Here is a 64,959-nt window from a genome sequence, read left to right on the forward strand (position 1 = left end):
TTTCAGCCCTCTTAAAAGTGCCCCAAAGTAGAACCCCCCCCCCCACTGAAAGAAAAGCATGCCTTCAAAATCTGTGGTGATATGCCACCCACAATGCAGTTGTTCTGCAGTAACGTCAGTGATTTCTGTGGAAACATTTCAAGATTGTTTTGGGGATCACAGCCATAGGCTGCAGTTTTAATAAACTAATCTGTTCAAAAACCTCACAGCACAGAAGACCACTCCGTGGTTAGTGAGGGACACAGAAACCTTATTCAAGTCAGTGGGTTTCTCTCCCCTATTCCATTCCTCACCCCTGACATTCCGCACATCAAACTGCACCATAGACAGCACATAAAATGCATGTTCAGTTTAGCGCACCATCACTTGGATGGATGGCAGTCATGATGAAATATTAACAGAGAAATTTGTCTTATTGATTTCAGGTAAGGCTGCAGACCAGGATCAGGAAAGGATGGCAATTGATTGCTTCCTTGTAACGCTGGCTGCAGTTCACTTTTTAAAAAAATATGAGTTACAGGATAGACGGTTGAGAGCCTTCTTGTCCCTCAGTGTTAAAGGATGCCCAGATCTCTGCATTTGCAGAGCGTTTCCATACCCAACTCACTCATGAAAAGTTTGGAAAAGTCCCAATTCAGACAGCATGGATGTTTTACTCTATACTTTTTTTTCTTTTTTTAAAAAAGTAGTTCAGCTGAACCATATGGTTTGGAGAGCAATAACCAGCAATGCACAAACAATAGGGAAATTGAGAAGGAGAGGTCAGTGGTGCCGAACGGGTGGGGCTGGGATCCCCCCTTCCAGTCTAATGAAGCCGTTGTCTGGGGGTAATGAGGCACACGCCTCAACCCCTCTGCTTGGTGCGAGAGTCTCTTTCCCTAGGACGTGATTTGTCATACAATCCGAAACTTTGCGAGGAAGGGAGCCGCCCCCTCGAGATGGAGATGAGCCATATGTCCACTTGCTTTGCATCTGAAGGGGAGGGGGGGGAAAGATGTTTTAAAGGGCACCATTTCTGGCAAAGCTTCAGGCATTCTCTCCATTATCTACTCAGATTTCATGTATACCTTATTTGCTCTAAAGCTCCTCCTTTTGTGTGTGTGTGAGAGAGAAGGGGGGATTTATTATGTTTACATCTATCGTTTATTTGATCCTAGATCTCTCCCCCCCCCCAATTTTCTTTCATAGACATAAGCGTGTGAATTTATGTTTAATAGTTACAGACCATGTTCTGCCCCAGCTGGAATGTCATCTACTTTATGGTTTGGCCTCACCCTAATATAATTACCACCCTACCTATCAAGCTGAACTCCCCATATTTTTGCATCTTGCCTGAGCTTTTCATAATTCAGCTTGTGTGAATAATGCGCACTGGAGCATAGCAGTGGTGCTGGGCTAAATAAACAAATCTTAGCAGTGCATTTTATGTCTTCAAAGTGATTCACTGTCATGCCATCTGTGTATCTGATTTGGGGGGAGAAAACACTCACTATCTAGCTAAAGAGTGAATTAACCACATTCCTGTAACCCGGCATTGACCACTGATAGAAGCATCCATCCTGTAATTTATACAAAAATTTGAACCCCAACAGGTGTTACAATGGAAGCAGCAATTATCACCTCCACCTACCCTGATCTGTATCCTTGGCTGCATTTAGGGGGACAAATGTGACAAACAATCCTTCCATTGCCTCTAGGGTGTTCAAAAGGCCGGCTCCATTAGTCCTTGGCGAATAATAGCAAGCTGTTGTTGGTGTGTCACCCAGTCAAAGAAAGCCTTTCGCATCCTTTGTGGGGAAGGAAGAGAGAATGATGATCTGCTTTCACCTTTCTCCATAAAGAAGTCCTGCTTCCTCAAGCACAGCTGATACCTGTTGCTGACTGCAGTCCACAGACTACCACTGATGGTAGTCTTTGTAGCATCTTAAAGTTTTCACTTAAAAAGAAAGAAAGTAAAGGGCATAGGCTTTTGCAGTCTATATACTTTATTTGGCCAGATGCTGTAGAAAAGCATGTACACAAAAGAAGTTGTGTTGAAGTTCAAAAGGTTCACCTTGATGGGATCTTAAAGTAATGTAACTTCATTGCTTCCATCAGACTTTGAAACGAAAAATACATCCATAGTTCTTATTTAGCTTTTGGGACTATCAGTTATGTTTCTGTATCAGTTCTTGTTCTGCCAACCTCACCTTCCAGATGACCACCCAAATGGATTTGTTTGAGGTCTATGAGAAAATTGCCAATTGCTGCCTGCTGGAACACTATTGCTTTATTTAAAAAGATTTTTTTTAAAAATCCTATTATTTGGCCAAAATAAAGGGCTTCCCAAACAGCTTATAGATCATTATTAGCAAGTTGGTCCTAACAAGACACAACACAAAAGGTAGTAGACTGGGGTGGAGAGCGAAATAAGAAAACTCAGGTACAAGTTCATAGCTGCAAGTCCTTCCAGGCCCGGCTCTGCCATTAGGCAGTTTGGCAGCTGCCTCAGGTGGTGGATGCTGAGGTGCAGGACTAGACAGAGCTGTCTTGCAGCCAGTCCTGACCTCTTGTGCCTACCCACTCCCCTCAGGTGCAGTGGAGGACGCTGTTCCCTCACCACAGTTGCAATAAGACTCAATTTCAAGTCTAGTCAGTTGCTGTAAAGAGGATGGAGGGGATGCCATCTGTTCTTTGCCTCAGGCAGCAACATGCTTTGGCCTGGCCCTAAGTCCTTTTAATAACAGACTTCTGAGGTGGAAAAGTTCAGGAAAATTGGAAGCAAAAAGCTGGTGCCTCAACTGTGGCAATTGAGTGGTTCTGCATCTCTCTTCTTTTACAGTCAGATGTTATGGTTGTTGGCCAGGTGAAAGCTGATGGAGAGAAGAGCCTGGATCTCAGCAGAGCTGGCTGTGGCCCTGCATCTTCTCTTGCAGCCTGATGCAATGGCTTATAGATATTTGGCACATTGCTTTGTTGCATCCCTGAGAGCGATGTTCTCTAGTTGTTTGGTTGCTGGTAATGAGCAGTTTCACACAGGGACGTGTTGAATTTATCCGTTTATTTCTTTAGAACTCCTTGCTGCTGGTTTCACATATCTAATGAAACTCCACAGAGTGTGTCATGTCTCTATAGAATTTCCAAATCGCTTCTGTGCACATGTTTGGATTTTTTTTCCTTCACAAAGTTCCCGCTCCCCCACTTGCCTATGAGAAAGCTGGCTCACCCAGTTGCTATAGTCCTCATGCAAAAGCTGCAGGAACAGTGGAGAAGCAGCAAAACTTTCTCCCCACCATTGCAAGTCCTGAGAAGCTCCTTAAAACCACTTTTAAACTGTTGAAAGGGTAAACCCTTGCAAGGTATATTGGTTTCATCAGTGCTCTTTGTGGATAGAACTCCCAATAATGCACAAAATCTTTCTTGTGGATATAGCTATTAATGATAAATTAGCATGCACCATTAAGGTAAAACAGGGAATATGCAGGAGAAATCATTTTGAGGAGGTATGAAGGGTCTTTGTAGAATTTGTACAGTTATCACAGAAAGGGGTCAAACCATCACAAGAGATTTGGGAGGCTGGATAGTTACAATGGAATGGTCTTGGTGGTGGGGTGCACATTTTTATTCTTATTTATTTATGATTATTGCTTTGTCGAAAAATATATTGCTTGCACTACGAGAGCTGTGTAAAAATGTTGCAAAGAGCAACTCTGAAACAGAAAGCTTGAGGGAGAAAAGTCCCTCCATGAAGAAGGGAAAATACAGTGGTACCTCGGGTTACAGACGCTTCAGGTTACAGACTCCGCTAACCCAGAAATAGTACCTCAGATTAAGAACTTTGCTTCAGGATGAGAACAGAAATCATGCTCGGGCGACACGGCAGCAGTGGGAGGCCCCATTAGCTAAAGTGGTGCTTCAGGTTAAGAACAGTTTCAGGTTAAGAACAGACTTCCAGAATGAATTAAGTACTTAACCCAAGGTACCACTGGAATTCACTTGCAGCAGGGATTCTCTAAATTGCTTCTAAGGTGGTGGTAGGTGTATTTCACTAGTATTATTTGTAAAAAATAGTGCAGTTAGATATATAACATTTTGCACAAGCTATACACAAATATTCATGTATAGAACAGATTTTTTTGGGGGGGAGGCAAGGGGGCTGGAGATGGGGAGAACATTCTGCAGCACAAGGAAAAGTCATTTCCCTGCTGGAGCCTTAGCACTGCATTGAATACAACACATTGTTTCTAGCAAATCATTAGGTTGATTTTAGACTGAGCGCACATAACCATGACAAGTGTTTGGGAGGTGTGCATACCCAACGTGAACTGTCCACAATCACCTGTGGCTTCAGATCTCACCAGTAGTCTCTGCCAGAGCCGGCCTGCCCATGAGGCTGGGTGAGGCAGCTGCTTCAGGCGTCACCCCATAAGGGGTGTCACTCGCATTCGACCACCCAGCTTGCAGCCAGCGGCAGAGCTAGCCACTTGGGCACTTGGAGTGGCACACATGCCGTGCACCTGGGGGGCGTGGCGATCCACATTGGCACGGCAATTGGTGCCCAGGGGTGCAGCATGGTGATCCGCCCAGGGGGGATTTTGTCACCCCCCTCAGGGATGACACCTGGATCAGACCACCCCCACCACCCGCCTTGCTACACCCCTGCCTCTAGGGGCAGCGAGGGACTGGCAGAGAAGCTCTGCAGAATGTTCCGTGGAGCCGATGCAAAGGGCCACAGCCAGGAAGAAGGGGCTGGGCAGGAATTTCCCCCTCTCTTCCTGCCATGTGCTGTCCACACCATTCCCAAAGCTCCACCGGAGGGTTGGGGAAATCCCATTGCACTAGTGGTAATACTTGCACACGCACAACTATTTTGTTGACCACCCGATGGTTGCAGTATGGGTCTTTCTGTTAGGGTTGCAGCATATCCGAAAGGGAAGAGCAAATCTCTGCTTTTGACAAGATGTTCCTTTAATCATATTGCTCATTTGTCAGTATTTGTAGATACCCAAACCTAGCACAGCAGGAACGTTCATATGCTGATACTTTGTGTGCATGGGCATTTTGAATTTTACTGCTACTACTTTAATGATGCTAGGCACTTTCAGGAGATTGCTTCATGCAAACACATGGCAGGTGCCGTGTGCCACTATTTAAAAGTCGCTCCACAGTCTCCGATATCAGCGAAATAATTGGCATGAAGAGTCTCCATTTCTTCTCCTTGCAGAAGATAGCGCCATCTGTTGGACTGAGGATATTGAATTAAGAATGAATTTGTGCTTGGCATTTTATGTAATTCTGCCCAAAGAGCACGTCAAAGGGGCATACAATCATAGAACTGTAGAGTTGGGCAGGACCCTGAGGATCACCTCGTCCAACTTCCCACAGTGCAGGAATCCTGTCCCTGGGTGGACTCGAACCACCAACCTTCTGGTTTACAGTGAGAGAAACAGACCCATTGTGCCACAGAGCATGCTAAAATCCAAATAAACACTTGGAACTTTCAGAAATCCTAAAAGACCTGTGTATCTGGACCTACCCCATCCCCACCCATATCCTACATTTTAAAGTTACTTTTTGGAAAATGTGAAGGGTCTTGCTGGATCATCCCAGTTTTCACAGTGCCAGATTCTCATTATTTAAATTTGTATACCGCCTATGGGAATCCCCAAAGGAGGACATGTGTGCAAAAGCAGTTCCCAGTTATTGATGTTCAGAGGCATACTAATTTCAGAGATAGTACATCTGTCATGACTAGTAGCCACGGATAGCCTTATCCTTCATGAATCTGTCTTAACACATTTTAAAGCCGTCCAGGTTGGTGGCCCTTACTACATCATCTTGTGGTACCACTTTTTGCCTGTCCCAAATCTGCCAACATTCAGCTTCCTTGGATGGCTCTGGGTTCTAGTTTTGTGCAAGAGGGAGAAAAATATCTCTTTATCCAGTTTCCCTGTGCCATGCATAATTTTATATACCTTTATAATGCCTCTCCTTATATACTTTTTCTTTCTAAACTAAAAAGTCCAAAATGTTGCAGCCGTTTTTTTAGTAGAGATGTTTTAGCCTCGTGGTATTTCTGGCTGTCTTAAATAGCTGCCTCAAATAGCTATCTTTCTACTGGTTGGACGGGGGGGGGGGGCACAAGAAGGTTCAAAAAAAAGGTAAAGGACCCCCTGGATGGTTAAGTCCAGTCAAAAGCGACTATGTGGTGCAATGCCCATCTCACTTTCAGGCCAAGGGAGCCGGCGTTTGTTCACAGACAGCTTTCCGGGTCATGTGGCCAGCATGACAAAACCTATTCTGGCATAACGGAATACCATGATGGAAACCAGAGTGCACGGAAACACCATTTACCTTCCCGCCACAGTGGTACCTATTTATCTACTTGCACCGGTGTGCTTTGGAACTGCTAGGTTGTCAAAAGCTGGGACAGAGCAATAGAAGCTCACCCCGTCGTGGGGATTCAAACCACTGACTTTCTGATCGGCAAGCCCAAGAGGCTCAGTGGTTTAGACCACAGTGCCACCTGTGTCCCATTCCACAGGAAGGAAACAAGGTTGGACAGGGGGCCATGGTTGGAAAAAGGTTGAGAAACACTGGTCTAGAACATTGTGGAGTTCTGAAGAGCCCTGGGCTTGCTGGTTGGTTCATTAAATCAAAGCACATAGGATTAAAAAAACAAAACTTAAATGAACCTGTAAACTTTTAAAAACCACCTTCCCACCCTCACTGGTCTTATAGAAACATAGAAATATATAGGAAATATGGCACAGAAATAGCAACATGGATGAGTGGGGATTTGAAGCCTGGGCTTCCAAATCCTAGTCCAGCACTCTAACCGTTATACCACACTGTCTCTCTATAGGTTTGCATTTGTGTATTCACCAGTAATGAAGCCTAATGTCATTGGCATCAGGTCACATTTCCTAACATTTGTTTTATCATCTCTGTTGGGATACCACATTCAAAGCTTTGTTTTGTAGGGCAGAGGTAATTTAGCCTCTTTGATCACAGCAGGATTTATTTCTGAGCATAGGATTGTGTTATTACAAAGTGTTTTCAATGATGGCTTTTGCCTGCACAGCTGAAATTAGAAATAATAATAATAATAATAATAATAATAATAATAATAATAATAATAATATATTATTTAATCCCCAGCCGCTCTGGGCAGCTTTCAACAAAATATTAAAATACAGTAATACATCAAACATTAAAAGCTTCCCTAAACAGGGCTGCCTTCAGATGTCTTCTAAAAGTCTGGTAGTTGTTGTTCTCTTTGACATCTGGTGGGAGGGCATTCCACAGGGCGGGTGCCACTACCGAGAAGGCCTGGTTCCCTGTAACTTGGCTTCTCGCAGTGAGGGAACCCCCAGAAGGCCCTCGGAGCTGGACCTCAGTGTCTGGGTAGAACAAAATGACCAGGAAATTGCGGAAGTGGACACAGTGAATACAGAAGAGAATAAATTTAAATTAGATCTGTCTACATCTTTCTAAATTTTTGGGGGGTTTGTCAACTACTGGGACCTTTGGAGATGGATATGGAGGGAACCTTACACATAGGCTCAACTAGACAGGATAGCTGCAACCAGCCACAGATTGCAGAAGGTTTTGAGTCAGAGACCAAGTGATCCTGATGTTCCATTTATAATCTAATGCTTCTTAAACTAGTTCTTGTGCCCTTCCATCATTTTAATAAACTGCCTCTGTTCTGATGGTTTACTTTCCCCTTAGACTTCACCCACTTGCATATTCTGAACAGGAAAGCAACCAATTAATAACTATCACTATGCAAGGTGTTTATAGGTTCGGAGCTCCAAACTACAAGAAAGAAGATTGCACCTAAACATTAGGAAGAACTTCCTGACAGTAAGAGCTGTTCGACAGTGGAATTTGCTGCCAAGGAGTGTGGTGGAGTCTCTTTCTTTGGAGGTCTTTAAGCAGAGGCTTGACAACCATATGTCAGGAGTGCTCTGATGGTGTTTCCTGCTTGGCAGGGGGTTGGACTCGATGGCCCTTGTGGTCTCTTCCAACTCTATGATTCTATGATTCTAACTGTCACTGATTTAATACTGCTTGATCAGACAAGCTCTTGCCTTTTCAAAGCACCCTGGAGGAGATCAGCTGGTAAGCCATGAGATGTTGCAACTTGTCACATCCCATATTACTACGTTATTTGCAAGCCTTAAAAAGCTTGTAACTGTTTAAAATGGTTAGTTCTTCCCAAGAAAATGGACAGTGTCCCTTAATCCTCTCCATACAACATCAGAGTAACTACTATGATCTTATGGACAAAGTAATGGATGTTCTAAGTACAAGCCACTAGATGGCAATCCTGCCTTGTTGTGTGAAAAGTCCTCTTTTGGCAACAGATCTCTTGCATCTACGAAAAGCTATGGGCTTTGCTGAGTTTCTGAACCATTAAAAAGGTAAAGGTACCCCTGCCCGTACGGGCCAGTCTTGCCAGACTCTGGGGTTGTGCGCCCATCTCACTTAAGAGGCCAGGGGCCAGCGCTGTCCGGAGACACTTCCGGGTCACGTGGCCAGCGTGACATCGCTGCTCTGGCGAGCCAGAGCCGCACACGGAAACGCCGTTTACCTTCCCGCTGGTAAGCGGTCCCTATTTATCTACTTGCACCCGGAGGAGCTTTCGAACTGCTAGGTTGGCAGGCGCTGGGACCGAGCAACGGGAGCGCACCCCGCCGCAGGGATTCGAACCGCCGACCTTTCGATCGGCAAGTCCTAGGCGCTGAGGCTTTAACCCACAGCGCCACCTGCGTCCCTACTTCATTAGCCTGACACTAAAGTTTCTGTGCGATTGAGCCAGAGTAGCAACATACAGATGCACTCAAGCTCTGTGTCAACATAATACCAGTTACATGAGATCATGCTCTTGTTACTCTAATATATTATTATTATTAATTTATTTATTATAGCCACATTCCTTCCCTGGTTCGTTGTAACTAGCTGTCTTCATCCACAGTGATGACCAAGAAAGGAAAAGGGGGGGGGGGAGAGATTCCCTTGATCATGATCACCACTTCACTCAGAATTTATTTCCTTGGCCCTTGCAGGTTCTCTCCACTCCAAGTGTATGGATTTTAATCATAACTGTTATAAAGAGCCTATTTCAGAATTGTGCATTTTTAATAAGTATTTTAAAACACATTCTTCTGGTGTCCAACCCGAATGGATCAATTCCTGATTGCTATTCATTAGTTCTTGCACATATTAGTTCTTGTACATATTCCTTCTTCGAACTGCCCCTGGCCCAGTCTCCGGATGGAGATGCAAATCAACTGCTTCCCAGTCATCAGATCAATCAGCAGGGCTGTGTCTGTACTGGTGGAAAAATCTTTCTTTGTGTGCGCGCACACACACAATAATGTGCTTGTGAGAGGATGGGCAGCCATGCTACTTTTGGCCACACCCACGGCTGGTATATGGCTCCCAGAGGGCAGGCCAAGGGTGGATGTGGCCCTTAGACTTTTCCACCAAAAAACCCTCCCGAAATAGCCACGCTTCTTCCAAAAATATAAATAAATAAATCTCATTTGATACAGAAATTGGAACCAACATGGAGACTCAGGAGTAGTAATTAGACTGTTAAAGCAATACCTTTAAACTAAATATCCTAACACCTTGGAAAAAGCTGCTATAGAAAACTCTCCTTGCTTTCCTTTTTTTTTATTTTAAGACACGCACGCACACACATACACACAGCCCAATGGAGTTGCACACAGATACTTTGCCAAACTAAAAAGAAGAATTTGAAATAAGGTTGAATGTGGCCTAAGAAAATGGAAGTGACACCACCATTACCATCTGGAATAAGCATTACATAACACAGAATAACAGATATAGCAATGCAGAAAGGAATCACACAATTTCCCGGGGATTAAAAGTGAGCTCCTAACTGCCAGAACCTAGCGGGGCCAATGGAGGCTGTTGTTTAGCCTTCAGTTTCTTTTGAGCAAACATCTTTTCTGGGGAGTGCTAAGTGTTCAGATATAGCACACTTAGTGCCTAGTTACCTAACAAAGCAGTGATTGGTGGCTGCACAGAAAGATTTCTTTTCCATGTAGGTTCCTAACTATGAAAAGACACAAAGTTCAACTGCTTTGGAATCCTTAATTAAATGCAACAAAGAAGGGCAATTAGAGTGGTGTTTTCTTTTTGCCATCCAAAAAGCCTTCCGCAAGCCCTGAAAAACATTTTTCATTCCAAGGTTTCCAAGAACAGCTAAATCATAACAACGCTTGCAATAATTATCTGTTTTAGGCAGAGGCCAGAAATTCTTTCCAGGGGGCTTAATTGTACCCCACTTTTTGGTACTTATGGAATGATGTCCCTCCCACAAGTTTCCTAGCTTAAACTCACCTTTTGTAGAACTGTAAGCTGAATGTCTTAATCAGAAGTGGAACTTTTACATCACAAAGAACAGAGAAGCAGCCCAGAACAGCAAAATCCAAAGATGTCTACTCATGTCTACTCAGGGAGAAACATCGCTGACTTCCAGATAAATCTGCATAGGTTTTGCAGCCTAAAATCATTAGGATGGGTATGCAAGCCAGAGTTTTTTTCTTCTGGTTTTCATATTGCACACTAATGACGCAACAAGTGACAACTATCTCTCTGTTCCATCTGAATCAGAGGTAGCTCAAATGCTAGACAGGTGCTTGGAGGCAGTGATGGGTGGATGTGGAAACAGAAATAAGGAGGTGGGCTGCTGGGATGGTGATTAAATGCATCCTCTGCCCCATTTGGGGTGAGGGGTAGGTTTTGTCCCCTCAATTTACTTTAAATTCAAACAAATGGAAGCTGTTGAGCATTTAGCCAGTCCCCATTTCTCAAAGGACTGCAGCATAGCCTCATTCCTTCATCCGTGCATCTCTTCCTTTGAATCTTTGTAAGAAAAGCAGAGCAAAATGTTCCAAAAATAAATTTAAATCCTCCAGATTGCAACAGAAGCCTTTGAAAGATTGCTTTCTGCAGCACCATTCAGAAAAAACCTCGGCAATGTCAGTCTGAAAAGTCCGTTTGCCCTTTCCGGGTGGGCGGCTTGGCAGGCCGGCACCATGTCTCCCCTATGAACCGGCCTATGGCCTGCCATATCGTACTCCTGCCACTAAATTGGCCAATGGCGGCAGGTATGTAGGGGGCGTCACCGGGGTGTGGTGCCAGCTGAACAGTAGTGGTGCTTGGCACCGTGCACAGGGGAAGGATAAACACCAGGCCATCGGCGCCTTTTGACATCAGTTACCAATAAAATTGTGTCCTTATTTGATCCCCCAAACCCAATAAACTGTGTGTTGTCTAGATATTTTCACCTTGGGGGATAGGGTGGTTGTGAGGCCTCGCCACGCAAATAGGAGGGACTTCCAAGGCAATCCTGTGCATGTGATGCAAACGTTGCTTTGTTGCCACCACAGTGGCCACTTTGGTAGTATATGACTTGAGAGCCCGTGTGGTTAGACTATGACTTGCAGAACCGGGATTCAAATTCCCACTCAGCCATGCAGCTCACTGGGTCACCTTGAGCCAGTCACTGGCTCTCAGCTTAACCTACCTCACAGGGCTGTTGTGGGAGGTTCAAATGGTGAGGGGAAATCTGTGTATGCCACTTTGAGCTCCTTGGAGGAAAAAAGGGGGATATCAGTGTAATAAAATAAGTAACAAGTATGATTGAACATTCTGCTTTGCTGTTAGGACATGTTCTGTGTCTAACTGTTGAAGCCCTTTTGTTGTGTAGATGCTCTAAATATGGTTTCCTCTGTAAGGAAAAAAAATTATTCTCCTCCCCCCCCCCAAGAGTCACTATGTTACATTTAAATATGAGATGTATTGTGTGAAGAACAACACAGCCCTGTTTAGGTTCTCTGGGAAATTATCACATAAACTTTTTGGGGGATGTTATATGACTTCTGTGAATGTGTGGGGTGATTGAACATAATAATAATAATAATAATAATAATAATAATAATAATAATAATAATAATAATAATAATAATAATAATTTATTATTTATACCCTGCCCATCTGGCTGAGTTTCCCCAGCTACTCTGGGCGGCTCCCAATCAAGTGTTAAAAACAATACAGCGTTAAATATTAAAAACTTCCCTAAACAGGGCTCCCTTCAGATGTCTTTTAAAGATAGGATAGCTGCTTATTTCCTTCACATCTGAAGGGAGGGTGTTCTACAGGGTGGCAAGACCCTGCCCTGCCCTGTGTGCATTCTTTATAATGGGTGAAGACACTGGCGGAGGAAGAGGTGTGCAGGGGCAGCGCGATCCCAGCGGGGTGCCATCGCCGCTGCTCCACCGCCCGTGCTGGGCGCCATGCCCCTATGGGTGGCACACCACGCCCCCAAGATGCGCACCAGCCCCGCCCCCACCTGCTCTCTGCCACTGGGTGAAGAGATCCCACATCTCTTCATGAGGAGGTCTCTTCACTTATTATCATAAGCCGAAGCATAAAGTTCAGGGGAGAAACCTGATGCTATGATGTGATCCCATTTTCACAAGAGTCTCGTAATATCTGAAAAGAGTCATGGTTCAAAGAGAGTTGCCTTATTTAAACCAAAACAATATGCAAATGCTTGACAATACCACTAGATGTCATTCTAACTTCTGATCTTGTGACAGTATTTTAGCTCTGGAACACATCCTTGGTGGGAGTTTGTTCTGACAACAACAGATAGGAGATGCAGTGCCCATCCACTGCTGTGGTATACCAAGCTCAAAGGTGGTGTGGAGGGAATTCTCTTCTCCCTGCTTTTAACACAGAGGGGAAAGTAAAAATTTAAAAGTGTTCAAGGAGAAAGCAGGCTTCGTACTAGGGTTTCTTTATCGTTGGGTTCAGAAGTAAGGTACACTGAAAATACTTTCTTATTCCACAACTTATATAACCAGGAGATGATAACTGTAATGAATCTCTTTTCTTTCCATCTTGAAAACCTATGGATTCAGTTCAGCAACAGTGGGCAACTCTACTTCTGCCTGGTAGGGTCCTTATTTTCTTTCCTGACAAACAGAGCCCACTATGGTCCTTGTCTCTTATTAAGGGTCATTGTGGTGGTGTGGTTAGAGAGAGCCTAGGGCTCTCTCACTGCAGGCCCCGTGGGAAGTAACGATGATGCTTATGTACGGTATTTCCTCCAGTCTTTATATTTATTTATTTATTTAGCTGTATTCTGGTATACTTTTGACCACCTCCACCTTACCCCACATCACCGATGACAGCTTGAAACAGAGAAAATAGTTTTGTAAGAATACAAGCTCATAAAATGAAAAACATTGACTCAGGATAGTAAATCCTGAATTGGCAGCCTCTAAAACCATTTCAGATATCTATGGTTCTCCAAATGAACTCACTTTAGTTGTAAAATATGTGGGCTCTCTTACATTGGAAATAAACTTTATTGTATACATGTAGCTTTATTTTAGGGGAAATGGTTTGGCTCTGCAGCAAATTGCTGTTACACAAAGAGATACTGTACTATGGAAATGGAATGTTAAAATGGAAAACAAATTGGAAATGAGTGCAAGGGAACAGAGCAGAGGCAACAATGGAGCTTTCTTCCATCTCTCCTCCAATTTGGCCAGCCTTTGAGTGATATGTAGGCCCAGTCCTGGACAGGCGAATAATGGCTGAATGACATGTGCCTTTCTGTTACAGTGAGGCTCCATTGGCCCTTCTGCTGATCTCTCCCTGTGAACCCTTCATGTGCCAATGGGTTGTGCTCTAAATGTTCATAAATACATTAATGGATCCCCCCACCTCAAATCTGAGCTGCCTTTTTCTAGCCTACTTTTTTGGCCCACCAGATTGGCTCTGTAGAAAATGCTAGAAGGCTCATTTGATCTACTTTGCTTAATGTGACATTGCTGCAAGGAAATGATGCTCAATGAATTTTTATATACTGTATACAAAAAACCATGCTTCTCTCTTCTTATTTGGTTCTTTCCTTCTGAGTAAGGCTAGGCTTTTGCCCTAAAATAGGTCATAAAAGGGTGGTGGGTTCACAAAGAGAACATTTAGGAATGGGACCCTGCTGAGATTGTAACTTTGCTTTTGCTACTGTGCAGTTTAATTGAACAGTGTTGTGTGACCAGCATTAAGTACTTGAAGGAAGGAGAACACATAAGATGGAATTCCACAAAATATTAATAAAAGCAGCTGAAGCTAATTAGCCAGCCAAGAGTGGGGAGACCTTTAATGGGAAAGAACAGTTTATAATTAAGCCAGATGTTCAAGCAAGGGAGAATTTCCAGAGAGCAAGTGTGAGCCAGAAGGGCTGAATGCCTTGAGCTGTGGCCAGGAAGAGAGACCGTATTTTGACATTTGAGTGGATTTGCATAGAAAAACAGACTATATAATGGAGAAGACAATTGGCTTCTCCTGCACATGAGTAGTGCAGAGGATGGATGTTCAGCCTTGAAAGAATAGGACTCACATCACGCAACATAAGTGACTCCATAGGCTCTGCTCAAAAAAAGTCATGCAACCATATTTCATTCTCACTGGATTGGGGATGGGTACATATCTTCTCAGTTGCAAAGTACTGCAGGTTGCCTTCTGGGAAATAAGATATGTCCTCAACAGATGTGCCACCTTCAGAAAAGACCCTCAGATTCTGTTGGCAAATGAATCAAGAACTATGCATTTATTGAGTTCTAATGTGATCATCTGGACTGGCCATGGAAAGGTCAAATAATGTAGAGTTTGCTCCCTATAGACTCTCCTCAACCATGGAATACTTGCCACACAACAGAGCCTGCTCAGACACCAAACATCTATGTACCAATGCCAACAGACAGATATATCCCATGCACCGACGTGATTCTTGTGTTGACTGAAAGTTCAGGGATCACAAAAAGTGACAATAAAGCCACTTGCCCATTTCAGCAACCATTTCCTAGTCCAGTTGTTGAGGTTCCAGAAAGCATGGAACACATACGGATAAGGTATTCTCTATATTGTGGGAGGAGATTAATTTGGGTTGCACTTCAGATGTGGTTGCAAAAGAGAGAGAACATATACTCCACTAAAAATGGCTTTGAAAGCAAAACAGAAAGGTAAACCTCAAGCAAGTGACCTGGGAGAGGTTCTGCATGTGAATTGTCCAAATCTTGGAGTACTCTCACATTATGAACTTGATCCTTCAGGAGACGTGCAAACCCTCCCAGAACAGGACATATAACTAATTCCTGGGCACGGGAACCACCCTTTCTCCACAGTGCTTCTGTATTATCAGGATTCAGCCTCAGTTTATTAGTCTCCCCCACAATCCAGTCTACCAGTGCCTTCAAACTCCTGCTCAGCACCTTCATGGCATCTCCTGATTCTGATGGAATGGAGAGTCAGAGCTTTGTGTCATTAGCATGCTGTTGACACTGTGCTCCAAATTCCTGAATGACAGCTCTGGATGGTTTTGTTCAGGTGTTAAAATAGCATAGGAGGCAGAATGGACCCTTATTGGGATCCCACAACACAAGTAATGGAGGTAAACAGTGTACTCTTAGTACTACTTTCTGGTAGTAACCTGGCAGGTAGGACCCGAATCATTGTATACAGTACCTGCAACTCTGCTTTATAGATGACAACAACAACACTTTATTATTTACATGCCACCTATCTAACTGGGTTACCCCAGCCACTCTGAGTGACTTCCAACAAATTAAAGGGCACTAAAACATCAAACTATCTAGATAATTTAGGCTGCAATCCTAACCTTGCTTACCTGGGAGTACTTATTTCAGTGTCAATGAAGGATTATGCTGTTACACAAGTACGTCTTGACTTAAATGACTGTGGTTTTCAGCTCTGCATAGAGATTTTTCTTTCTTCAGGTAGTAGTAATTACAGTTACTATTGTGGGCTTTGTTATGTCTGGATTCTTTTGATTATGTAATAATATTTATATTGGATTTTTATTTTTGGAATTCTAAGTAAAAAAGAAATGAAGGCAGTTGACATATCCATACCACACTGCCTCTTAAAGTAACCAAAGTTTTAAAACATGCTAAAACTAGTCTGGAGCTACATTTTCAGCTGGTGGGTGACTTCTGGTGGAGTGGGGGAGGGGATTTTGCTTTTACCCTTTTAAAGGGATGTTTCTAGCAGTTTCCCTCTTTCAAAGGGTCTCACTTTTTCCCCTCATTTAAAATAACCTAGTTAAAGATTGTTCAAATTTGCTCTTATCTGACTTCTAAATAATATGGATTGATATGGCCCAGAGCAGTTTGGAATCTTTTTGTACCCCACTTCCCATAGATGCCTGATTGTGAACTAAAATTGCTAGCTGTAGTAGGAAGATAGCCATTGTTCTTTTTATACACTGATTCTTCTTCATTTTCATCATTATAATTGATTTATTAATCTCATTCTATACAAGTGTCTCAAGGCGATTTTCATGTAAGATGATTAAAAACAACCAAACATCAGTGGATGGAGTGAGATAGCTCAGGTGGGAGAGCATGAGGCTCTTAATGTCAGGGTTGTGGGTTTGAGATCTATGTTGGACAAAAAGATTCCTATATTGCCGTGTTTGGGAGTAGATTACCCTTGTGGTCCTTTCCGATTCTATGATTATAGGTTTTAAAATAACACTGAAACCCTAAAGAAGCAGACACTCATGGTAAAGATCCATTCATCCAGCTGGGAACATCTGTTGGAACAAAAATACATTCAGTTCTGAGATTGCTAGGAAATTGACTAGCCAATGCCAATTTTGTTTCATGGATTACCGGTAATTTAAGTAGGGGGGGAAATTCTTCTGTAGATTCCTATCCGGTATTTTGGTACAGCCCATCGGTTTAACACCAATGGACCATGGAAAGTTAATAAGTTCAATGAAGATTGTTCGTACAATGCTGCTTAATGAATTCCTAGTGCTACATACACCTCACCACTGGGTCCCAGTGGCTTCCCAGTATGTTGAGGCATGGTGGACACCTGGTTCGCAAGAGCAAAACACAGAGCCTTCATGTAGATCACGAGACATTTATTAATAAAATGTTGGCCACTTCTGCCCTAGACCATATAAGAACAAGTGACATGTAAGTGGTGACAGGTTCTGTATCCCATTACTAATTCCATGTAATACTTAAAGTTGACCAAAGGCAAGGAAATGTTCTTTCTCCCCCCGGTCCTGTAGTGTGCTTTTAGCACAGCTGCATGAGTTACTCTGGCACACTTATTAAAACAGAAACTGATACAGTATAATTGCAGAATGGATGCAGCCCAGATGATATGCAATGCTAAAATTAAAGGCAGAGAGAGAGGGAGAGGGAATAAGGACAATTAAGAGAACTGACAGCGGGAAGAACTGAGGGAGGGGAATTGACTAGGTTCAAACAGCGGTATGGAACAACCCCAGTCTCATCAGCCTCAGAACATTTTGGATCAACTGTCAAGGTGAGACATCACTGCCCTCCTGGCTTTCTGAACCTGGGAAAAGCTGAGCAGAAAGTTCAAAAACCTGGATTTAGGTAAGATGGGTTGCATTAGGCAGTCCGCCAGCATAGCCAATGGTCAAAAGTGGTGGAGAGCGTAAGGTTGAGGAGGGCTAGGTTAGGACAAAGCTGGATGCCTTCCCTACTTTTACTAAAGGTATGCACCTGTATAACTTTTTTAAAGCATCTTTACCCCTTGAATCTCATTAAAGCTGATGACATTGAACTTTCTTCACTATGCATAGCCTCAGAGTGACGGATGGTCAAACCCACTAAGAAGCATAGGCTCTTGCTTAAGAATAGGTAAAGAGAGATGGAAGAATCTTGTCAATTTAAGCTTCTCATTTTTCCAATCTTAAATTCAGTTTGTGTCATGACATCATCATCATTTAAATGTATGTAAAAATGTTGATATATATATAAAAATAAAAAAATTGTCCAGTAGCACCTTAGAGACCAACTACGGTAAGTTTGTTCTTGGTATAAGCTTTCGTGTGCATGCACACTTCTTCAGGTACAATGTAAAAATGTGTTTGGCTTTTCAAGCGCAATTCACCTAATACACACAATTTTGTACACAATTTTGCCAGCTGCTTCCTGCAGTATATTGTGTTTTTGCATATTGCTTTCGCGAATGCGCACACTTTTGTGAAGCCATACAGGGCCGGCCCACCCAAGAGGCGAGGTGAAGCAACTGCCTCAGGCAGTGGAGTCCACAGGGGCAGCAGATGTGGTCCCCAGGGAATGCATCATCTGCTGTTGTGGAGGTAGTGGCAGCAACAGCTGCATCTGACATCTCAGCAACCCCCCTAATGACATCTCTACAGTGACCTCTTGGCGAATAGGAGGTGCTGCTTGTCTCCTTCCATCCTTGTTCCTGATGTAGATTGTCACTCCTTATTTTCTGGGAGGGTGCCATTTTGTGGGTCATCTCAGGTGCCAAATGCCTTGGGCTGCCCTGCCACTAATTAACCCATTTCTAAAAACTGGTTCTTATTTTAAGCAGAGAAGTGGAAATATTGATGGAGAGTGGCATTTTGGTCCCCAGTATATTGGCTCAGGGAGGGTCATTAGGTGGTTTTACATTCAAATGGAAACCAAAAGGAATTTTACCTGGGTCCGTAAAGGGTAAAGGGCAATGGGGTGATGGCAGTAGCATAACTGCTCAGCACAGCATGGTATGGAGTGGGGATTACAAGAATTGTTACACTGTCTTCTTTGAAGGGTGAGTTGGGGTTGACGAACATGTTAAATGTTAAAAGACCAATGCAGAGATCATTAGCCTGCAGCAGGATTTCACACTTCTAATCAAGCAAAAAATAAAAACCATGGCCATCAACCATTTAAAATGTTTTTTTTTATTCTTTATGTTTCCATTTGTCATAGAAAGAAATATGAAATCTGCATGCAACTTCCTAAATATTTCAAACATTTAAATAGCATATGATAATTTAGCAGTACAATACATTATACGGCAAGATAATAGAGGAAAATCTCCTGCAGTATATTTACAATTGAAAAGGTAGTTTTGTTATTTATAATTTTTTTAAAAAGAGGAATGCACTGCTTACCGTTGAAAGTATTACATTCAAAATAAAGATGTTGCTTTGTGACTAAAACAGATATATCCACTCCCCTATCAGAGATTCACCACCTCTCATAAAAGGTACATTTTTAAAAGAGTTTCAGACTACAAATCGATGGAACCATACACAATATACCTGAAGCTTAAAATATCTCAAGCCTTTTAATAATAAGAACCGCAGGTGGGGGAAAATGTGCTTTCTTCGTATTAAACTGCTTTAGAAATATTTTTCCCATACAAAATAACAAAAAGAAAGGGGTAGCATATTACATATTATACCCTCTGCAAGGATTAACAGGTGAACAGCTTATATCCAGTTCAAAATCACTGAAAAACCTTATTTCTGAAATTGTACTGCAGAATGTATCAGGCATCCTACATAGAAAATTTTACCTCAGCTTTTCCTTTGTTCTACAGAAATGGAAATCTTCTACAACTAGAACTCTTTACAATGGCATAGAACGTTTCCCAAATGCCAAAGAAGAGACATTATTTTGGAACACCTTTTTTAAAAACAACAACAACAACAACAACAAAACAAATTAATGATTTGCTGAATGAGCTTATAAAGCCCAGTTTCCAGTAACGGTGATGTATGAACAGCTATTGAATGAAGGTTTTAAAAAACAAAAACAAATGACACCAATTTGTAAATGAAGATTACGTCTCATGAGATTTCTCTCTACAAAGAGGGCTTGTATGAAATCTAGTGTGTAAAAGACCCTTATGAAATCTGGCAGCTTTTTTTTTTTTTACAGCTATAAAATGTAAAAAGTGATCCTTGGTAAAAAGTGCTTTATAACAATATAGATTTTGTGTCTTGTCTTGCGAGAAGTCATCTCCCTCCATTGTCCATCTTTTCCTCATGTCTGCCACAGAATCCCATTTCTTCTGCTAGCTTTCTGCCTTCTTACTCTTCATAAACTCTGCTGAAACAAAAAGAACCAAAATAACAGAAACAGAACTTGCTTTTCAGCTGGCTGGATTTAAACAACAAAACAAGCAACCTTGGAGCCACCCAGGAAACTAAATGCCAAAGCACAATACCTGCCAGCATCCCAAAGCCAATAACTGCTACAAAAGGCTGGTTGCCTTTATGTCATGCCCTCCATAGTCTTGAAATACCTGTCAACATCCTCAAGGCAACTGAAAGGCTCACCCAGGTAGGTGCCTATTTAAAATGCCCATCTTTCCTGCTATGTCTTAAAGGAAACCCCTAAGGGAGCTGCCTCAGGTGCCAAAATGTCTTGGGGTGGCCCCGAGTATCATATCACTTTAAGCAATCACAGTTTCCCCCAAAGAATTGTGGGAAGTGTAGTTTGTTAAGGATGCATAGCAGGGCCGTCTTACCCATAGGCGCTAGAGATCTGGGGCACCTGGGCGCTGGACTTTCAGGGGTGCCAGGCCGAGAGTCCGGGGCCTGAGAGTTAAGTCTGGGGAAGAGCCCGCCCATCGGTCAGAGCGCTGCGGTGGGCTCTTCTGCTGGTGGCTCTGCACCGCGAGTTCGGGGGCAACCGAGCCAGTGAGACGCTGAGGCAGCTGGCTGGCTCCACCCTCCTGCGCGCCTGGAATTGGGCACCCGGGGGGGGGGGACCGCCGGGCGGATCTTTGCACCCTGGCACCGCATATGCTTAAGACAGCCTTGATGCTGAGTGTCCTTAGCAGATCCTCATTTCCCTCCCAGGACAACAATTCCCAGCATTCCCTGGGAAGAGAACTTGATTTAACTCTATGAAAGGACTCTATGAAAGGACCAAGTGGTCTCCTAACCATTCTCAGTGCAATTAATTAACTCTCAGTGTAATTAATTAATGTATTAATTACACTCCCCAGGATACTTTGGGGGAAAGCCATGACTGTTTAAAGTGATAAGATGCTGCTTTAAATCTCCAAGGCAAGAGTGAGCCTTTCAACCTCGCCGTCAAGCTTTTCCCGGACTCTTCCTGCTTCATTCTAGCTGCTCTGCTACTCAAATACGAAATGGTTAGATTCCGTGGGTGGAGAGTTGAATACACACCAGCTGCTTTGTAAGTTACCTTATCACATATCTTCAGGTCACTTCCCTGTGAATCTTAAACAAGAGTTTAAGAGTCAATTACCATGGAAGAAGTGTACAAGTACAACAGCAGCAGTTGACTGGGCACAGGGGCCTGCATTGTTTATATCAAATTGCTGTAACTTTCAAGCTCCACCAGCACCGTAAGAGAGGTTATGTGACAGGAGAGGCTGTGAATGCCAACAAATAAGGAAACTGTGAGCCTGTTATTCTGCAGATTTTAGCTGGGTTGTTGGATAGTGTGCTAGACACAGAAGTGTTGTAAAAAGGCAGTTGATAATAGCATAACTCTATACGTAGTATACACCGGAGTTTATTTTTTATACCTAGGACTTCTTTGTAGTTTGTTGTTATATAACTAGGGAGAATTGAGTAAGGAGTGTTGGACTCCTTCCTGACTGATTCATTTCAGAGAAATCATTAGGGGGGCACATCTTCATCACTGTAAATTGGGACAGGGGAAAAAAGTTTACTAGCTCAACAGCCACTTTGCATTGAGGACAGCCTTTTGGGGACCACATGACAATAGTGGCTGGGAGGCAGGATCGGAGGCAAAAGTGGGTGGCGCAAAGGATGTGACTCACCTAGGGATGATGGATAATTCCATTGGAAATGGAAATACAGTGGTACCTTGGTTTTTGAGCGTCTCGGAAATCAAACATTTCGGCTTTCGAACACCGAAAACCTGGAAGTAACTGCTTCGGTTTTCGAATGCTTTTCAGAAGCCAAACATGCCACATAGCTTCGGTATTGAGGTTTTGGGATGTAAATGCTTCTGGAAATGCATGCTTCGGTTTTCGAACATCAGAAGTTGAACGGTCTTCTGGAATAGATTACGTTTGAAAACCGAGGTTCCACTGTAGAAGCAGAGATTGCCACAATTGGCCTGTTTGCCCAAGGTCAGAAATAGAAACTGTGCATATAAGTGGTATCCACTATCTTTCTTAAGTACATTATATTTCTTAAATATATTGTTTCCTGCATTGTTTTGATACTTCCCTTGCATTCTGAAATCCTGGACAGCTGCTGCCAAGTGAGAGTAGACAATGTTAATCTGGATGGACCAATGGTCCTCCTTGTTATAAGGCAGCTTCCTGTGTTTCTTTAGCATGTTAGAGAGTCATAGAGCTTCCATTCCAATATATCAATCAATTTTACAACTGTGCAAGTATTATTGTCCCCATATTGGCAGTGGAGTGAGCAATGGTGACTTACTTAAGGCTCCCTAGTGAGTTCATGGCAGGAGCAAAATGCAAACCATGAACTTCCTGACTCTCATTGCAGTCTCTCAGACACTTTGATGCACCACTCAACACCACATAAAGCTAAGGATCTGAAATCCCAACTGTAGTTTTGCCTTCAGTCAGACAGAGCTTCTGAATTTAAACTGGTGCAGGCAAGAGAGAATATTCAACAAATGTGGATTTCCTTCTTTTTTGCCATCCCATAAGAGCAAACTGGAAAGATGTCAGAGTGCATATTCAGCCACTTTTTTTGCTGAATAGGTTGTGGAATGATTTTTGAAACTACAATGTGAATATTTGCCAGAGGAATCCTGTGCAAGTCCCACTCTGTTCAATAGAGTTTACTTCTAGGTAAGTGCATATAGGGTTGCAGTCTCAAAAATGAACAACATAAAACTTCTACTTTTTAAAATGGTTGTGGGGAGGCAATCCAGTTGCTGCAGTTATACAAACAAGCTATGAAGCAGCACGCCATACTTGGGATTGGCCTTATTTCTGGGAAGGAGACGTGCAGGCTTTCATTGCATTTATCTTTTTAAAGTCTCTAATACCTAATTAAAAAATTAATCTGTGAGCTGTGTCCAGCTTCTCCTGGCAAAATCCCCACTGACCTCTATGGCAGTGGGATTGGATTCCGTGGCTCGCATGTTCAGTGTTTTGTCTGTCCCTTAAGCTTGTATTACAAGGGAGGTTCGCATGCAATCAGGCTCTTTGTTCTTAATAGTTCATCTGCTTCTGCTGTTTCACCCCAGGGCAGGTGCGCTGAAGTTCAATGAACCCTGATGCTGAAGGAAATCGCTATTTATATAAGCCTCTATTCATCCAAGCTATAGGGAGAAGCAAAGGTGCTCCCATGATCAATGTTCTGGCTTTTTAACCTAGGAAAGAGAAGTTTACTTTGTTCTTTCACCATGAGCCTTTTGGGTGAGCTCAGGGTTAGTCGTGTAACAAAGATTTTTGCGGAACGCTAATGTTGCTTTAGTTACTTAAGATTCAAAGATTTGCTGCACCAGTGCTCACCCAGAGGCATTGTAGCCACTGTGCCAACGTAACACCAGAAATTACAGCATCGATCTGGAATTTGCTGGTATAATAAGGCAATACAGAGGGTGACATGTTATATTCCTGTGAGCATAACTGAACTTTCCCAAAATTTGAAGGCTAATCTTAAAGGGCTGTTATCTGCAGAGTGGTAAATGAAGGGCAGGGAGTTGCATGAGTGAAACAGAGCCAGAGGCTCTCGTGTGGCATAATGCATAATAAATACAGCTATTGAAATGGGCCTCTAGTTGAGCATGTTACGAACCACAGTTTCAGTTGCTTTTTGTCTGAAGAAAAATAGCTGAACTTATGCGGGATGGGGCATCTTAACCATCATAAATTGCTTACCGCAGATCTTAAACCCGAGACCTACATAGTATTAGAGATCTAACTAGTGTACCATCACACTGAGCTCTGCCCAAAACAAAGAATCATGGGGTGTGGAGAGGTCATATATGTGGGAGTCACCCAAGCAGTGCATTGGACAGAACAGGTCATGTGGCATAGTCTGTTCTCTCTAAGAACATCCTTGTTAGACCAGAATAATGATCAATTCTCCCTTAATAGCATCTTTATTATAACATTTGGTTAATGTATAGAGAATAATTTGATTCCTGTCAGGAAAGTGAAATGTCACAAATCTGCAGGTGTCTAATTTCCTATTGCCTTGAGCATTAAAAGAAACAACAATCCACAGCAATCCTACGTATGTTTACTCAGAAGTATTCCACATTGAGTTTGATAGGGCTTACACAAAAGTTAGGGGTATAGGATAACAGCCTTTAAAACATTTTCATTCACAAACTTTGGGAGAGTCGGTGAAAGCAATCATTAAGGACCCTTTTCAGAGGACAATGTTTAACTAGCATTTAATTGGGGCCTGTTGTCTGATCTTTATCTACTCCATTCACCATATTAGCATCGCTGTATGCAAGCAGGACTTAGAACAAAGCACATCTTCAGTGCTATAGCTCAGTACTGGAAGCTGCAAAGTAATATGAAAAGAATCCACCTGATCATAAACAAAGTGCTTTTTTTCAGCCCACCAGTGAATGTACTTCAAGGGAAAGGGGGCAGGTTTTAGAGCAGGAATAGTGAACCTGTGTACTTGCGAATGAGATTCGACTCCAACTCACATCAGCCTCAAGCATTGGTCAATTAAATTTTACCCATTGGAATTAATAGACTTAACTTAATCATGCTCATTACTTTCAAGGGGTCGACTCTGAGCAACCTAGCAGTTCGAGAACACGTCAAAGTGCAAGTAGATAGATAGGTACTCCTCCGGCGGGACGGTAAACGGCATTTCCGTGCCCTGCTCTGGTTTCGCGAGAAGCAGCTTAGTCATGCTGGGCGCATGACTTGGAAAAACTGTCTGTGGACAAACGTCGGCTCCCTTGGCCAGTAAAGCGAGATGAGTGCCACAACCCGAGTTGTTCGCGACTGGACTTACCGGTAACTGTCAGGGGTCCTTTACCTTTACCTTTTACTCTGAGCAAAGCCTAGCTGAATAGCACCCATTGTTTCCACTTTACACTTACAGTGGTACCTCGGATTAAGTACTTAATTCGTTCCGGAGGTCCATTCTTAACCTGAAACTGTTCTTAACCTGAAGCACCACTTTAGCTAATGGGGCCTCCTGCTGCTGCCACGCTGCCAGAGCACAATTTCTGTTCTCATCCTGAAGCAAAGTTCTTAACCCGAGGTACTATTTCTGGGTTAGCGGAGTCTGTAACCTGAAGCATATGTAACCTGAAGCGTATGTAACCCGAGGTACCACTGTACAGGTTTGTTGTGTAGTTATATGACTTGTTTCAGCATCCCTATGTATTTAAATGAGACAGTAAACATGACCCTTTAGACGGTGGGTGAAAGCAGCCAAGCAGTTTTGTTGATGTGGGGGTTATACTGTTTGCCATTTCAGACCAGGCTATGCAACTTCGTGTGTTTGTGTGTGTGTGTGTGTAAAATACAGTGACCTGTCAGAGAAAGAATTAACGTGATCAGTCTGACAACCCAGAGGAATCCAGAAATTAAGAATTAAGCCCTTGGCCTCAGGCAGCCCTCTTCTCACCAGACATCCTCAGTTGTGTGGCATCTGGATGTCTAGGCAGGTTTACATCTGACTTGCCTTGCTCTTTACAAGCCAAAGGCAGATTCTTAGCATTATTTAAACATAAGATCTTGAGTATTTTATTTCCTCTGTGGTAGCCTTTAAAAAGTAAACAAGAGGAAATGAGGTTACATAATAGTTGACATTTAGCAGTGTAAACCATTTTCTCTCCGGCTTCCCAAGTACTACCGCAAGAGCGCTGGCAGACAATCAGGCGAAACTATCAGCATGACTGAGGAAGGGACAAAAAAACCCCAAAACAAAACAAGGCTCTCTAGGAAGCAAGTCCTATTGGACTCAATGGCACTTACTTCTGAGTAAACATCTTCATTTCACAGACAGGCTATATTACTGTCCCAGGATTTGAGTCAGTACCTGCCAAGGCCTTCAAGCCAGCCTTGTTTATCTTGATGTGGTTCCTGAATGTCACCCAGACAGCTCAGAATGCTGTAGAGTACATGAAGTGTGTCCCACTTTATGTTCACAACAACCCTGTGATGTAGTTTTGTTCAGTGTGTGCGATTGGCCATGGCTGCCCAATGAGCTTCATAGCTGAATGTGGATTTGAACTCAATTTAAGCCAGCCACTCTCAAACTCTTTAACCACTATGCCACACTGTCTTTCTCAAAAACTAATTGTGCTCAAAAATAGCTGCAGCTGCTGCACTTACTCATATTCATACTATGCATTTAGCAGCTGCACAGTGACAATACAATTCAAGGGAATGACACCTGCCATAAAGATAGTCACAATAAAATCAAAAGAGCCAAGGATTTGGGGGAATGAGGCAAAAAAGGAAGAGGAAGTAGTAGAAGTAGTTCCAATTTGTGGATTGATTTCTGCTACTACATTGGCTGTTGGATCTAGTTGTTTGGTCCTTAAGCTGACTTGGATTTATGCTTAAGCCCTTGTTTCCAAATTGCGAAATAAAAATGGAACTGTCATTTGAAATGTTTGATGTTTTTTGAAATCTGGGATTTAACTTGACAGCTCAACACTTTCCCTTTAAATTACATTGATACCACACTTCCGATATGAAAGCCAGCAGCGATGTCACACTTGTCACTGTGATTTATGGGTCAAGTGTTCAAGTTAGACAGAGACATCTTTTCCCAGAATAAACACATGTACTTAATAACGCAAGATACCTCTTGCTCATAGGGACAGGAGGCTGTCCTGCGCTCTGGACACGAGTGATACCCACCTCTCTTTCTCTTTCCATATTGTGTACCACTTAAGTAATCTTTTGGTACTCGGGAGTTTGGGATGCAAGCAGTACTGGTGGCCACCTCGGAATCGGGATTTCATTGTGACTCTGAAAGGAAAGACAAGTTGTGAAGATGGAGCTGCCGTAATAATGTTAACAAATATGGATTCTTAACAGAACGATAGCTAGCAGTCTAATCCTAAGAGGTTGTTATATTGCACTGGTCCCCCATCTCCCCCACCCCATCCTGCAGTGTGTTACATACATGCCATATTGTTGTTTGCTGCACTAATGCCTCCAATCCCAGTTGGTTGGGATGGATGTGATGTCATGGAATGTTTATGGACATTCCAGCTCTGAATAGGGCTGTCTCATTTGAAGCCCATTTGGAAGCCCATGCATTGCAAACAGATTGTCAGTGTCATTGAGCTTCGACAGCACCCATCACCTGCTGGAGGGGAGAAAAGCAGGACTGGATACAGTCTTCTTCCTGCCAGAATGGCAAGCAGCTGACTAGACCAACTATTTGTTGGCTGGGGAATGTACAAGAATAGGACGCCATCAAGCATGGATCATCAATGGGACAATTCCAGGTGGCTAAATGGATTATTTTTCACTCTTAGTGGATTGAGGCAACCATGTGCTACTTGGAAGCAGCTGCTGGGGCTAGCAAAGTGAATCAAAGCTGATCTCTGGGGATCTAGTGAGCCTTTTTGGTGTCACAGCTGTCAGAAGATTCTCAGGCTTGCCACACCCTCTTGGGGTGGCCACTTGTGCATGCATGGCCTAAGAAGAGAACTTGCATCACCATGACAAAGGACCCCAAGCTGCATAAAATTTGCTCATGGTAATTTGTATGTATGAGTGCAAATAATCACTATAATTTAAAGAATCCCAAAATCCAAGAATTGTACAGTTGGAAGGGACCACAAGGATCATCTAGTCCAACCCTCTTCAATGGAGGAATCTTTTTGCACAACGTGGGACTCACACCTTTGACTCTAAGATTAAGAGTCTCATGCTCTACCAACTGAGCTATCTCAGGTGACAAAATAGCTCACCATAATAGGGAAGACACCAGCGGATGTGTGTGTGCCTGCTCAGTCTGCTGCCCAGATGGTCATTGTCAAGGTTTATAGACTACTTCAAGTCTCCTGCTCCCCCTTTTTATGTGGTTTCTTATTTTTAAATGAACGTCAGATAAACAGACCTTCAAAACAGAGGACTGCCCTCTGACACATGGTCACCCTATATCCATACAAGCAGCCCATTAATTTCATTGGGTTTGGCAAAGCTGTGAAGCTTTCCATGTCATGTTTAGTCTTTGCCTGGCCAACAATAAATTTGTCTTGCATCAGCCAGACATTCGCTCTCTTCCTTTACTTCGCAGTATAATGACTTTCCTTCCAGTCTGTTCAGACCTCAGGGTATTGTGTCCCTAGCGTTCCAGCTTTTCTTTCTTGTCTATGTCTGCAAAAGGTTCAGCTTTCCAACACAGTCTTACACTGAGTCAGCTAAATAATTATCCCACTTTCCTATTTTCAGACCTGATTAGCAACAGCTCCAGGATCTCAAATATATCTAGATATATATTTTCCAGCTGTACTCCTTAAAATTCCTTACCTGAGATGGAATGTGGAATATCTTAATGGCAAAGCCATGCAAACAAGCAATAACAGACAGAACACAATGTTCTGACTACGTAAAGTCTGATGCAATTTTTTAAAGGATTTTTATCACTTTTGGGTTGTTGTTTTTTATTACCACAACGACTCCAGAAAAATCTAGCAGTTGTTAACAAATCTCTTGTTTCTTTGAAAAGAATGGGATTCCAGTCAAAATGAAGAAAATGATCGTGTCATGATGGTTTCTTCATGAAAAGTTTGTTTCTGAAATACTGCAATAATTCTACATGCAGAAATGTGGGAGGAGATTGTTAGGAAAGGCTGCCACACATTTTTCTTTCTTTCTTTCTTTCTTTCTTTCTTTCTTTCTTTCTTTCTTTCTTTCTTTCTTTCTTTCTTTCTTTCTTTCTTTCTTTCTTTCTTATAATACTGATAATAACAACTAAATTTATGTAACATTTAAGAGGTGGCTCTTGCAGCAGTTTGCAAATTTAGTCAAAACTCCCACTCCATGCTGCAACAAAGTGCAACCAAAGACACAAAAACATTCCTGGTTCAGTCTCTTCTACACTAATTTCCTTCAGAGCAGCGTTGCAGTTTCAAACATTTACAAGAAAAGGAGAAAGGGAAAGGAGGAGGAGATATACTGAGAGGGAACAAACTTTTAGGGCTGTGAAAATGTATCTGAAATATTGAACAACGTCAGCTGTTCTTGAAAAAGATGAGAAGGGAGCGTTTTGCACTCCGGACCTTGTTTCATATCTAGAGCTCCACTCCCAAGCGGGCTTAACTGTGTGCGTTTTCTTGATGATTTTTCAGGGAGAGTGTAAAGTTTTTCTAATGGGCATTTCATTTATGTTTGTACCTCACGGCTTCTGCCTTTTCATTTGGCTGCCAAATCTGGCTGAGCTTCTAAAGGTCTGGAGCACACGTCTCTCCCATACCCATCCTGGAGAAGCTTGCTATTGTTTTTTCCTTGACGGCCTTTCAGCGTCCTTCTACTGCTGGCATCTTGTTTGTGAGAGCATACTGCTGTTTGGTTTTCCCATCAGGCAGGCAAACTCCGAGGCCCAGACTCCAGTCCTTGGCAGCCAAGGCTTGGGCAGGAAAGCCTCACACTGCTTTTGTTATGCTGATGCACGTTTCTGAACTCTTTGTCAGCCCTGGGTTACTGATGTAATGGAGACATAACTGTGTATGCGAGCTGACTGGGAAACTGCTACCTCCGCACCTTGTGGGAGTTTGCTAATTTGTAAGGACCTGTCAGGAAAGGAGGTCACTGGCACATCGGTCCACATGGAGGGAGGGTGGAACACCCATTTCCTGGTGTTCACATAGAAACTCTGGCTCATATTTTTGGATGGAGGAAAGAGAGAGCAGAAAGGGAGGGGTGGCCTTCCTCCTTTGTGATGGAGTGAACGGTCTGGCCTGCTATTCCAGTACACAAGGTAGGAAGAAAATTCTGCATCCCCACCTTCCTCTTGGCTGGCTCAGCCACTCCTTTTTCTGGCCCAGTTTTCCCCACTAAGCTACAATACCAGCCATACCAATGAATTACTGTCCTGAACTTGCCAGTTCTTCCTGGGAGTTTCTGAAGGCAATTTTCTCTCACCATCCGAGGACCACCTGAGTCTCCATCACATGCTCTTGGGTTTGTTGCCCCCCTAGGACTATGCATGAGACAAAGGAAGCTCAGAATTCAGTTTTCCTCTGTCCAGCCTCCAACACTCATTGGCTATGGACTTCTAAATTGCAACCACTGCTATGCTGCCACTTTGAATGTGATGTAGCTGCATATATTGGCACCACCCTGTGCTTCTATATATACAGAGGTGATTCTGAACTCCCATCAGCTCCAGGCAACATGGTCCAACAACATCATGCTCAGCAAGTAGAGCAGAAGAGACCCATAATCTCAGGGTTGTCAGTGTGAGACCCACACTGAGCAAAATATTCCTGCATTACAGGGTGTGCACCAGATAACCCTTGCGGTCCCTTCCAACTCTACAATTCTGTTCCTATGATCATTTGGAGGTCAGTGTTCAGGGATGATGAAAATTATAGTCCAACACTATGTAGAGCACAGAACATTTGATGTATGGAATGCTATTTCCAGAGGCAGTATACCCTGAGTACCAAATCCTAGGGGGAAATAGTAGTGAACAAAAAATGAACATATTCGCTTCCTAGGAATATTCTTCCTAGGTAAAACCACCTGGTCGTCTCACTGACTTCTTTCCCCCCTTATGCAAATATATTTGTTTGTTCAGAAGACACTTCTTGACTGCTTCTTTTACTAACTCTGCTGCTGCAGCAATGATACTTTTTATCCAGGCTGAATGTTGATTGCATGATTGATGTACTGGTGGGATTTTGTGTTATAATTGTGCTTTTGTGATGCTTCCTGGATTTTAATATTTTTAATTGTGCATTTGGCAGAAAATGTGCCTCGTATGATTTTAAAGAAACAAGGGTTTGCTGTTGAATCCTGAAACTCTGAATCCACCTGAGTTCAGCTCTTGCAGAATCTTAGTGCATTACGGCAAACCTGTTAAACTAGGCTAGACTAAGCAAGGGAGTCATGGAGAAAAGTGCCGGACTCCAGATCGCAGTGGAGAGAAAGTTCACGGAGATAAAACCTTTTCTTGTGAGTTAGGCATGCATAGGAAATTTTTCCATTGGAGTTCCCCCCGGATTCTGAATTATCTGAAATTGTGTGCAGAGCAGTACTGATACAATAGCAACCTTCCATCTTTCTGTTTTTGATTTCTGGATTCCGTTTGGGATTCTGCACACGTATGGTTTTACTCTTTTTCCAGGTTGTGTCTCCCCACTTCCCCTCCCACCTTACTGGTTAGCAATCTGCAGAAGCACACATATGTGCATTTATTTAAAAAACAGGAAAAAATGAATCTTTATGGTATTGTACAAATACACAAAAAGGGGGAGTTACAGACTTTAAACTATGAAAACTGTGCATGTGCCAATTCCTAAAATTAATTTCAGAATTATCAACAATAAGCTGGGCAAAATGCAAGGCAGAGCCGACCTGTTAAAATGAATGGGCAAAATGGAAGAAGGGGTGTCTGCTGATCTCTGTTAGCAGCCAGGCGTGCTGAGGACAGTACATCTGAAGAGAAGAGCAATGCCAAAAACACAAGCCAGGCAGTTCCAAATAACCAGAATATGGGTGGTGGTGGTGGGGACCTTCTTCCTAAACTATATGAGTAGAGTTGTTCGGGTCATTCCAATGCAGGAATGTCAGTATGAGGATTAACTCATTTATTTCTTATAAAGAGATGTAGCAGAAATGTGTATCTAATCACTGACACAGCATTTAAGAAGTCTGTCCCATATAATGTATTTTGGGATTATGAAAGTGGAAATTATTATTATTTAGAAATATCAACATGGGTGTCAAATCAGTGTCTTGGGCATTATGAGTTGTATCCAATCATGCAAGCCGTAGGATCCTCACACAATCTACCTTTCTCTACCCTTCACCCCCTTTCTCTGTACCCCCTGAAAAGCCTCTGCATCCGAACAGTGTAGGCTGTGTCTTATGGGGCTGCAATGAGAGTGGGGATAATCTGGAATCAGGCAGAAGAAGCCTTGATCATTAAGGGAAGTGTAGTCGAATGTGCTTTGATGGAGAAACAGGTTTCTACTGGGAATGTGCTAATCAGCATAATTGTAAGAAAGCTTTGCCCCATTCAAAATATTTCCAATGTAATCAGGGAATGCAACATAGTTACAAGCACACACCTCTTTTAGGCTTAAAAGATGCCTGTATCTTTACCCAACATGAGTAAAAGTAGCTGCGGGGAGAGGGGTGAGTGGAGAATGGAATAAAAGGAAAGTTCTATAAAGCCCCTCTACCCAACATCCAAAAAAAGAATCATAGAACACCATGAAATGTATAACTCTGCCCTGTGAAAAAAAATCAGATGAGTTTTGGCAATTTGCTTGGTAGGCTCAGTTTGATCCGAAGAAAAACTATTTGTGCTTCCCACTAGAAAAGCAGATCATGATGTATAGACATGTTTGGAGGCTTTTAGAAAGTTACTATAAAATAGAAGACTGCTTTGCCTACAGAGATTTGCATTAAACTACTGCTCACTGGCTAATATGCTTTGCTCCCAATACTTTATGAGAACCACTGTAATTGAAACATTAGTTGCCAGGGTTTCGATTTCAAACCAACTCATCCAAGTGTAGTATGGTTTGCTTTTAGTACATGGTTCACACAGCAACTGTCCGCCTGACAAGTGTTTTCCATTTTCTTGAACACCTGAGCATTTCTGTCACTGCAACAGAAATCAATGGGCATCAGCTGCTTCCAGTGTGGAAATAAGTGGTCTATACTGTGGACTCACCCATTGACCTTAAGCCAAGGAGTGCAAAGATGCTATTTCTGGTCACTTTCTTTCATACCAACCATTTCCCAACCACTGAAAACCACATAATCTTTCTCATTTCTAGGAACATTCCATTCAGCAGCAGATGGAGCAAGGCTAAAAATCAGAATCGGATGGATACACTGGAGGCCTTAATCTGCTGTCCGTAAAGTGAGTAGATACAGGTCATGAAGTGAGGATTTGTTCCCAGTCACGTTGACTGGTTCTTAACCTCTAGGTGTGTCCCAATCCACAATTAGCCACCAGTTGTTTGGCATTGCATTCATGAGCTAGTCAGCAGGTTCCCAGAATCTTTCAGTGCAGCGGGCCAGTCCCAGACAACAACAGAGATATTGTGAGTCCTGAAAATGGCCATTTCCCCTTTCCATATGCCCACTCCCATGCCCCCCACATTAGATTTACCATTTGGAAGCGATTGAGCTTCTTTCTGGCAACCTTGCTATGACTGAGAGGGCTGTTGTGCATAAGGAGGGTTGGGTTGTGTTTCTAGCAGCAGCTGACGCAAACAAGACCCAGTTGTGATGCAACACAGCCTTCTCTCTCTCTCTCTCTCTCTCTCTCTCTCTCTCTCTCTCTCTCTCTCTCTGTAGGGAACAAGTTGGTTACCACTTGTTATGTAACTAGTTCCAAAGGCAGCATCCCGAGGAGGAATTCTAATTGTTTTATTTCATAATGTTGGCCTGACCCCGTTCTGACAAATGACATGGCAGTGTGAAAACAAACAAACAAAAAGTTTCAGACTTTTAATTTGGCACGCCTCACAAGAAATGCCTAAGCAGAAATGATCTCATTCAAAGTTGTGCAAGTTGAAACAGGTCCCCGAAGATAGAGAGGTAATGTTTATATTTGAGGCTGAGCACTTTGATTTATTGACACCGGTTACTCCACGCAACGAAGAGGTGTTCCACATGTACAAGCCAATATTTATGTGGAAGTTCAATTCCACGGAGTGTGATGGGATTTATGGCAACCTTATGGTGCAATCCTGAACTCAATTGCTTTAAGCCCACTGGAGAGAATGGAATGAAGGTTGCAATCCTATATTAACTTATCCGAAAGTAAGTCCCATGGACCTCAGTGGGGCTTACTTCCGAGTAATGTATAGGATTATACTGCCAAGCACTTGTGCAATATTGCAGCCTTCTATAGCAGATATTTGGAAGCTCAATGAAATAAAGATAGATGATAGATGATAGATAGATAGTTAGATAGATAGATAGATGATAGATAGATGATAGATGATAGATAGATAATAGATGATAGATAGATAGATGATAGATAGATAGATAGATGATAGATAGATAGATAGATAGATGATAGATAGATAGATAGATAGATAGATAGATAGATAGATAGGGCACCTAATGTTGCTCATTACATTTATGGGCATTTTAATATTACCCTCATAAGCCTTGTCTTCTTTTCTAGCAATTTACAATTAAGCAGATTTACTATATCAGAGACAGATGGAACATTTTCATAACAGTTACCAATTGTGCTGGGTTTAACATGTTACCATACTGTCATAGGCATTTTCTCCCTCTTTAAAATATTTAAAAGGCAGAAAAACAATCTGATTGATCCAAACATATTTATTTTGATAGTACCCTTAAAAAAAAAAAGGTGTGACTTACATGATCATTCTTTCCTTGCAATATGGATACTTTGGCTTCTCTTCCAGCTTTTGTATATCACTGAATCTTATCTTGGGGCCCTTTCTTGCGCATCTGCATTTTGATCCTAGAAGAAAAAGTATTTACCCATTTGTGTATATAAAATTCATTTCATATTATACATGTCCTTATCACTGCTCCCAAACTCTCTTTAATTCACGAGCTATTTAAACATGTACAGTATAGAAAAAGTTCATCTTTTCTACAGTTTAATATGAAAGAGGACATTACTGTATTTTTTATCTAGGCTAGTTGTAATCCTAAGTAACATATTGCAAAAAACAAAAGTTTTTCACTGAGCAAGATCTTAAGATTGCAACCATTGTATATGGTAAAGTGAATTCCACTGAAGTTAGTAGACTACCCAACCAATTTATGTAAGTAAGAGCTAATAAGTTGGCTAGGACTAATTCACAAGTACGGTAAGTGTGCACAGGTCTGCAATCTTTTGTATTTGAAGCCATGTGGAGGTCCTCTCTTTTAAAAGTGCACCTGCTGTGATCAAACTTTGTAAAAAAATATGCACATTACGATAAATAAACAGTCAAGCCACACTATTCAGATGATGGTTAAATATAACTTTTGCTACTGATAGCTTCTTTTTTAAAAAATTGGAAAAGGAATATAAAGACTTCTGAATTCTTTTGGAATTATTTGATATACAAATTGTCAAAGCAGCATCTGAGCTGGGCAAAAATCAGCCCTTCAAATTAAAGGGTGGCCAATTCAAAACCATTCCCAAGAGCATGGGACCAGTACTTAATGGGCTGCAGAGTTTGGCTGAAACTGTACCGGTCAAAGTTCTAGTTACTTTCCCCAGTGTGCATTAATGTGTGTGAATTCACCATTCCAAAGGAGTCCACACCAGATTAAATGCAAGGGGAATATTTCCTGTGATACGCAGTTCAGTTCAGTTCAGCTCAGCTAACTTTGGGAAGAAGCTGGGGTTTCTGCTTTTCTGGTGTTCTTGCTATACAAATCTATAGCTTAAAATATATTTGCTCTGGGATTTTATTTTATTTTTTAGTTCAGGTGTCAGTTGCTTCTAAGTACATTTCAAAACTATTTCAACAAGCGGTAAAAGTGAAATGTGTGTGCATGAGAGAAAGAGAAAAACAGAGAGGGGGAGGGAATGAGGGAGAGAGAAAAGGTGCTGAAATGCATGGTAAGTGAATAACCTGTAACTTACCTTCCACGCTGGTAAAGCAGATTACAATGAACAGTAAGAGGAAAACTGCTGTCAAGAGCTTCATGATAAGAAGACCTGGAGGAGCCTAAAGGTATGCTCTCTTAGATTTCACTTGGATAAACTGCTGTCTTCCCTTTGCCTCTTTGATCAGACGCACTGGTCAGACTGAGACTTGGTGTTGCCACACTATAGATTGCAATGTGAATGAATGCCTATGATCTGCTCTCTCCTGGTTGCTGCTGCTGCTGCTGCTATTGCAGCCCTGTCGGTTTCAGCTGCTGTCTGTCTGCGCTCTGCCGCTTCCCTCCTCTTTTAAAACAGCTCCCGCTGCCCTTTCCTCAAACTCATTAATATGCAGAGAGACTAAATTACTTTCAGCAATTTCGCAACCCCAAAAAAGGGGGAGGGACTTACAGGGAACGAAAATAACTGATTCTGCTGAAGGCACCGAGTATTTTAGAGGATAACATACACTGCAGAGAAGGAGAAGATGAGGAGGAAGGGGGGGTTGAGAAAGAGGTGGCTTTTAACTCTCTGCCCCTTTGGGTCTTTGAGGTGGCAAGGCTGCCCTTTTTAACAAGGTGGCGTTGCAGTTCGTTCTGTGATGCTAGATGGACCCATAGAATATGTCTCTCTCCCTCCTTCAGAAAACCACATTTTAAAAATGTGCACAAGCAGTGAAAGAGCTACAAGAACTTCAAGATAAGAATTTGTTAGATCACCGCCATACATTGTAATGCTGTGATCTGAGCTGGGAGCAGGTCATTGATATGCAATAAGTAAGGTAGCCCAGTGACCTTGGGGGCTAGGATGGTGCATGACAGGTGGCTTTTGACAGATCTGAACGTTTTGAAGAATTGCTTCTATAGGATTTCATCCTTAATCGTAGAACACAAAGACTATCCTTCATTTTGCAATAGCTTCAATCCTTTGGGTGACATGGAAGATTCATCACACATCAGCTGTGTTTTGTAGTTTCAGTGTTTTGATATGGCAACCCACCCAATTCCTACCAAATGTCTTGGGAAACGGGAAGTATGCTTATAGAAACAATGGGTGAAATCCAATCCTGCTGGCCCATTTGTGGAAAGGCTGTTGACCAAGTCCCCTTCTCTTTATAACCCCTATGCCACCTGTCACACTGTGTTGGAGGGTCTCTAACTCTCCGGGGCTGATTTTCAGGGAGTGCAGAACCCAAAGAGTACTCACTAATGGTTCCTCATCATCCTGAAAAAAGTGACAAGTAGAGTGCCACAGAGTAGTGTCCTGGGCCTGTTGTTGTTCAACATCTTTATAAATGACTTGGATGAAAGTACAGTGGTACCTTGGGTTACAGACGCTTCAGGTTACAGACTCCGCTAACCCAGAAATAGTACCTCAGGTTAAGAACTTTGTTTCAGGATGAGAACAGAAATCGTGCTCCCACGGCAGCAGGAGGCCCCATTAGCTAAAGTGGTACCTTAGGTTAAGAACGGTTTCAGGTTAAGAACGGACCTTCGAAACGAATTAAGTTCTTAACCTGAGGTACCACCGTACTGAGGGGGTACTCATTTAATTTGCAGATAACACCAAACTGGGTAGGGTAGCCAATATCACAGAAGACAGAATCAGGACTCAAGATGACCTTAACAAATTGGAGAACTGGGACAAAACTAACAAAATAAATTTCAGTAGGGACAGATGTAAGGCAGGAAGAACCAGCTAGACAAATATAAGATGGTGGACACCTGGCTTGCCGGGAGTACATGTGAAAAAGTTCTAGGAGTCTTAGTAGACTGCAACCTTAACAAAAGTCAACAGTGTGATGCAGCAGCAACAGATTTATGGTGTCCAGGACAAGGGAAGCAATCCACTCTCTTCTGTACTGTGTCCAGTTCTGGGTGTCATTTAAGAAGAATGTTGACAAGCTGGAATGTGTGCAGAGGAGGGTGACCAAGATGATAAAGTGTTGGGAAAGTAAGCCATATGAGGAGCTGTTGAGAGAGTTGGATATGTTTAGCCTCATAAAGAGGAGACTGAGAGGAGATATGGTAACCATCTTCAAATATCTAAAGGGCTGTCACATGGAAGATGGAGCAAGCTTGGTTTGTCCTGCGCTGAGGGTAGGACCCAAACTGATGGACTCAAGTTACAAGAAAGGAGATTCCAACTAAACATCAGGAAGAACTTTCAGATGGTAAGAGCTGTTCAGCAGTGGAACGGTCTCCCTTGGGAGATGGTGGACTCTCCTTCCTTGGAGGTTTTCAAGCAGAGGTTGGATGGCCACCTGTCACGGCTGCCTTAGTTGAAATTATTGCCTTTCAGGGAGTTGAACTAGATGACCCTCAGGGTCCCTTCCTACCCACACATTTCTATGATTCTATTACTCTTCCAATAGTGGATGCTTCTGCCAAATCTAAATCCCTTCCATAAGTGCAAGGGCACTGATGGGATTCCCTTAAATGGTTGCTTTCAGATTTGCCATAAATTAACTTTGAATTAATTAACTTTTCTCTTGGAAGTGTGGCTTTAGGCCTCGGCGTGGGACTTTTTCTGGTTTCAAGATTTATTTGGTACTCGTTAGCTTCTCTTTCCTTAATTATTCTGGAACTAGTGATGCAGCTTCTTGAGATTTAATAGGGAAGGGAAGGGCCCTTTCTTAGGGCAAGTCAGTGCTCAGTGGTAGAGCATCTGCTTGTCATTCAGATGACAAGATCCCTTGCATCTCCAGGTAGGGCTGGAATACCCCCTTGCCCTGAAACACTGGAGAGTCACTAAGAGTTAGTGTAGACAGTGCTGAGCTAGAAACTAACTGCTTGGTAGACCAACAATCTGACTACCTATTGACACAGTTTTCTGTGTACCTGTATCAATACGAGACCCAGTTCACATATCTATTCAGAGTCCTGGCACTGGCTGCTTGCACAATCACAGCCAGGCTACGCAGTGAAGCAACTCCTTGCGTGACTCCGGCTATTTTAGCATCGTGCTGTCAAGATATATGTGTGTGTGTGTGTGTGTGTGTGTGTGTGTCACATGGGTGGCAGTTTGTAGAGCAGCACAAACGTAACAGCCATTGCACCACCAACTGCATGAGTAAATCAAGCTTGAATGAAACACCCTGCAATAACTGACTGCTATTCAAATGAAATATATTTGAGCACATTGTTGGTGGGGAGCAACAAAACACGCCCCCAGCCTTTTAATGTCTTTTAATGAATGTATCTCTTTGTCCTTGACATCTTATAGACTTGCAAGTGCACATACACACACACCAACAGTGTAACGTAGGTATCGTCCTTGCTATCTCCCGCATTTCCTCATCTTCTACACTTCCGATTTCAAAGGATCTCATTGTTCCAGAGCGCAGCCTTGATCTCATTTTGTAGAATGCTGAATTATATGCCCTGTTTTCACCCTCGGTTGCAATCCGTGGAGCTAAAGGGGTGGAATTTTCATATTTAGATAAAGCAGGCCTTTATGGGAAGCAATGATCCTGGTCTCTGTTAGTAAATGCAGAACCTGGAAGGAGGTGGTGGTGGTGGTGATCGGTCCCCCATTAGTTAACAAATGCATATCCAGCAAAACCAAACCAGAAGAATGACCCAAGTCCTTGTAAATTTGTTCCATTAATATGATTTCTCCCCCCTTGCGTTGAGCTTGCATCCGGTCTTGTTTCCAAAGTCTGGGTGTTGGCAGGTTAAGCAGTACATGCATACCACACGCACAGTGAATATGCTGAACAATGCATCCGTTTCTCCCCCTCCTCCAGCATGTTATATACCATTCATGTGAGACGTGCTGCTGACATGCTTGGAACATCCTGAATATCCTTGAGGCTTTGCTAATGAAAATCTATGTGTTTGTTTCCTTCCCAAGACGTGCTTCTTGTGTACCATCAAATGCTTGTGTGTGCGTGTGTATGTGTGTGCCACACAGGAACAAGCGCTCGCAAGTTGCAGGATATGGCAGTAAACATGCCAAATGAGAAACATCCGATGAGCTGCTCTACTGAAGCTCACCTACTTAAATAGCTTTTATTTTTAAAGTCCTTTTATTGCCACTATTATTATTATTTTAAAAAACACACCAAACCAAACCAAAAGAGGGTCATGAAAAGCTCTAAGCCTGTAGCCTTAGAAGATTTTAAGGCAGTTGCTTGGGAGAGAAGTGATGCAAAAATCCATAAAGCGGTTGTTGTTTTTTTAAGCTAATTGGGATAAGGGTTTAGGGTGTGAAGTGAGAGCAGATGAATTTACTGTATGTATCTTTCCCCACATTTCACTGGGGCTTTGAGGAGAGAAACTGGGTTATGGGTCATTGCGGTGCTTATTATAAACCACATATTAGCACCAGTGGATTGGATTCAGAGATGCATGGGCAGAACAATGCATGTGTAGGGGGCATTTCCTGGCTCTACGCCCCACCAAAATTCCCGAGGTTTGAGAGACCCTCTGGGAAAGTCCGGGGTGAGGCATGGAGGGCCAGAGTGGGACAAGGAAATCTTCAGAGTTCAGGGAGGCAGCCATGAGCAAGTAGAAGTGCCTTTGGATCACCTGTGGAGCCAAGTTCACATGTTTGCCTTTAGCACTCAACACCTACAGCATACATTTCAAGCACATGGCTTCCCCCAAAGAATCCTGGGAACTGTAGTTTATTCCCTCACGGAGCTGCAATTCTCAACACCCTTAACAATCTACAGTTCCTATGATTCTTTGGGGAAGCCGTATGCTTGAAATGTATTTGTGCAGGTGACCCTAACAGAAACAAGAAATAGCCCTTTAGAAGGAAGCTTTCAAAGTAAGCACCATTTGTATTTATTTTTTAAATCCTTTTTTCCTTGAGAGTTCAAGATAACTTTTTAAATATCATGATAAATCTCCAATTGGATAAGTTTTTAACCTTGGGGATCACACACCTCCTTGTTTCTGTATTGCAGTATAGCTGGAAATATGGTTTGCTCTGACTTCAAAGAGCCATATCAGGCCTATGCCAGACTGCTTTCTTCCAGGTGATATATCTGCTACAGATCATGCCAACCCTCCCCCAGTTATTAAATCCATTTATATCCCACCTCTTTATGAAGGATCAAGGTAACATACAGTAATGAAAATCATAGGCAATGGAAAGCCATGGAAAACCATTAAAAAACCAACAAAGCTGTAAAAAAAGCACACACTAGGAATAAAATAGAATGTTCACTAAAAGCAGAAGCATCCCAACGCCTGCAAAAGCCTGCTAAACACATGGGACTTTTCATATCTTTATGAAAAGCAGCCTGGAAAGGAACTGAGACACTTGCTTTGGCAACTCAGTCCGGAGCTGAAGCTTAGTGGCAGCGCATCTGCTTTGCATGCAGAAGGTCCCATGTTCAATCCTTGGTATCTCCACACAGGGCTGAGGGAGAACTCAAGAGCCTCTGTGTGGCCAGATGGACCAATCGCATGACTCGGTTTAAAGCATGTGAACCCCACACAGTTGCGAATTGGGTAAAAACCCTCCTCCCCAATGCATTTTCCTTCACGTGGAGTCTCTCCACCTGCATTCAATGCATGTGTTAAGGGGATTGCATGGATGCAGGGATACATCATGCCTTGGATACCCCCAGCCTGCTTTTGACACGCATGAGAAGATGCTGTACACATGTACTAACATACGCACACGGAGTGCCTCCATTTAGGAATGTGGGTCCTGTTGGCCCATGATCACTCTTATGTGGAGGAACTCTGCTTATGGGCTCATCTTACATACGCTGAATCCATGGAGGTGGTGAGGTTCAGCTTCTGGTTGCACTGGTGGTGTGGTGAGTCTGCACAGGGCCCTGCTTGGTGCAAATGTTGGTTTCCCAGATCCTCTCCCTTTTGGATAGGTTTTGTAAGTACTATGTTCATTTCTAACCCAGGAAGCAGAACTACGTCTCTCCGCCGGCCCAGTCCTTTTTTCACCTGCTTGATATTGACAGATGTTGGCACCACTTGCTTTTGTTTTGGGGCTGTTGTTCTCACGGATGAGACCGGACAGTGATTGAGTCGTAGTCTGTATCGCTTACCCTCGGCTGCTACGGTTTTCCCTGGGAAGAAAAGCACCATACAAATTTCAGAATAGATAAAAAGAAAAATACCCTGTTTGTCTCCCTCATTGAGATGGATGACGGGCCGAACATTTATTCTCATTAAACATTCTTTTCAGCTATTCTTTTCAGAGTTTGTCCTCAAGTTTCTTGGCTGCGGCACCCCAGTGGTGAAAATTAAACCACTGAGCAGACGAGACACGGCTTAGCGAATGAATAGAGGCTTGGTGCAATGGGTCATGTGACCGAGGGCACTCATTTGAGCCTGCAGAGTGGCTGAAGGCGTTGTTTGGTTCCCAGTCTTACTGGGTTGTGCACTGAGGTGCCGATGGGGAATGCAAAGCAGGAGCATCCATCATAAGCAACCACAGACCGATTATGATCTGGCAAAAGTGTACACAATAAGCTGATGTCATAATCAAGCTATTTAAAACCAAACCAAACGTCCGGGGAAGAAGAGAAATGAGGAGAGGGAGAAAGTCCTCTCTCAGCGATGAGGCACATGAAACCCGTATAATTGTGCAAAGATCATAGCTGCCATCATCTGTCATCACGGTTTCATTAAAGCTGCATTGCTAAGGGACTTGTTGGCCCCTGCCACTTTGAATCGCCGTACTTGCAGTCTGATGTGAATTTATTGTGCCTCTAAGTCAATGACGGTGCCTGCCCGTGCAAGGAGTAACTAGAAATAACCTTGAGGTATAGGATATTGTTCTAAGAAGACACAACAACAAATCTCTTTCAGCCAACACATATGACTTCAGCTTGCTTCAGTTTCACACATTTGCAAAATACATCTCTGGCCATGCTAATACGACCAATGGCTTATCTGTTCTCTACCTGCTAAGGGTTTTGTGACCCCAGAATGCAGGAAATGCAACATGCCAATATTTAATTTCTTCTTACCAAAATGCTGTCGAGTAGAAAAATCCATTTATTTTTCTTCTTGTACTTAACTCTCAACCAGTGCCTTCTTTACTATATTACTGTACTTTATACATTTTATCCATTCTACTTAGCAGTGTACCAGCTCTACCCCCCTTGCTCAATATCTAAAACTACTCTACTTATGAAGAAATCCAGACTTGAATAAAAAGTTATCTGAGCTAGATTTAGACCTTAGAATCCATCCGCACTGTTGTTTAATGTGGAGAGTGAGCACCCTGTACCTCCATTAATTCTCCATTATCCATATGTCATTGGCTACAACCACAGCTGTCCCACATCTATGGAAGGGGCAAATGTTAGCCACAGTGTTGCTAGCAAGCCTCTGATTTCTTGAAAACCCTGAAAATTGAAACTTGAAAGTTGAAAGCCCTGAAAATTGAGAATTGATGATACTTCACATTCCCAGTTTCTTGTGCAGGACAGACAATATCAATCATTTTATGCCTTCTTACGGGTGGTATGCAGGTGGACAAATGGTTCCACAGAAAGCTTTAACTTCCAGTTTTGAACTTTTAAAAAATAACCATTTGCTGTGTTTTCTAAAGTATGATACTCCATGCACTGCTGGAAAGAGCTCACCTTTTCTCCCAGTAGTCCTTTTGAGCAGCAGAAGTTTGGTGCATTATGCAAAGCATCCAGCTGTGCTTCATTATCATCACCAAATATTTCCCCTGTAAATGATTGGGCAAGAATGTTCTTGGAGAAGGATTCCCTGCAAAGCTGAACCTTCTACTGCTCCTGAGAACCATGCTGAACTTTGGCACTGTGAGTTCAGGGAGGAGACCCCATCTGCCCCCCACCTTAAAAAAATAAAATCACCTACAGTCATTGGCAATGCTGGGCAAGTCTGCAGTAACACACGTTGCAACTGCAAATAGGGGACAGATTGCCTTGGTGGTGTTTGTGGCCCGACCTGGTATTCCAGAGTGATTGTGGTCCTCTTGGACATATGGGGGAAGCTTAATTTCAGGGACTACTTAGAGCCAGCCATCGCTACACAGACCATTCTGTCCATTGCTCATCAGGTGAGTACAAGACAATAGGAACAAAGGCAGAAGACGGGAGAGTATTGACTCACAGGTCCAAATCCAGGTAACAACAGGGTCACCTTGAAGAACTACACAATATTATTCATGGGGAAGAATGAAGTGTGAAACCAAATAGGTTTCAACATCACCTGGATCTTTTTTAGAAGTACAGAAGAGGAAGAATAACTTTCAACATCTGCTTCAGTTTATGGTGCTTCCGGAACCATGAAAAGACCTTCACCAGCAGGTCGTGCTGTGGCTTTCTGTGCCACACAGATCTGGCTACTGTTAATGCGCGCAGCTACACAGGAGACTGTAATTGTGATAAGCAATGCATGAAGGTTATTCGATTTTGTATTGTACCTGGCTTAGAGATTTGTAAAATATTAAGAGGTTTAGAAATGAATGAGTGGATGAACACTGCAATTTGTTTCAGGGTGTATATTTTTGCTTCTTATTTCTCACCACTTTAATGTTATATAATCCATCCGCATCCTTTGGGTATGGTGAGGCAGATATTAAACTGAACAACTGTATCTTTTTTGTAGTTAGAGCCATAGTTATAGCACGGTTCACTTTTGTGATAGGATAATTTATCTCCATATAAGCTCTGCGCACATGGCAGATTCTGCCCTTTATAGCTCACATTCACAGGTGTGTGTGTGTTTTAAAAGGCATATTTTGCTTGAGAGATAGCCTAGATGTTTATGCATGTCCAGTAACCATAGAAATTCAGCTCTCACGGAACAAAGTCATAAAGCAATTCACATCAATTACTGTAACTTAGAGTAAGGAAGTACAGATACAAAGAGTTTCATCTCAGGCAAAATAAGCAAAAGTGTGCATGACAAAATAAAGGCCCCCATCATTAGGTGCACTCAAGAGGTTGGATTTTTCAAGTTGGACTTTTGACTTTCAAAACGCACGCACACACACACACAGTCACACACACCACCTGCTCCCAGCTTTGTATGGCAAACCATGTGGCAGATTCTCAAAGTTTCAAAAGTTGCTTGCCAACAGAGCATTACTGTTAAAACTCAAAAATATCACACTGTGCCCAAAACTACTTGGGGCTATCAGCGTGTAGAAGAAGGCAGGCAAACTGCAGAGCTACAATTCACGTGTGCTCTGAGTGGTGGCCTTAAGAGGACAAGTTGCTCCACTACAGACAATTATGTAAAGCAACAACACTGTTTAATTCCCACTGGTATGACTTATCTTGATTTCCTTATATTGGGTGCATTCCACACTTCTTGAATAACTCTGGAAAAAAGTGAAAACAGAGATGCTTTCACGGTGTTTCCAAAACATGAGAAGATGAACAACCAGAACTTGCTGAAATGACATATTAGATGAATGGGGCTTTCATGCTTGGAATTTACTGTTTCCCATATTGGGGGTTAGAAATATTTCCCCCCTGGATCCGACTGCTTGGAAACCTTCCCTTTCCACACAACGACAGAAAACTTGAAATGGCTGGCTGGCTGGGCCCTTGCCCCTTTTCTCTCTCCTAGGGAGGAATTAATAAAGCATGCTTTATTTGTATAGTGTAACTTTTAAAATGGCATTTTGGAAGTTTCATATTCATTCAGTTGTTCCTCAGAACTTCCTGCATCTGTTTGCCAGCATTGGCTGTTAAAACACAGTTGTCAGTAGAACTGGGATTCTTTGAAAATCATGTTCACACCACATCATATCCCTCCCATGCATCAACAGTGAAACCAAGTTGCACTGAGATTAATTTGAAGCATGATTTTACTTTTAAGTGGTCATTGCCTTCATCGTGCTGCCTTGAGAAAAAGCTGTGGAACATCTGCAGCATCTGGGTTGAGGGCATTTGGGATGAAATGGGCCGCTATGGACTTGTTGTATGAGCATGTAAGAACATAAGAAGAGCCTGTTGGATCAGGCCAATGGCCTGTCTGGTCCAGCATCCAGTTCTCGCAATGGCCAACTAGATGCCTGTGGGAAACCAGGGAGCAGAACATGAGGTCAAGATCACACGCCCCTCCCTTGGTTTCCAGCAACTGGTATTTGGAAGAATTACTGCTTGAGCATAGCTGGAGAATGCAGGCTGGCTAACTAATTTCCAGGTTGATCCTTCTCATTTTCCAGCTCTAACATAGAAGGAAAGGGTTCATGGCACGTTTCCTCACAAGCTTTTTTCTCACATGTTGCAGTGGATCTTAGGGCTGCCATATTTCAAAAAGTAAACAACTCCCCGAAAGTTGTTGAGCTTTTCTTTATGAAAACACACACACAAAAAGCATTATTTCCCCCAGGAGAATCTAGATGAATGGCAGCCCTAGTGGATCTCTATACTCATATAGATGCATTGGGAATCCCAGCAATGTGTGGGCCTTTCTCCCATGTCCACCCCATTGCTGGCCATTTCACCAGGAAGGCCGTAGTTTCATCCTTGCCACTGAAGCTCCAGATTAGTAAAGGTAAAGAGACCCCTGACCATTAGGTCCAGTCGTGACCGACTCTGGGGTTGCGGCACTCATCTCGCTTTATTGGCTGAGGGAGCCGGCGTACAGCTTCTGGGTCATGTGGCCAGCATGACTAAGCCGCTTCTGGTGAACCAGAGGAGCGCACGGAAACACCGTTTACCTTCCCGCCAGAGCGGTACCTATTTATCTACTTGCACTTTGATGTGTTTTTGAACTGCTAGGTTGACAGGAGCTGGGACGGGGGAGCTCACCCCGTCGCGGGGATTCAAACCGCTGACCTTCTGATTGGCAAGTCCTAGGCTCTGTGGTTTAACCCACAACCCCACCCACGTCCCAAAACTCCAGATTACTTCCACTTAATTTCACACGAGAAGCCTGCAAGCAATGTAAGATAAATCACTGTGATACCATTTTCTGCACACCATTATGGCACTTAGATATAGTTTGGATTAACTGATTCTGATTTGCATATCACAGTCAGTAGGTAACAAAACATTCCTTTCTAACAATTTCAAAGGAAAAAAACACATGGAGGAACTGCTTAGAAGAATTTGCAGAAGATTAAATAAACTGAGGTTAGCAATTTCTGCTTTCAGGTGTAGTGATAAAGATCTTATCAGGAGCTGTACTTGTTAAACTGTTGGCAGCTATATCCATTCTCCAATTCTGCAGAAACGAACATGACTCAGCATCCCTTTTTCCTTGACGTGCATGCGGTTATGTTATCACACTGAAGCAAAAACCACAGCAAACACAACTCACCAAGTGAGAGATACAGTGTGAAACAGTCCACAGACAAGTTTAAAAATGCAAAGCACTCTGCTAAAATAAGGCACAAAGGACACATCTTATAAGACTGCTGGTTCCTTGTTTCTATGCTACAAAAACCATGTATATTTTCCCGCATTTTTTAACCAAAGGGCTTCACACAGGCCTCTGCTTAGCCGCAGTGAGAGCAGAATACTGGACTAGATGAGCCTTTTGGCTTGATTCAACAGGGCTCTTCCTGTGTTTTTATGAGTCCACTGATTGAACTTTCTTCCTCTAAATCATGGCTATTTATGATGTTACTGCTGTACTGGTCACTGGGATTGCCATTTCCCCATTCCATACCAGGAGTGCTGTTCACTGTTCTGTACCTGTTTGTCTTTTTATTGTATCTCACTCTTGATCCATCACCACTCATATTTCATTAAACTTATATAATCTCAGCCTGATCTTGTAGTATGCTAAAATAACACCATTGTTTTCATCCTCCTGACTGTGTTGTGAGCACCTCTTTTCTGACAAATTCTGTCACAGAAGCGAAGAGAAGGTGGCATTTGCTCAGCAATTATATTTTCAAGTGTGGCCTGAAAGTGTGTCCAGCCAGTTGTGAAGAGGCTTGCCCCTTTTACATGGCAGGGTTGTGCAGGAATTAAAACAGAATTAGGACCAATGGTGAACACCCGGAGGCAGTGGATCCTGAGGTTTGCCCTAAAGGACCATGGGACTATATGGAGCAGAAAAAGGACCTCCCTTGAGACCCACTCAAGTTGTTGTTGTTTAGTCGTGTCCGACTCTTCATGACCCCATGGACCAGAGCACGCCAGGCACTCCTGTCTTCCACTGCCTCCCACTCAAACCATACCCCTAAAGTAATGGGGCTTGAGGGGAATGGAGTCTTGAGAGGGTCTCCCTCAAGCAGGAGGGGGTTGGCAAGGCACTTGCTCTCAGGGCAGGATTGGTGTGCCCAGAGAATGCAGGTTAGGAGAAAGTGGCAAGGCCATCCCTTGCTTCAGATATGCCCACACAGCTTAATTGTTGTAAATTATGTAAAGTTGTGGCCCTTAATCAACCCAATACCCGAGTCCTGTCTCTTTATTCCTGATTGTGGGTGCAATTATAGTGATTATGTGAAGCATGTATGTTCAACCATTGAGTAAAATGGGGAGTCTTTTATTTCTCTCAACCCTTTCCCCAAATAAACACTGACATAATAATGGCTGTCGTCAAAACAAGTGGGTCATGAGTAGACTTAGTTCCAGTCAATTGAGAATAGATATGTCATGTTAGAAGTCCAAACCCACAACAACCTCAGATGTAATCTTTCACCAATGCCATTTTGGGGAGAATGTGGAAGATTTCAAGTTTTGGAAGTTCTTGCATGGAAGAACTGCTGGACATTAGCTCACCAGACAGGCACAGAAAGTGGAGCAATCAGCATTTAAAAATAATTAATTTCACATTACAAGCCAGAAGGAACTAAAATGGTGGCACCCATAGGAACCTTCCATCTACTCTGGCAGTTAGGTTTAGACTTGACCAATCCAATTCAGGACTAATTCCACAAACCAGCCTTCTTCAACCTGGTGCCCTCTAGATCCTTTGGAACACAATGGTCTCATCTCTCACCACTGGTCATTGCTGGGTGGGGCTGATGGGAAATGAAGTCCAACGACATATGGCTGACACCAGCTTAAGTAAGGCTGCCGTAAGATATGAACTGAGCAAATGTGGGACAAAATAAGTATCCTGGGGATAAGCACCTGGTTGTTTTCCAATTTTATTTCCTGCCATTGTGGACCTAATAGAGCCTCTTTAAGGCAACTTGGAATTCACTTCAGGTTTTGATTCCAAAGTGCATGAAAACTTGGCTCTGCTATTTGATTGCTGTTGTCTTCTATCTGTCTGCAGAATGTCGCATGTTTATCGTTCCGTCCACACATCTGCACACACTTCTCGAACTGTTTCATTGGTGCAGGTGGGAGAGGGGCCATGAGAGAGGCGAAAGCAACCGGCTGGGATACGGAACCCTGCCACTTTTTTGTTTTAAAAAAGAGTTTATGAAGAAAAATATGTGAAGAAACAATAAAAACTCAGAGCACACACATATATTCCTTGGGTTACAGCAAAAATACGAGGAAAAACAAGCCGACAACAGGAACACTCCCTCTGTAACCTGCAACCTTTGACCTAGAAAGTGCTTTAACCAAACGTTTCCGCCTAACAAACTACAACGGGCAAAAGCATAGGGAGGTTCTCTCTATGAGTGTGCAAGACCTGATCTTGACCAATCCACTCCCTTCTCTCATGCTGCCCTTCTTCAGTGCTATTTAATATCTATATGAAGCCACTGGGAGCGGTCATTAGGAGATTTGGGACAAGGTGCCAACAGCATGCGGGTGAAACTCAGCTCTGTTTCTCCACAACATCTGAATTGGGAGAGGCTGTTGAGTGCCTGGACCGGTGCCCTGGACACAGTGATTAAAAGCATGAGGGAAAACAAGCTAAACTTGAATTCTGGCAGGACGGAGGCATTGTGGGCGAGACATTCCCATGTCCGAGAAATTGGTCCATTACCTTCTCTGGGTGGGGCTGCACTCCCCCCGAAGGAGCAAGTTTGCAGCCTGGGAGTGCTGCTGGATCCAGCTGTGTCCCTGGAGGGAGGCCCAGGTAGCCTCAGTGCCTGGAAGTGCCTTTTGCTATCTGTGACTGATGCAACAGCTATGGCTATTTCTGGACCAGGAAAGACATGCCCCTGTAGTTCATGCATCAGCTACTTCAGAACTGGGTTACTGTAATGCACTATGCGTGGGGCTTACCTTAAGCTTGATCCAGGAGCCACACTTGGTGCAGAAGGCTGCAGTGTGATTCCTGACAGGAGCGAGACCCTGTCGTCAAATAACACCTGCTCAGAGATATGAACTGGCTGCCTATTTATTTGCTACTGGGCCAAGTTTACAGTGTTACTATTACTATCCATACAACGGTGGTGAACTCCTGTTGCTCTGTCCCAGCTTCTGCCAACCTAGAAATTTATCTCTGCCTTACCTCATCTATGCCCACTTGACCACTTTAATCTGTGGTACTGGCTTTGTTACAGGTGCCACATAATATTCTGTATATATTTTAATATGGCAGCTCCCACTATTTGGAACTCCCTGCCACTTGACAACCAGGCAGGCACCTTCACCGTGCTCTTTTCAACATTTTTCTTTAGGCAAGCTTATCAAAAGAAGTAGAACGTTGAGAAGCATTTTAATCTGGTTTTTAGCTTATCATTCATTTTAATTATTTTTTGAATATTTTAAATACAGTGGTACCTCGGGATAAGAACTTAATTTGTTCTGGAGGTCCGTTCTTAACCTGAAACTGTTCTTAACCTGAGGAACCACTTTAGCCACCGCTGCGCCACCCCCCGCCCGATTTCTGTTCTCATCCTGAAGCAAAGTTCTTAACCCAAGGTACTATTTCTGGGTTAGCAGAGTCTGTAACCTGAAGCGTCTGTAACCTGAGGTACTACTGTAGTTTTAAACTTTACTCTTTCATTCTTTGAGGTTTTATTACAATCAAGCAGTACGTAAATCTTGTGAAACAAATAAACATTTCCATGCTTGCAGCCACCACCGCTTGATATACAGCTAAGGGAGCTAACTCCAGATCTTGCATAGTGACTAAATGGTTCTCACCTCTGAATGAATTGCTCCCAAGCTTGAAGGGGCCAAGGATAAGAAGCCTCATGTAAACGGACTAGAAAATCTTAAGAGGCCTGCTTTCTGTCTGAACTGGGAGTCTTTGTTCTGCTTTCTCCAGGTGATAGACATAAATAGACGGGGCAGGTAGAATTAAGTCAATTTATTCAAATGTATACAGCAGCCTATAAGCCCACGCAGCTTCCATTTATTATCCTGTCTCTGGGTTTGAGCGGCGGTGAGAGACAGGGGAAAAGGCTGTTAGTGCCTGTGTACCAAGTGACTAAGCGGAGGCATTTGTGCTCACACACACACAAGGAAGATCCCATGGAAAGGCAGTGGAGGAGAAGAGCTGCAAGACTGCTGCAGTGGAGTGGAAGGAGAATGTTACGAAGGCAAGGAGAAGGGCATGACCATGCCCAGTGGTTCTGGCTTGGAGGGAGAGTGAGTCATCACGCTGAGCAACCCTGTCAAAGGACACTAGGGAGCAATGGGGAAAAAAGACACAGCGTGTTCATTATGCAAGGATTTGCCTCTCCTTGGGCAGTGTTTCCACACACATTCCCATCGTTCGGTAGGCATACCGGTCACTTACTTAAACTTCACTTGAGTTTGCAAGTAGGGACCTGTATATGTGCGTGTGTTTGCATGTGCATTTGTCATGAAGCACATTCATACGTTTATAAATATTTAGAGCAGTGGTAGATGTTGTTGGAGAGCAACTCACATCATCCCTCATCACTGGCCACATTGTCTGGGACTTGGCGGCCAATGGCATCTGCAGTGCATCATGTTGGCAACACCTGATTTACAACATGGCTGATTTGTTGGTTGTTATATTTCACAGGCTATTAAGTGCCTCTGTGTGGCCACATTCTGGACTAGAAAACTGATGGGAGAACCTAGCGCTGTGTACACACCACACCTTTAAAACAAATTTAAAGCACATTTCCAGGTGCGCCAGTCTCCCAACACTGACTGTGCAAGCTGGTGCAGCCTTCTGTGACGTTGCGCCAGGCCCCCTCAATATTGGGAGGGGGTGTGGGGGCCACTTAAAACAAATATTGAGGGGGCAGAACACCTTTGCCCCCTAGAGTTTGCATGCCTGGGTCCAGCTGATGTCTCCACCAGCAGGAGAGGAAGAGTAGCAATTTTGTCTGATTACCTGTGACGTTCCTGATTGAATATGAGCTCCATAAGGCTCAGGGGCCCTTCATAAGAGGTGGAAGGTGGTATGGGAAGCCCCCCTGAAAGGCAAATAGGCCAAAATAGCTGGGCTTTGTTAGCAGAGGTGACTTCCACATCAAAAGCATCTTCTGACCACAAAGGCCCACCATTGGATTCTGCCCTTCATTTTCGTTCTGTCCGTTTTAAAGAGATGAACATTTTAAAAGCTCTCTCTCTAAGTTGGCCCTATAGAATACATAATCATAGTCTTCTTTCTTTTGTCCCTCAGGCAGTAGGCATGGGGTGGGGTGGGGGGTTCTTTCCATGCTACACTCCTGTGCATTTCATGTTGCTATTAACCCCCAAGTCACTAAAATGTGCATTCGGTTCATGTAGAGCAGATGAGAGCGTATGTGTTTTAATTTGTTTTCTCAAGTGCCAAGCCATTATTTTAACCTTTAATTTATACCCTTGTCTGCACAAACCCATGCAGGAACGGAAGCAAGATAAGACAAGTTGGTCTTCAACATTCTTTGTGTTCTGTTTTGTGCTGCTAGGAAACTCTTTAAAGGGTGAGGCAGGAATTATTCGCACGTATTTCGGTACCTAATGTGGCCAATTTTACATTTTAAAGAAGTGGTGCCCCATTTATCAATGATTAAGTGAGAAAACAGAACAAAGCAGTGTATTTAAGCTTTCTGCTTAAATGTGCTTAACATGACCATAGTGCTCTTTTAGATTTATAAAGAGAGAGAACTGCAAAGAACAGAAAATAAAATTGAGAGAGATTTTATCAGCCATTCCCATGGTGGTGTCCTCCAGTGGTTGGGGCAGCAGTCAGAGATTATAGGAGCTGTAATCCTGCAACACCAGTAGCCAGAGATTCATTATTCTAGCATCTGTCCACTGAAAACAAGCCTTGCTTGAACTCCTAATCCAGTTAGGAAACTAAGCAGCCATCCTTTAAACATGCACTTTCTTCATGGTACAAATCCTGTTTACAGTCAGGGGTTGAGCCCCACAACAGGTCTTGAACCAGTGACTTCCAGGATCTCAGGCAAGGCCTTAACCCAAGTACCACCACCCAGCCATGGCCAAGGATGAGAAGCCTCATGGCAATGATGAGCAATAATGGGTGAGCCTAAGGATATGTAATGAGGGCACCATAGAGGGAGCATTCCACAAACAGAAAGCCACTGCAATGAAGGCCAGTTCTCCTGTTGCCTCTTTCCAGACCTCTTGTGGACAAGCCATGCAAAGAAGAGCTTCAGATGATGAATGCATGGTCTAGGTTGGTTCATATGGGGAAAGGCAGTCCTTTCAGCCCTGAGGTGTTTAAGTCTTTATAGGTCAAAGCCAGCATTTTGAATTGGGCCTGCAAACGAATTGGCAGCCTGTGGAGTCAGGCCAGGATCAATATAATATTCTCAAACTGTCTTGCCCCAGTGAGAAACCTGGCTGCCGAATTCTGCACTAGCTGAAGCTTCCGAATCATCTTCAGAGGAACCCCTATGTATAATGTGTTAAAGTAATCCAGCCTAGAGGTTACCAGAGTACAGACGGCATAAGTTAGGCTATCCCTGCCCAGATAGGGGTGCAGCAGGGCCACTAGTCAAAGCTGATGGAAGGCACTCCGTGCAACCGAGGTCACCTGAGCCTCAAGCAACAGGAAATGGGTACCCCCAAGCTGCATACTCACTCTTTCAGAGGGAGTGTAGCCCCATCACGATCAGGTGCCCTCTCATCCATTTGGTCTAGAGAACAACCCACAAACCAGCCATAGCCATAAAGGCTTTATAAAACAAATCCACCTTAGAAAGTGCAGGGTTACCATGCTCTCAGCAGCCAAATCTCAAGAAATTAAAGAAGCACAATGGTTAAATTTCTTCACACACTCATAAAATTTATTTATGAAAATGAGTGGATTCCTAATTCTGGCTGCTCTCCCTTGAAGGCCTCTAGGGCTTGATAATAATTCTCTTCAATGTCCTCAGGGGAATCTCTTCTGGATTGTTTAGTTTCTCACGTTAGGACTTGTGTCTCTGGGTGGAGTTATTCCATTTATTTTTAAGTGGTCTAAAATAATGGCAGGTGTCAGCAATCCAAAATACAGCCATAAATAATGTCTTCCTTGAGCAAACAGGCAATTATTTGAGGCCCTTTGAAGCGATCACATTTTGGGGAGGGGGGGGCAGGGATATAAAAGCAACGAAATATTTCATGTATGTTTTCCATGTTGCACACATCATAACTGCTTTATCAGAAGTGGAGCTGTGCCAGCAAACTATATTGCTTTAGCTTTCTCATTTGTTTCATTCTGTTTATTAAAACAACGTTATCTGCTTCTTAGGCATGAAGAACATGACTTCTTGATCATGGTAAAGTCAGAGTCTGGCTTAAGATCAGATTTGTATAGCTAACACATCTATGTGACATCCACACACACATCTATTATCAGCGGAGACGAATGGTGAAAAAGTTGGGGAGATGCTATGAATAAGACACCATGTGCCAACAACAGCACTATCAGAAATGGCATTTGATGGCACTGCTTGGTTTAAGAAGTATTCACATGATCCTCTGTGCCTAGCTCCTTGATTTATGAGTTCATATCTCAAAAGATGAAGATTAAGAGAGGTTTTGTTTTGGTTTTTTTACAATAAATGATTGTAAAAGTTGTTCAATCTCCCAAATCGACTTAAAAGCAAGTTGTTGTTGTTTTTAAATAGGGCTGGTAGTTCTCCACTGGGTAACAAGATCAGCTGACTGCCCTCAGTCTGTGAAGTTAGCTCATAAGATTCAGGCTATTCCTGCAGCCCAGAAGATGTCACTGGCCTATGGAGCCTAGTCTGACTGGCTGGTCAAAGATTCAGGGCACAGAGGTAAAGCTCTGAAGGTTGGCTTCCGGAAGTCCCAGTTCCCTTGGAGTCTTACAGATCTAACACAGAAGATTTGTGTCACTTTCTGCCTCCTTGAAGCTTGAATAGTACAGAAGGCAGTTTTCCATAAATTTGAAAGTGAGTTCTGTCACACTCCACCTGTCTTATTCTCTGGCATGCAACAAAGCCCAATCAACAGAATAATTTGCTTTATGTATTATGAATAATCAATGACATGCTGAAAAAGGATGTGAAGAAGATGGGTCTCATGGAAAAAGTGTCCAGCTGCACAAATTCTATCTCAGTCTCATGACATTATTATTATTTTTTTGAAAAATTTAAGCACGTGCAGTGCTACTTACACCCTATCATACCCAGAGCCATACAAAACCCCCACATAAATACCATACATTTTTTCTATTTTCCCCTTTTGTCTTTCTAATAATTTTTATTGATTACAAGAAAACAAAATAGAACAACTACATAATGGAATCCAGTTAGAGACATAAAATACCCAGGACGGAGTCAGACTAGATCTCAGCAAATGACTTAATAGAATCACAGAATTGTAGAGTTGAAAAGAACCATGAGGGTAACCTAGTCCAACCCTCTGCCTTGCATCTTCTGCCCAATGTGGGGCTCAACCCTGAGATTAAGAGTCTCATGCTCTTCCAACTGAGCCATCCCATTACCAGTTTTGTGTGATCAATATGCACTTGTAATGGTTCTAGGGGTTGCTCGTGTGTAAGTTGCCGCCACTCCTGGCTAGGTTGCCTGGTTGAACCCTTTCTGTCTGGACAGCCCTTCACTTCGTGGCTGTTTCAGTCACTGGCAGAATCTGTCAGTGGGCGTTTCTTGAACTTCTTCCAGCAAAGAAGTTCTTTGACGCCAAGTCTCCTCCTACTCTCCCTGCGCGGAAGTCTTCTGCGCAGGGTGGGTGTGGGCAGCGGAGGACCCGTGCTCTCCCCGCTGGTCTCCGGTGAAGAGTCCTGGAGCCTCCTCTCCGATTCCCCCATCTGCCCCCCTTCACCACTGGTGTTACGCTGATTTCCTTCCCCAGCAGATGGGCTGCCTCTCTCCCTACTGGGACCCTATCCGGCATCCCTCTGGAGCCTTCCCTCCACCTCTAGCTCCGATGGCAGTTCCCTGATAGCACCAAATAAAGGAGGGGGGGAAAATAAAGTCTAGAATCCATCAGACCAATCTTTCACCACTTTACTTCTCATTACCTGTCTGTGTCATGTAAGAGACAGTGATCTATCCCAGACATTACTGAACCATGATTCCTTAGGTAGCATTAAACATGACTTCCATAATTGACCAATGATAATCTGAGTCGCCACCAGTAAAAACAAGACCTGATCTTCATGCTTAACTGTCTGTTTAAGGTCACTTTCCAGAGATAACAATGCCAAGGTGATTGGTTTCTGGCATATTAGTAGTTTAATTAAGCAAAAGGTCTTTACCAAGTGGCGTTCCAAACTCTAATGAGTTTTTCATTTTAAAACTTTTGGTTCCCGGTATGTGCTGTGGTTTGGCAAAAGATGTGTAAACTTCAAACAACTTTGCAGTTTTCCTTCAAAATGTTGGTTTTGCACATCCCAGGTAAGCATGCATAGGATTGAAAGGATGATGGGGTCAGAAACCCAAGCCCATTCTTTTGTTGATTGTCAGTGTTGAGACCATTTAGCCAACCATTTGCCCCCAACAAACATTTTGCTCCTGTACTTTAAAATATGTTTAGATGTAACTCTGCTCTTTCTCAAATATGCTTTGTCATGTTCCTAAAACAAAAGGGTGCAAGATTAATTTTCTATTTTATTTATATTTGGGGGAAGGTTTGACTTCTCTGATGGAAGCTCATAATAGTATAATCTGGGTGATTTATGCTGCAGTGCTGGAGAGTAAGCCCCACTGAATTTAGTGGGGCTTACTTTTAAGTAGATATGTATAGGATTGTGTTGTTATTCACTTGTTCCCCTGGTAAGGTTCAAACACCTCTTTTTGCAATAGCAATCAGGGGTTCTGATAATTAAAATGTCACCTTCAGGGATTGGTGACAAATGCCAATAGACTCATCTATTTTACCCCAATGTTATGAAGAGGTAGCTTTTTGGAGGATGCATTCTGGCTGTAAAATCTATTACCTGTCCTCCTCACATTTGTGCCCATTTCAAGCTGAAAATATTATTTGAGCACCTAGGCTTCTGGAGTTACAGCTGACTTTACAGAGTTACACTAGCCAGGTATTTTTACTGGCAAAACACAGAGGGGAAAAAGACATCAATGAATGCAGTCAACTAGGACAGAAAACAGAAAAAAGGATTAGAGTTCTATTTTCTCTTCCTGTGTTTTGTTTCTTGAAGATAGCCTTCAATAACAGACATATGGCCACAATCATGATGAGATGCAGTTTCCCCAAATGGCTGATTTCTGATCTTATAAGAAAAATATTCCAGAATAAAAAAAATATATTAGGAGGCAAACTTGAAAAGGTGATAAACAAAATTATACGCAGGTGCACTTAGATGTCTTCCACATTCCATTTCAAGGAAGTTATAAGTTGCTTCCAAACTGTTACTATTTTGCAGGAGAGATTCAATTGCATGCTGGAAAATTAGGTTTGCACAACTGAAGTGAATTAAAGTGCTTTAACAAAAACAAAACTTTTTGCAGTTAGGAAAGTGACAAGGAAGTGTGCTTAAATGTGGGATTGTGGTAAACTGATAGAGAGAAGTATAAGCTCATTGCAAACAGATCAGAATGAATGTGCAGTAAAGAGCAGATATTGTATAACCAAATCAGAATGAATTCTCAATTGGCAGATTATTTGGGGGAGACCCTGGCTAGGGTTGCCATGTGTTCTCTTTTCCTTGGACACGTCCTCTTTCCCAGGGATAAACTTTGGGACAAATTGCATTTATTTGCTTTGAATGGCCATCATAGCGTCCGCATTTTTGCTCTTCAAAATATGGCAACCCTACGGCCTATGCATCACCATAAGCAGTAACCTCTTCTGACTAAGATGCTTCTTCCTCGAGATAAACACCAGTCAGGGAGTGGTTTGATCTCTGCACAGCTGACATTCTTTACAATCTTAAAAAGGAAAAGTTAAAGGGACCCCTGACCATTAGGTCCAGTTGTGGCTGACTCTGGGGTTGCGGCACTCATCTCACTTTATTGGCCGGGGGAGCCGGCATACAGCTTCCGGGTCATGTGGCCAGCATGACTAAGCCGCTTCTGGCGAACCAGAGCAGCACATGGAAACACCGTTTACCTTCCCGCCGGAGCGGTACCTATTTATCTACTTGCACTTTTGACGTGCTTTCGAACTGCTAGGTTGGCAGGAGCAGGGACCGAGCAACAGGAGCTCATCCCGTCGCGGGGATTTGAACCGCCGACCTTCTGATTGGCAAGTCCTAGGCTCTGTGGTTTAACCCACAGTGCCTTTATGTGTCCAATAAGCCGACTGGTCTCTGGATTGAGAGCAAAGGGAAAACAACACTACCCTAGAACTGTAGAATTGTAGAGTTGGAAGGGACCCTAAAGGGCATCTAGCCCAATCCCCTGCAATGCAGGAATCTCAACTGAAGCATCCAATACAGATGGCCATCCAACCTCTGCTTACAAACCTCCAAGGAAGGAGAGGCCACCACCTCATGTGGAAGTCTATTTCACAGTTGAATGGCTCTTACTGCCAGAAAATTCTTCCTGATGTTCAGTCAGAGTCTACTTTCTTGTAACTTGTATATCCTTCATTCTTCATTTCTCATTTCTTCCACTGCTTATGCACGACCTTCTTATATCTCAGCTCTTGCATAACTCCGTATTCAGTGTAAAACAGCACGCTAGCAATCTGCGCTGCTGGTGAAGATGCTGCAAAATGTGACATTCTTTTGCATCTGAAAACACTCTTTGCAAGCCCATGCTGCAGCAGAAGGATTTGAGATGACTGGCCGAGTCTTTAGAAAGAAGGAAAGAAGGAAAATCACTTCAAGGGGTTGGCTGTCACAGGAGTGTCTGCTCCTCAGAAACCTGTAACAGATAGCCAAAAAGTTCACTGCCTCCATCCTCCCGCCAAAAACGGATCACCTTTTATGTCCCGCTGTACTGATAAAAATCTGTTGCCTGAATTCAGTGAGGTAATGGTATGCATACAGTGGTGATGTGACATTGAGATTAGGCCCTGGATGCTTTTATGCCTTAGGAAAACCACCTCATGAGCTGTGGTGGGTCTGTTCCCACCCCCGCCCCCAGCCCTTGACTGCAGCATCTGGATGGAAGTGTGAAGTCAATCCTATGTGGGGGTTTTGCTGGTGATATAAGGAAATATTTTGCAACAGTTCAGCTCCCAGCACCTGCATGGGAGCTGCTAATATGCCATAGAGCATTTTGTCCATTTTGTAATTTTATTAACCCTTTATTAATGCAAGCCTCAAGTGAGCAGAGTATCTCTGGTGGCCCCGGACTAAAGACCTTTCACAGCAGCAACAATCACCATGAGAGGCCGTGTGCTAAGCTGAGGCAGGCAGGAGTTCCAGGAAAGCTGTGGTTTCTAGGAATATAGAGCCAGACAGTTGTCACTGTGGCCTGGCAAGTCAGAGTAGTGATGGCAAAAAAGCAGTGTGTGTGCCTGGATGAGTGAGGTAGGCTGGTGGGGCGAAGCTGTCATATAGCTTCGAAATGACCCTGCCAGTTCTTTGGCTGAAAGCTTCTAGTCAGTTTTATGGAGTGACAAGAAGTTCTAGTCAATCTCTCTCTGCCTACTTTCTGCTTCCATCCACAATCTTATAAACATCTTTTGTGGCCCCCTCACACTTCTATTGGCTAAACCACTAAGGGAAGTAGGATTTCAGCATCTCCCTCATGTTTAGTCCAATCATTACAAATGTTTTTTAAAACATGCGTCACTACTGAATTGTCATCTGCCCCATAGTGTGGAGACAACAGCTTTATCTGCAGAAATAGACAGGTGGAGTTTTCATGGGATGGAGAGAAGCTGGGACACCTGCTAAGGCTTGCAGATCAGATTGATAGCACAAAATTGTGAATCAAGGGAACAATTACGTGAACGGCTTTTTTTTTTTTGTCAAATCCATTTTGGCAGTTGATGAAAGGAAGTTACATTTTTCTGTCTTATATTCCTTTAAATCCCTGCAATAATATCATAACGCATACAAAGAACAGTCATATGTAGTTCTTTTAGCTTTGGTAGTGATTAGTTCCAAAATCAACAGTATTAAATCTCAAATGCACACAGTGTATTTATAGTAATTCTATTTACATGTTCTTTTGTGGCTTTGAATCCAGACTCGCCTCTGGTTTTTACATCTGTCTCTGTCTGTATCAATATTTCTCAAAATGGGAGTGGAGCGGGGGGGATACATTTATAACACACACATGCAAGATCTAGTCCAACACAATTGTCCAGGCACAAATATAAGGGTTATTTTAAAAGAAAAGGATGAGTTCCAATTGAAAGGCACTCAGTACATGTAGTACAATTGCTTCAAGCAACGGTCTGCCTGGCGGCTTTCAGGAGAGGATGGAACTGATTGTGCAGAGTTCAGTGGAAACCTCTTTTCTGCTTAGAAAGGGTAACTTTCCCCTGCCATTTAGTTTTGGTTTCAAGGCTCTGTGTTCATTATACTGGCCTCAGGAGTGGTGCTTTTAGCTGTCATTTTGAAACTGTGCCTGCCACTTTGAAACCCTATCACATGGCCAAATGACATTGCTTGCCTAAGTTGATGAGCCCTTTAAAACATCAGACAAAATGTATAACTTTTGTGCATGGATTCTGTGCCACCTCCTAGTTTATCTATCACAGAAGGATGAACATAAAGAAAAAGTGTAGCACTTGGAACATAAAGCTGTTTTAAACTGAGTCAGACCTTTGATCCATATAGAGCAATATTATCTACACTGACTGGCGATGACACTCCTAAATTTCAGGCTGATGTCTCTCCCAGCCTAACGTGGAAATGCAGAAATTAAACTTGAAAGCATTTTCAACCAAGCCAGTGTTGGTGGAGGCATTGGGCAAATGAACGGGTGGCTGTGACTCTCTGCATGCATGTGTGAAAGTGGGTGTGAAGCTGGTCAAGACCCACGATTAGAGAGCGGGGGACATAATAAGCTCTAGGTCCACAGCTGAAATCTTAGCTCAGCCTTGAGCTCATAGGATGGCCGCTATCCTCAGCTCCTCACCACTACCCTAGCCATAGCTGGCGGATAATAATGCTGGTCAACCTCATAGGACAGATTTAGGATAACTGAAATAATTGAAATGCTTTAATCATGTAGAAAAAGCACTAAATAAATCCTATATATGTATGTTTTTGATGTGGGCCAATGCAATGACTATAAAAATGGATAATGGGGCCTTTGCAGACATCAAGGTTGTAAACACAATAATTGTCCTGAGGAACATCATAGCAGATTATAGAAATTCATCACATTGTACTGGGAATGAAAAAAAAGGAAAAGGAAGGCTTAATAATTGATATGTTTGAGTGATTGAAAGCAAGAGAAAGAAATTCAGTGGTAGAATACAAGCACCTTTACCATCAAAAAACTGAGATGGCTCTTTGAGAATCTGTCTGTGTTATCTCCCTTGACAGAATTCAATGCTCCAAAGTAGTTTCCATTGATACAAGTCACTTGAATCCGAAAACTTAGATTTCCTGAGATTTTTCTTTTCTTTTCTACTTGGCACGCCACTGTTAGTATGTGGGAGACAGTCTGACGTAGACCAAGGCAGGGAAAACGCCAATGAGATGTAATGTCTGCTTCAGTCTGAATGTGAAAAGATTTCTCAAGCCATGCAGATGTGTAGACTTTACTGGAGTGTTCACTTTCTTTATACCTAATTACGTTTCCGTCCTGCTCTCCCAGTCTCCTTCCAGCCAGCTCAGGGAGCCCTTAAGCCAGCACAGGTGCATACAGGACTTCCTGCACTAGTGTTACACTCTCTTACTGGGTTTAGTGGCAGCATTACACACATTCTGGTACAGATGCTGAGAAGACTTGACCCCAGGACCAGCGGTTTTTCTCCAGCTCATGTCAGATTTCCTGGAGGTGGGGTTGATCCCTCTTTACATGCAGTCCCCCATTGACACAAGATCCTTTTCCTACCAGAAAAAAAGCAAAACACTTCCGTGGAGGAAATTGCACGAATCCCATGTGTGGTTCATCGCAGGTGATGGATGTGTGTGTCTGCTTTGCTGAGCGCGCACACTTGGTGGGAAGCCACAGTTGGCAATGGTTTCCCACCACGCCTACATGCTGTGGCAAAAGAGATCTGACGCATATGTCGAAGTACACTAAAGGTCTGTACTACTTTCCATATGGCAGAGATTTCCCCCGAAGAAATTCTGATTTGCACAAAAGTATTATTTTCATTTATTAATCGTCTCAAAGCAATTTCACAAACACAATAGAAACATACACGAAACAAAATTTCACATCCAATCCAGATACCAAATGGGATCTGAAATGACCGTCAGGATAATTTATACTGAAATAAGCAGTTGTGGTTACTCAATCCACACTATTGCATCCTTCTGCAGCCCATTAGGAGATGTCACAAGACTATGCAATAGAATATGATTCTTCCTCTCCCTGCAGAAGCATTGGTATTGGAAGACCCTGCACCAAAAGCCAATTTCCAATCATCCAACCACCATTTTGAAATCACTGCAATATATAAATTTACCCTCAATCTCTCTAAAATAGGCTTCCTCAACCTCGGCCCTTCAGATGTTTTGAGACTACAATTCCCATCATCCCTGACCACTGGCATGCTACCTAGGAATCATGGGAGTTGTAGGCCAAAAACATCTGGAGGGCCGAGGTTGAAGAAGCCTGCTCTAAAATAACCAGTGCATTTCATTGTTTTTCTAAACTGAATGCTTCTCAGTTCTCTCAATTACATTTGCAGACCACCTTTTGCACCTTGGTTTTCGAACGTTTCGGAAGTCGAACAGTCTTCCGGAACAGATTACATTTGAAAACCAAGGTGGCACTGTATATGCCCACCACAACACCATTGGACAGCCCTTATTGTTTGGACCACACCATAGGGTAATGGAATTAATCTGCAACAAGCTTTATTTTTGGAACGAAACCTATGTCTCAAGAAGCACTTTTCAGGGGCAACGAATATGCAATAGATCTAGATTTGCATGGACTACATAGGGGAAAAAAACACCATACTGAGTCTTCACTGATTCTAAAGTGGAATATTGTATCTACACAGCCTGAAATGCATTTGTTTCTAAAGCTTCCTTTCAACACCCATATAGGGAAATATTTGCATTTCAAATCCATTTCTTGTAGGAGTTCAGGTCTTCTCACTGTATTTTGTTTGGTGTTGTGCATGCAGATATTGTCTTGATCAAACCTGGGTTTCTGTAAACAAAATGCAATGTGAACTACAGTTGAGTAAGTAGAGAGCATTTAGAAAATGAATTTTCACATAGCATGCTCAGTTGTGGGTGTATGGATTTTACACCAGTGAGCTAGTCACAAATACCAGACAGATCCTTGCCCATAATGCGGAGTACACAGCTTAATTTACAAATCAGTGACTTTTCTGAGATTTGTGCAACTTGCACAATATTTAATTCTAAAGTGGTTCCTGCAGATCTGCAGTTTAGTAATATTTGCCTCTGAAATTACGTGAGCTGCCTGCATCTATTGCATGTGTGTATCTCTGACACCGAAGGGGTGTGTTTAGCCTAATAACTATAATTTAAATTCTTATTCATTGAGTTAAAGATCATTACAAAGCCATGATCAAGTTTCAAAAGCAAAGCAAAGCAAATTGCAAATTATGCAATTGTGTAATTGTAACCTGGAAGCAATTCTTCCTTCCTAGTGGCACAGTCAAGGGATCCATGCATTGCAAAGAGTGGTTTCAGATGTGGGCTTATTGTGGAATTGGTGCTTCACATGCATCCAAGGGCTTCACAGTGTCCACACAATGCCATTAACATTTGATCCAGATTTACCCTTTCCATGGAAAATCTGATGAGTTCGCTTATAAAATGTTGCTGTTTGTGAAGAACCCATTTGCAGTATTAAGCCCTCATTTGGAAGCACCCAGAATCAGTCAGTCTGTATACAATCTTTCCTTAAGTTTGGGGCAATGTGGTGCAATCCTATGCTTGTTTACTGCCAAGTAATTCCTACTGAGCTCAATGGGACTTACAAGTACAGTAAATGTGTATAACGCTGCAGCCTTGGTTACTTTCCTCTTGGAAATTTAAACAAAGCAAAACAAATGGAAACGGTGTCATCTGACAAAACATATAAAGCCTGGAGTGTGATTCCGAGCCCATTCTGTTTTAAACACAGCATGCAATTATTTTGGGTTGCTAGGAGAATATTGTTGAGCCCTGAGGCTAAAGGCAGTCTTGGTAAAGGCAGGTGCAACTTTGCTGAAATTTTCTAGGAATTGTTCTTTCTTTTTTGTTCATAAATACCAGGTTGTAATTTCAGCAGCAAAGCTCTTGATCATTGATAGGGGGATTCAATAATTCATGGGACTGTTTCCGCTGTTAGATAGTTAGGCATTTGATTTATGAGTTTTAATATCACTTACAATGGAAATATTATTTTCCTTGAATTATGCACTGACTGGTTTCAATCTGTGTTTGCTGGACACTGCATGGCAAGTTCTGGAATATGCATGGAATTTCATTCCAGTTCACAACTTCCCCCCCACCCAATGTGTTTCAAATATTGATACATAATTGCAAATAAAGCCAACTGGAGTGATATTGTTCAGGTTGAAATGAGACCAATGTATCGTTGCAAGATGGAACAAACAAGAACACCCAAAACATTCTAAGAAATCATTGTGTGCATTTGAGCGGGCTTGTTTGAATTAGATTGGGATAGAGAATACAGAATACCATTAGGATTTTAAAACATATATGATAGAAAGTGAACAATCTAGAGAACTACAAACAGAATCACATGCAGTTTTGGTCGATTGCCCCAGAAATTTCTTTTTTCTTCCAAAAGACTTGCAAAAGCCTGGAGATTATCCATTTGAGCACAGTCCCCCTGAAAAGAAACTCTAAGCATGTGTTTTAAAACTTTCTCAATGAAATAATTTTTTAAAAAACTTTTATTCAGTCATGCCTATCATCAATCATCATCACCATCTGCCCTCACCAGAATGTCCTGTGGGATATCTAAGTATATTATTGTAATTAAATAAGCAATTTAAAACATTCGCTCTGTAGTTTTACAATCAAACAATAATATTATTTAAGACTACACAAGAACTTTAAATCATGAGCAACCAGATAGTCTATATGAAAACCATTATGTTCATCAGGAAAATGTGTATTTAATTTTAATGAATAACAAACAAACAAAAT

The 64,959-nt window shown here is 42.7% G+C and overlaps 1 protein-coding gene across 2 annotated transcripts; it reads right to left on the minus strand.

The window, feature by feature from the left end:
- Positions 1 to 19,536: 19,536 nt before the first annotated feature.
- Positions 19,537 to 35,903, minus strand: CXCL14 (C-X-C motif chemokine ligand 14). Of its 2 annotated transcripts, none has more exons than XM_081894723.1 (4): positions 35,588 to 35,903; positions 34,360 to 34,465; positions 26,680 to 26,790; positions 19,537 to 19,949 (listed from the first exon to the last, which is right to left on the minus strand). In XM_081894723.1, exons 1-4 carry the CDS (start codon positions 35,649 to 35,651, stop codon positions 19,931 to 19,933), a joined length of 300 nt encoding a protein of 99 aa, XP_081750849.1. In that variant the 5' UTR covers positions 35,652 to 35,903; the 3' UTR covers positions 19,537 to 19,930. The 2 variants fall into 2 exon arrangements, with proteins under 2 accessions (XP_081750849.1, XP_081750850.1); XM_081894724.1 differs by having other exon boundaries at positions 19,537 to 19,946; positions 35,588 to 35,897.
- Positions 35,904 to 64,959: the final 29,056 nt, after the last annotated feature.

Source organism: Podarcis melisellensis (genome assembly GCF_964234715.1).
Source record: "Podarcis melisellensis genome assembly, chromosome: 2".
Taxonomy (NCBI): Eukaryota; Metazoa; Chordata; class Lepidosauria; order Squamata; family Lacertidae; genus Podarcis; species Podarcis melisellensis.

What these genes read in the sequence shown, in the direction of transcription:
- CXCL14 (XM_081894723.1), bottom strand. Translation starts at nt 35,651, where the DNA reads ATGAAGCTCTTGACAGCAGTTTTCCTCTTACTGTTCATTGTAATCTGC. An exon ending in CTGCTTTACCAGCGTGGAAG is followed by an intron (nt 34,466 to 35,587) that starts GTAAGTTACAGG and finishes TTTTTCTTCTAG; the next exon opens with GATCAAAATGCAGATGCGCA. An exon ending in TGCAAGGAAAGAATGATCAT is followed by an intron (nt 26,791 to 34,359) that starts GTAAGTCACACC and finishes CTTTCCTTTCAG; the next exon opens with AGTCACAATGAAATCCCGAT.